Source organism: Oryzias melastigma, linkage group LG10, assembly GCF_002922805.2.
Source record: "Oryzias melastigma strain HK-1 linkage group LG10, ASM292280v2, whole genome shotgun sequence".
In the NCBI taxonomy this organism is placed as follows: domain Eukaryota; kingdom Metazoa; phylum Chordata; class Actinopteri; order Beloniformes; family Adrianichthyidae; genus Oryzias; species Oryzias melastigma.
In genome coordinates this window covers 17,028,852-17,099,338 of record NC_050521.1, presented here as the reverse complement: position 1 = coordinate 17,099,338, position 70,487 = coordinate 17,028,852, and the positions used below count along the sequence as shown (strand labels likewise).

At 37.5% G+C, this 70,487-nt stretch overlaps 5 protein-coding genes and 1 long non-coding RNA gene across 7 annotated transcripts in view; 3 read left to right on the top strand and 3 right to left on the bottom strand.

Moving 5' to 3' along the window:
• Window positions 1–19,212: 19,212 nt before the first annotated feature.
• LOC118599290 lies at window positions 19,213–22,197 on the bottom strand. Its single transcript, XR_004948591.1, has 2 exons — window positions 21,105–22,197; window positions 19,213–21,001 (listed from the first exon to the last, which is right to left on the bottom strand). It is a non-coding gene; the product is annotated as an uncharacterized LOC118599290 (long non-coding RNA).
• Window positions 22,198–43,258: 21,061 nt separating this feature from the next.
• si:ch211-153b23.7 lies at window positions 43,259–50,942 on the top strand. The gene is made up of 7 exons (XM_024282948.2): window positions 43,259–43,564; window positions 46,705–46,858; window positions 47,998–48,141; window positions 48,291–48,416; window positions 48,503–48,742; window positions 48,985–49,110; window positions 49,960–50,942. The coding sequence occupies exons 1-7, from the start codon at window positions 43,404–43,406 to the stop codon at window positions 50,179–50,181; spliced, it is 1,173 nt and encodes a 390-aa protein (XP_024138716.1). The 5' UTR covers window positions 43,259–43,403; the 3' UTR covers window positions 50,182–50,942.
• A 514-nt stretch (window positions 50,943–51,456) lies between these two features.
• On the top strand, window positions 51,457–53,756 carry zgc:174917 (uncharacterized protein LOC565650 homolog). Of its 2 annotated transcripts, XM_024283829.2 has the most exons (7): window positions 51,457–51,601; window positions 51,974–52,156; window positions 52,252–52,507; window positions 52,578–52,669; window positions 52,753–52,892; window positions 52,968–53,072; window positions 53,155–53,756. In XM_024283829.2, exons 2-7 carry the CDS (start codon window positions 52,027–52,029, stop codon window positions 53,239–53,241), a joined length of 810 nt encoding a protein of 269 aa, XP_024139597.1. In that variant the 5' UTR covers window positions 51,457–51,601; window positions 51,974–52,026; the 3' UTR covers window positions 53,242–53,756. The 2 variants fall into 2 exon arrangements, with proteins under 2 accessions (XP_024139597.1, XP_036069699.1); XM_036213806.1 differs by lacking the exon at window positions 51,457–51,601 and having other exon boundaries at window positions 51,914–52,156.
• A 660-nt stretch (window positions 53,757–54,416) lies between these two features.
• si:ch211-153b23.5 (uncharacterized protein LOC321177 homolog) lies at window positions 54,417–55,891 on the bottom strand. The gene is made up of 5 exons (XM_024283661.2): window positions 55,781–55,891; window positions 55,340–55,452; window positions 55,088–55,259; window positions 54,809–55,010; window positions 54,417–54,733 (listed from the first exon to the last, which is right to left on the bottom strand). Exons 2-5 carry the CDS (start codon window positions 55,445–55,447, stop codon window positions 54,541–54,543), a joined length of 675 nt encoding a protein of 224 aa, XP_024139429.1. The 5' UTR covers window positions 55,448–55,452; window positions 55,781–55,891; the 3' UTR covers window positions 54,417–54,540.
• A 680-nt stretch (window positions 55,892–56,571) lies between these two features.
• Window positions 56,572–61,544, top strand: si:ch211-153b23.4 (uncharacterized protein LOC335392 homolog). Its single transcript, XM_024282955.2, has 9 exons — window positions 56,572–56,669; window positions 57,244–57,357; window positions 57,435–59,111; window positions 59,205–59,304; window positions 59,382–59,530; window positions 59,598–59,710; window positions 59,803–59,892; window positions 59,967–60,089; window positions 60,166–61,544. Exons 1-9 carry the CDS (start codon window positions 56,615–56,617, stop codon window positions 60,385–60,387), a joined length of 2,643 nt encoding a protein of 880 aa, XP_024138723.1. The 5' UTR covers window positions 56,572–56,614; the 3' UTR covers window positions 60,388–61,544.
• A 5,884-nt stretch (window positions 61,545–67,428) lies between these two features.
• Window positions 67,429–70,487, bottom strand: part of si:ch211-153b23.3 — a 4,486-nt gene continuing 1,427 nt past the window's right edge. The window contains exons 3-11 of the mRNA XM_024283691.2: window positions 69,513–70,487; window positions 69,313–69,411; window positions 69,126–69,230; window positions 68,932–69,041; window positions 68,665–68,856; window positions 68,408–68,570; window positions 68,146–68,311; window positions 67,970–68,064; window positions 67,429–67,890 (exon numbers count right to left, since the gene is read on the bottom strand). The exon at window positions 69,513–70,487 is cut by the window's right edge and continues 468 nt beyond it. Coding sequence (XP_024139459.1) covers window positions 67,805–67,890; window positions 67,970–68,064; window positions 68,146–68,311; window positions 68,408–68,570; window positions 68,665–68,856; window positions 68,932–69,041; window positions 69,126–69,230; window positions 69,313–69,411; window positions 69,513–70,487 — 1,991 coding nt within the window. The 3' untranslated portion in view covers window positions 67,429–67,804. The remainder of the gene's footprint in view (window positions 67,891–67,969; window positions 68,065–68,145; window positions 68,312–68,407; window positions 68,571–68,664; window positions 68,857–68,931; window positions 69,042–69,125; window positions 69,231–69,312; window positions 69,412–69,512) is intronic.

The following is a 70,487-nucleotide window of genomic DNA, read 5'->3' as shown; positions in this document are numbered from 1 at the left end:
TTGTTATGCTACGTTCACACCGGCTTCGGAAAAGCACCTTCAAGTGACCACTTCCAATGATAAGTCAGTGCTAATGCCCACTTTTTCAAAAATCATCTTTACTTGATCTGAAATGTGATTAAAGGATTAATATCCAAATGTGTTCTAATGATAATCAATGGTTATTACATATTTTGTGAATCGTGAATGTTTGCTGAAAATAGGTAAGAATTTTGTCAGAGAATAATCAATAAGCACAGTCCAGTGTGAATACTGTATACTAAACCTGTGTTCAAGATCCCATTTTGTAGCATTAGAAATAAGTTTTAAAACAACTATCTCTTTTGCCAAATGTCATATTTTTTGTATTTTTTTAAATGAGTTGTGTTAAATTGTATTTAACGTCATGGTACTTGTGAGCCAGTGCATGTTACATGCAAAATTATTAATGAAAGTTACAGGGTGCTGATAGTTTAAAAGACATAGTTAGATCCAGTTGATGAAAGCAGATCAAGAATTTGTTGAATTTTTGCGGTACTTAGTATTACCAGACATTTATTACATTTTCCTTAAAATATTGTTTTATAAAAAAATAGTTGAAGGTTCTGAGATTGATTTTGACACGTTATGATCCACTATGATCATATATATACTGTATATGTGTGTGTGTATTTTTGGGCAAAAATAAAATGCAGAATTAAATCTGCTATAAAAATAAATTTTTACTATAACCAACATCTTAAACAGTTAATAAAATGCAAACATTTTGAAGTAAAAAAAAGGAGCATTTCAAAGAAAACATTTCAGTACCTCGATAGCTCAATGATTAATGGTGATGCTCTTTGAGGAGAAGAAATCCAGACCTTTCCATCTACTTGGTTCAATATTTCCTTGTGGCTCTTTGGGGTGCTTTGGGATTTCACAAATGTCAGGTCCAGTTGGTTTGTGTGTAGAGTGTCATGCTTTGAACAGAAGAGCACATGTGTGCCTCTCTTTGCTCTCCAAGATACAGTAATTACAATCTAATATTCATTTACACACGTGAAAGCAAAACAGCATTACCCCATGAGCCTGTTATGTGACTCATCTTTCTGCCTTGCTGTCAGAGTTAAGGCTCTGCTGGTGTTTAATGTTGCTACCTATGGTGTACCTCTCATCTAATTTATCAGTTAGTCCAGGATGACCAGCAGCAATGAGGAGATAAATTGGTTTGATAAACGGTTGGCCTCTACTGCTAAAACTGACACGTTGAGTTTTGGGGGTAAAGACTGTCAATGCAATCGTGTTTCAAAATCAGCCAATAAAGGTGAAGAATGAATGTAAAGCCTCTCTCTGTCAGAAGAAAGATACAATTTCAGATCAAACTCTTTGATTCCATTTAGATGAACATCAATTTTTACTCATAAAATCATCTTTTGAAAGATCAGCAATAGGACTTTGAAAGACTTTTTAGTTCTTGTGTCCCAAATGTCATAATCTGAGACTTCACTTGATAACGACTTGAGGTATTTGTACCGTGAACATTGTTTTATGCTTATTTTTTCATTATTTCGTTCTTGTGGTACAAGTGTGGCAGTGTAGGTACAGTGAATGTCATAAACGTATGTATCCCTTATCTTAACTTGGAAGGAGCTGACAGGGTAATTGCACGATTCCACCCATTGTGTGACTGCTTTATACCAGGGTTATCCCAGATCATCGCGGTCAGAAGGTCGTCTATATTTAAACTCAAGTGTGTCTTCAAGTCCATGGAGTTTGTCTGTATCAGACTTTTTGGTGTAGGGAAAAATCAATTCAGTGATATATCGCAATATTTCATTTGGTGATATCTTGTATTGATTTAAATGCTGACAAGATGATATTTCATTAATTATTCATGGGTGTCCTTCAGCATCTCACTTTGTTTTCCCCCTAAACCCCCGACTGTTATTTGGCAGTACAGAACACTTTTAGCATCTCTACACCATAACAACACAATCTCGCGAGAACCATCTGGTGTTAAATGTTCAGTCCCATTTGCTCAGTCAGTCTCACAGTTTTTGTTGTCATGAGACATGTATTACCTAGAATGATTTAGTTTGATTCTAAGACATACTCTTAAAATGAAAAAAAAAAAAAATCTGACACAGTCTTGGAATATATTGCAATATGTATCATATCGTGAGACGTGTTTTGCGATACGCAATATATTGTCAGATCCTTGCCAATACACAACCCAAATTACAACTGTTACTATTACAGGTGGCTGTGGTGTAGCGGTAGATCGGTCAACCTTTGATCGAAAGATCACAGGTTCAGTTACCGGTTTGCTTTTCCATGTGTTTAAGTATCTGAACCCCCATGTTTCTCCTGTTGTTTGGTTATTGCAGAAGAGCCCCCATCAGTGTGTGAATGTGTGTTTGGGTGAATGGGTCTGTGACAGTATTGCACTTTGGGCCTTAAAGTAAGCTAAAAAAAAAAGTACCATATAAGTGGTCGCTATTTATCATTTCTATGGTGAGTTATGAACAGAATTAGAAATCTCCTGACTTTGGTCTGTGATGTTTCTGGGTTACAGCTTCTACACCTCGCCCCATTACCACGACACGCTAACTTTACCTACTAATACTTGACTTTACTTAGTCTTGTAAGCAAAGACTCTGGACTTTTGTCTTCTTCCAGCATTTTTGACTTTATGCTGGTTTTAACACCAATGTAAGACTATTTCTGTTTAACTGTGAAGTTGTTTTGATTTCCTCCTCTTGTTCCATTACTAAAATTTTACTTTACCTATTCTACACAAAATAATTTGAAAAAAAAGTATCCGTTTGCTGGGTCAGAAAGATACAAAAAAAAAAGCTGCATACAAGGGACATTTTGATGCAAATTAGTAAAATAAAAAGAAAAACTTGGTTAAAATAGTTAAAAGTCAGACACAATAAAGACAAAAAAAATTCAGAGGCCTGAAGCTCGGCCTGGAGCTCTGTAATCCATATTTTTTTCTGTTTAGAAATATTAATTTGTTTTTGCAGCTGTTTTTCTGGGTGCTTTTTTTTTATTATTGGTTTATTACTTTAATCACTTTTAAAATTGGTATGTTCATAGTGGATTGCTGCAAGACACTTACAATAATTACAACCCTCCTGCACAACATTTGGGAATCACAAAAAAAGTGTTGTACTGTAAAATTAAGCTATCAACCTGTGAAAAACCTAAGCAAACCTAAAAATTTTGTTTACTCTGATGAAATTATCTACTTTTTTTTCCTCAAACTGAGATGATGTGGCAATTGGTGAACATTCAGACCATTTGGAGTTGTCAGTGATTCTCACTTGGAGTTTGTACTGAATCCACACATCTCCAGGGTACATCTTGGCCTTTCTGAAAGACTTGCTCTTGCCACCACAGAGCTCTTGGATTGTATCTTCACAGGGCTTCCCTTCTCATCCGTTCGACTCTTCTCCTTACCGGTCTCCAGGGCTGTTCCGACCTTTCCAGTGTAGTTGCACTCTTGTGTTGATCGTAGGCTGGAAATCAGAGTTAAAACACCCAGATTTCACTTCTGCCAGCTGGCCCTTGGCTTCTTCACAGCTCCTCCACTTTTAAGTAAAGGTTCTGCAAGTTTGAAGTCGATCCTTTATTAGCCCTTTTTTATATCCTTTATCTCTGCTGTTCAGTTTAGGGCAATGAGAGCTGCATGTACCCCTCACACTGATTATTACTGGTTTGTTTTAATCTTGGTTCATGTGCCAAAATGTCCTCTCCCTTTAGACCAGCTGCAAGTCACTCTGAATTTGAATGTCTCTGAGAAGGTCATTTGTTTGAGCACAGCTATAAATATCCTCAAACATGTTGCAAATTGTTTTGTAATTCCATTTCCATTTCATTAAGACTATGTTTTACTGCCAATTTTTGGAATTTTAGTATATTTAAATTCTCGTTGTTTATTACCAAATAGCAAGGAGACTGGTTATTCCATTTGATGCATGCGGTTTTCTTGTTAAAATAATAAACCAGCTCAGCCTTTAATGTAAGCTCATTTGAATTCAACTAAAACTGCAATTTTTCTGTAAAAATCTGGATTGAAACATGCAATAAGTAAAACTTTGGCCGAGTCTAAGTTCTTCCCCCACCTCTCCGGCGTCTCCCTTTCCCTACATTTAGACCTCCAAAAGGAGAGATTTGGAAAGATAGGCTGAATTCCTTCACTACTCACTACATAGTGCAGTATTTAATGCGTTCAACATTTTGTAGTGCTCTTGTGAATCTGTGACCGCCATTAAAAAAAGAAAGCCAAGTAGTGAGTTTTGTGTCCCAATTGAAATCCAGGGCACTAGATAGTCCCACTATATAGTTTCTTAGTATATAGGGATTAGGGTGGGAACTGGGACTTAGCCATAGTGTCTTCAAATTTGGATATCACTAGCACTCGATGATGTCATCTTGTGATGAAATGCATCTGTCCTCCACAGCAAAGCGGGATGTAGATCACCCATGTGGCAGAGGGATACCTAGTCAAAAGTCTCTTTGGCTGACCCTTAAAAAAAGGCTTTGGAAACCACTACCCCTTTAAATTTCCCTACCACTGGAGGGGTAGGAAGAGGCCATAGGGATAGGGAAATAATTTGGAATTGGCCTTACTGTCCCTCTGAGTGGATATCCATCCAACTTCTTCCTCTCATCTGAGTCACAGGGGTAGCAGTCTAAGAAAAGATGCCCAGACCTCCTTTTACCCAGTCACTTCCTCCAGCTCCTCTGGGTTGACCCCAAGGCGTCCAGGCCAGCCAAGAGACGTAGTCTCTCCAGCGTGTCCTGGCTCTTTCCTGGAGCCTCCGCCCAGTGGGACATGCCTAGAACACCTCACCAGAGAGAAAGTATCCGAACCAGATGCCCGAGCCACCACAATTGTAGAGAATGTGGACTGGATGTGGAGAAGCAGTGTCTCTTCTGAGCTCTCTCTTCTCCCCCTATCTCTAAAGGAGAGCCCGGTCACCCTACAGAGGATGGTCACACAAGCGACCGCTTGTATTAAGGACCTTGTTGTTTCGTTCATGACCCAGAACTCATGACTATAGGTGAGTATTGGAATGATCTCAATATAACGCATTTAAACCAATCAACCCCTCTGGGTCATTTACTTTATTTGCTACAAACCTGAATAGTCAAACCCAGTGGTGGAGCTAGAACATTTTACATGGGGAGCATGAGAGGGCAGAAGACTTTTGTAAGGCCATTACAAATGAAAAGGATTAAAAATGATCATGTTATTATTAATATTAATAATAATAAAACAGCAGTGGTTCTTTTAGCCAAGGTGTTGTTACTAGTTCTTAAAAAAAAGGTTGTATTGATTATTTTTTAGTCTTTGTCAATAATATTACTNNTCGCCCTTCAGTAGCCGGGTTAGGCTCCGGCACCCCCGCGACCCCGAAAGGGAAGAAGCGGTCAAGAAAATGGATGGATGGATGGAACCCCTCTGGATCATTTACTTTATTTGCTACAAACCTGAATAGTCAAACCCAGTTGTGGAGCTAGAACATTTTACATGGGGAGCATGAGAGGGCAGAAGACTTTTGTAAGGCCATTACAAATGAAGGGATAAAAAATGATCATGTTATTATTAATATTAATAATAATAAAACAGAAGTGGTTCTTTTAGCCAAGGTGTTGTTACTAGTTCTTAAAAAAAAGGTTGTATTGATTATTTTTTAGTCTTTGTCAATAATATTACTAATATTGACTTGAAAATTGGGGATGTCAAAGCTTTTTGCTGGTGCAACTACCCCCTCACCCCTGTTGAAGCCACAAGTCAGTTAAAACATTTATATTTTTGTCTTTTTCCTCACTTCAGATCCTAATATATTGCATTTTGTTCAGCAGCCAGCGATGCAGATGTGTATCAGACTTCTTGTACTGACCAAGGACAATATTCTACCTAAAGTTGTCACAGTGAGGTTGCCAAGCAACCAGCTAAAGCACTTCTTGGAGCGTTGCAAGCTGAATTCCATTAACCTTTATTTTAACTATGATGTAGCAAAAGCTACAAGATGTGCAAAAATAGACACAGTTAACAGTTTTATGCAACAAAACGGGGTTGAAACCTTAAAGTTCTGATACTTGATGTTAAGAAAAATCCTTTTTTACATCATCAATCCTGTGAAGGAAAATTTATAATATTACTATCTGATAAAAATCCATTGAAAGAACTTTTGTCCTCAAAGCAATCTGTGATAAAGAAGTGCATCATGTCAATACGTGCATTTTTGCATGAATAAAACAGCACAACCTGCTGTTGATTTATTTAGATAAGTTGTGTCTCCTTTAGAAAGTGTCCTTGATGCTTTCTTATCTCCCTTAACCTCATTTTTTATCATTTGTTCTATTTGTAAACAAAGAATATATGAAGTTTCATATCTCATCTTTTTCCTTTTTTTTAAACCCGACAAATGAACACGAAAAGAAAGTTAAAGACATTACAAGTTGCAGCAGGCCGTTCCATTATTCCTGTATAGGATTAATTTGAGTGTCAGACATCTCATTGAAGAAATGTGATTATTCATCATGCCAATGGCTTTAGAGCTCAGACAGAACTGATGATGGCTGGGTTAAATTTAGTTACAGCATGCAAACGACAATGATGAAGTCGGAGATCTGACCAGGAAAATTAGACTGCAGATTTATGGTTTGCAGATCGGCTTTCTGAAATTGTGATGTGTTATTCTGGGTTTATGATCATTACAAGAAAAAAGTGCCATTATAGCAGAAAATGATGACAATCGTTTTTTTGTGTATTTTTTATATATTGGGGTATTTTTCTCATGATTTAAGATATATATAAAGATGACGTAAGTGTGACGTAGAAGATAACCAGCAAACCACAATGATCTTTTGGCAAAAATTTGGAGAATTAACAGGCATTTTTCCATGTTAGAAAGATTTTTCAAACAGGCTTGAATGTTTGGTGCATTTATAGCATTTGTTTTGAATATTTTCCTTTCAAAACCTCACATAAAGTTGTCGACCATCACCCCTTTATTAGATTGCCTCAGCATAATATAAAGAAATCCAGTAGTTGCTATGTACAAAGAACATTTAACATAAAAAAATCCACTTTCCACACAAATATCCCTTAAAGGAAACATTAAAAAGAGAAAATAAGTTTAAAAATACCTTGATATATTGTTGTTCTCATAAAAAAGTGAAATTCCCCTGTTTGTTTTCAAGGTGAACGTCACTTTTAAAGGTTCAAGTTTGGTCATCCAGACAGACGTCCTCCCACTGTCATGTTATGGGGTAAAACAGAGCAAAGTAGATGGCTTGTTTTCACTTGTGTGAACATGCTGGTTCTGTGATTGACAAGTGCACAAAATCCCCATCAATCAAACAGCAGGCCCCATCAGGGTGCTCTGCATTATGGAGGACAAAAGGCTGCAAAATGTGATTAGGCTGACATCACTCGCAGGTTAGCTGCTGCAGCAGGGGCAAATCGTAAACAAACCCCCAAGATACTGCATGTAACCTGACGGAGGAAATTTAGATTACATTTACTCAAACAACAGTCTGGAAAAAAAAAAAAAAACTTAAAAGGCATTAATGTTTAGCTAAGCCTACTGACAAAACCAGCTTATGCTGGTCTACCACTCATGAGGACAGGTACTTCAACAATATAATTGGCTCACATTATTATTCAAACAAGTAATTCCCCCAGTAATTACAATTAACAAGCTTATACCTTTGATAATATGCATGAAAGAGTGCATGTAAGCATGCGTGGCAAACAAAGTAGCAGCAGCATCAATTGAATAGGCTCATACAGGACACATTGGAATAAGTACAATTAAAATATAGTACGTAACAAGGCACTTTTTAGCCCATTTTTAAGCCCAAAAACTGGAAGTCATTATAAATGTGTAAATTGACTTCAGACATACAAAAACACACATTTTAGTCTTTGATCTGACTGATATTCAGGAACTACAAACATAAATAACGACATAGCTTTCAAACTTCCTGTAGCCCAGATCCATTTTTCATAATTATTACTCTAACAGCATTGTCTCTGTAAGTGTACAACCTGAGCCACTGCCAGTAAATAAACTGATCATAGTTAGAATTCTTAGCCTTGTGTTAGCACCATTTACAAAAAAAAAAAAAGGAACGTGTTTTTGGTGTTTTGAACATGTTTTTGCATCTTCTCAGGACAGAGGAGACTTATTATGAAACTTAAGAATAAAACTATATTTGAGTATCTCTTTATTCAAATCGTCGAATATCAGGGGCAGAAGAAGAAATACAGTTTGTAAAATCTACAATCACTGGGTCACAAGCTTCCTGCTCCGCTCCATTCGGATGCATCCACGTGTTAACAACTAGATCCATGTACATCTTTGTTTTCCTTGTCCGAGGTCAACGCTGCACAGCTGAATAGCTCCAATATTGACTGATATTTGTGTTCCAATGATGATAGGTTGGGTTGTGAGGGACTGTAAGCTAGCAGGAGAGTGTGTAAACAAGGGGCTGATGGGAAATGAAAAGCAGGCCTACTAGGCACCAATGGTCCCATCTACAACTAAAAGACACATTTCTGATGAACTTCTGCTGCTCTACAGAAACTATGTCCTGGAAGACTACACATTTAAAAAGAAAATCCCAAAAAGGATATGATCATAATCAAAAGACCACTGGGAAAGCTTTTGAAATAGATCAAAGATTATTAGGATGGGGCATTAACCTGTTTTTAACCAGTGTGATGTTTGTGATCCATGGTTTAATAGCCTACAACCTTCTCCCTGTATAATTGTACTGATATGTGAATTATTTCCTTTAGAGGGTACATAATGTGCTGTTTTGCTCTCTTGTAAGCGATAATTACAACATGGAATTTTCCCACGAAGGACAAGTAAAGCATTATCTTATCTCATCTTATCTTATCAGATTTGCTAACATGGGAACAAACTAACATTTTGCTGCCATGCTCAGTTTTTTTACTCTGACTAGGAAACAGTTATTGCCATGAAGACACAGTGTCACCTTGGATCTTTGCTTGTTGTTTACATGCACTGGTGTAAAACTAAGAAATAAATCGGATAAACATGGATACCTGCCAGACAAATAATGGATTTGGGAGAAATCCACATGTGCTAACCGACTTCTCATTATCTGATTTCTGCTTTAATAGAATAAAGGACAGTGGGTTATGCTGTTTACATGGACAAATCTAATAACTCAGAAGATCAGAGAGTGAATGCATATTTGTGTGCTCGGAAACAGGCTTATTGATCTATTTACTTGTGTTTTCAAAGCAGCCTAAAACAGGAAGTGTCCTTACATCCTCATTACATATAAATATTTTGCTTTTGCAGTGACAGCAATGCGAAATGCAAATGTTTACCCTGGAATTATAAGTCATATAACATTTCAATAAGGATTAATTATGTTTTTTGACACAGTAATTATTGTTTAATAATGTTAGAAAGTTGTGTGTCTACAACAGCAGTGTTGCAAATAAACATTTTATTAAGAAAATGCGTTACAAAATGTTGAGAGAAAAGCCATCATAGTCAGTCGTATTCATTTGTATGGCAAAGAAAGAGATTATCCGAACTTCAAGTATTCATTTGGGGATGTAAAAAACTGAGATAAAAAGGTTTACTTTGCCTAAAGATAATGTTGTGCAATAGTCTTTGTGTAAAAAACAGTGAAGAAACAGATTGTGCACAGGCAGACTGCATATGGAGCCATGGGTCCTCCTACAAAGGACAAAACCCTGAACACAAATACACATCGGCCTTGAAAATAGCCAATTTATTAATATTCAGACCATTCCTTCTACAAGACACTGTGTCCTTGTGGCTAAGACATCTTTACTTACAACATTTCAATAATTAATAAATCAAATGATGCGCACAAGTGAATAGCAATAAGATGAGCTTAACCTTTTCATATGTTTTGAAAAAAAAAAAAACCATAGAGAAAGAGACTGTTATTGATTGACAGGAGAAAGAGATTGCAGCTTCCAGACTATACAGGAAGGGAACTGAATTTTTAAAATTCCATTTAATAATTCACTCAGTATTATTTATAGGCCACAACATTTATCATTAAAACACAAATTCAGTTTACTACTACCAACCAAAAAAGACAAAACACCTATTTTTTAAATTAAGAGCCTAGCACAAAAATAAAGTCATTAATTACATTTTTTTTACCACAGCTGAAACGAAAATGAAGGATTTGCTCTCAAGGCCTGTATGAAACAGAATCTTTTCCTGACGAACACACCATCAGCATATTGTAAAAACAGCTGAAATGCCACTTAAGTAATAGTTAAAAAAAAAAAAATCAGCGCCCTTCTCACCCTCCACAGGTGGTTTCTCACCCAAGCTCGAGTCTGCTACCAAAAGCCTGAGAGCTTGAGGGTCCGGCGCAGTATCTTACCTGTTCATGGTACTGCTATTTTCTGGACTGAGCAGTGATGCAATAAAGCTTTAGTTTTTGTTGGTGATGCACAATAATGACTTGATGATATGTGATATTTTCCATCCTCTTGCAGCCTATACTGATAATCAACCAATATTTTTCTAAATGATTGAGAAAAACATATTTGCAAGTACAAAGTAAGAGTGCATGGCTCTATGTATTCCAACAAATCAGCAAAAGTAGTTTTACCTACAAATAAACTGAACAACATCCAGTACAAACACTATTAGTTTTTTAAGTCTGCTAAACATCTTTAAATAGAGAAAGTCCATTTCAATGGTCAGAACAAATGTTATGACTTTAACCTAAATAGCAATGTAAACATTGCCCAATATAATAGTGTGCAAAAGTGCAAAAGAAATACTTTAATCTCAAAGTGCTTTATTTTAAACTGATGTGCAAAATAAATGAAATAGAAATGATCAGATCTAACAGATTCTAACAGAATCCACTCCTTGTGGGTTCAAGAATCTTCTTCTGAAGAGGATCAGTTTCCAAAAAACAATGTTGACTCACTAAAGGACTTAGTACTTCCCTATCGCTCTGCATCTCTTATATTGGTTCTCATTTTTTGTTGTTGCCGTTTTTCTTAGTAAACAGCCTTTTGTCTCATAAATTTAATACTTCAATCTTGTAACTCTTCAGTTAATGACCAAACCCGAATTCCTTCCCTACTCCTCTGGCCTCTCTACGGTGCTCCAATTGTAGGGATATTTGAGCAGTAGTGGCATCCTAAAGTGTTTTTTTAAGGAGGAGCAGTACCAACTTAAGCCTGGCTATCCCTCTGCCAGTAGGGTGATCCGCATCGCGTTTGTGGCGTGGAGGAGAAACGCATTTCTTCACGTGGGTGTGCTCAGAAGCACAGAAGTTTAAATCTAAGTAATTACTTTTTTGTTTAGCATTACTTTTTAAAGTTGTAAAATCAATATGCATTTCCCAAGCGCTAGCAGCTACGCGTTAACGTTGATGACCGGCGACTATTCATGACATCATTGAGTGATAGTAACGTCCGAATTTGAAGACACTGTTTTTCCAAAACTTTCCACTTGAAAGGATAACATTTTTGTCATAATTCTATTAAATAAAATCTCGTAAAACTACAACTTTTTTCTCATAATTGTACGACTTTATTCTGATGAGCTTCTTAATGTTTTATTTCGATGGTGTCCCTGTACTCTTTCAGAAATGTTTAGAGGTTAAGTCAATTTCTTTGAGTTGTTGTTTTTGAGACAGCTATTTCCTTTCTGGTTTGTCCTAAAATTTTTTGTCCAGAAAAGGTTAACGTGGTAGAAAAAGATGAGACAAAAAGGCTGCAAAAATCAAACGTCTAACCTTCATATTTGATGAAATGCTGAATCTATTATAAGGACGGTGGAGAAAATCAAGTTTTTCCCCGCTGCTCTCATCTGTAAGATTTCTACTTGGAACACTGCTTATTAGGTCCTTACCTAACTCTCTTGGAAACAGAAGGATGTCATTGAAGGTACCCATCAAAGATAAGAGCCACTGAAAGAACAACGGCAAGGGAACAAAAAATGTATGCTCTTGAAATCTTTTTAGTAGTTTTTCACCGTAACATCTCCTTTTACTTCTATCGACGTAACAGTAATGAAGCCACCGGGTCAAGAAGGGGTCGACTTGAAGATCTTACATGAGTTAAGGTCTTTAGGATGTACTGAAAGAAAGACCCAGACACAAGTCCAACAACACAACTCCTGATAAACCATCTGCTCTTTTAGGTCTATTTAAAGATGTGTTTGAGGAGTGTGCTAAACCCTTGAACCCGCTCATCACATTCTGCAGGAGGCTAACTCACAATAAAACCATTTGATTCTTAAGAGCGGCTGGTGTCGTCACCAACAGAAGCTATTTCTGAAGCAATAACTGCTGTGATTGTGGAAGAGAGCAGGATGGAGGTGATAGCCTTCAGATTGCAGGTTGGCTTCATTTATCAAATGTGTCATGAATTTGTCAGGACATGAGCTGTCAAAGGGATATGTATCATAATGTGTATGCGTCACAATGTTTGAATATTTTGAAGACAAACTGAGTGATTTATTGATACTTTTAACAATGTCAGTCCACCGACATCTGATGTATTTATATGAAGCTGTGTAAATGCAGCGATTGTAAAAATAAGCTAAAATATTAAAAAGTAATAATTACAAAAGTGTGTATCTATTAATTTAAAATTACACAGCTCCCTCATACATTTCTATTTTTACATGTTTTAAATATTTTTGATGCAAGTCCATTTAAGCATTTTCACCCTGTGGGTTGTGAGAACTATACAGGTTAGAGTACCTGTCCACATTCTTCATCCACCAACTTTAACAAGCGCTTCAACAGTTCTAATGCTTCTCAACTAAAGGCCTAAAAGAACAACTCATCCAAGGTCAGGGGAGGCAGGTGAGGCACTGGCTCCTTAACAGTCCTCATCAATACATGCGATCAGAAAGGCGATTTCTGTATGATTGGAATAATTTCAACCTTTTCAAAATCGTTGTAATTAGGGTATTTTCTGTTTAATTTCTATTTAGAGTAGCAGTGAAGCAGCTTGGGGTCGTTTTTTAACTTAATTTATGAAAAGGGAGGTATAGTCATACAAATGTTGCACATACTATATATATATATATATATATGTGTGTGAATTAAATATAAATCTGATATATATGAGATATAAGACTTATGTTTAAGACTTCTGGCTCTCACAGACCTGTAACTTCCTCTGTAAGAGGATCATCTGTCCTCCACTCGTTATCTGTATTAATGGCACCTGTTCGAACTCGTTATCTATATACAAGACACCTGTTCACTACCTCAAACAGTCCCACTTCAAACTCCACTTTGGCCAAGACCAAATAACTGTCAAAGGACAACAGAAACAACATTGTTGACCTGCACCGGGATGGGAAGACTGAATCTACAATAGGTAGGCAATCAAAAAACATCTGTGGGACCAATTATCAGGAAATTGAAGACATACCAGACCACTGATAATCCTCCTCCATTTGGGGCTCCCTGCAAGATCTCACCCCGTAGGGTCAAAATGACCCCAAGAATGGTGACCAAAAATCCCAGAGGACTGATCCATGTAAAGAAAAGAATGAATGAGGCTATGTATTGTCATATCTAGAGTGAAAACCTCCTTCCATTAGCAAGAACATTGAAGATGACAGAAAACACCACTGCTCTAGAGGAGATCTGCATGGAGGAATTGACCAAAATAACACCAACAGTTTGTGAAAACCTTAAAAGGACTTACAGAAAACGTTTGACTGTTGTCATTGCCAACAAAGGGTATGTGACAAAATATTACGATGAACATTTGTTATTGACAAATACTTAATTTCCATAATTTACAAATAAATTCTTTAACAATCAGAAAATGTGTTTTTTTTTTCTTATTTTGTCTCTTATAGCTAAGGTATGCCTATGACTAAAATTACAGGCCTCTCTTATCCATAATACCAAAATAAATGCGACAAGATGGCGAGCAATATCGGAGATAATGTACATGGATTTAAGTGTCTGAAAGTGGATACATCAAAATGGAGAGGAGCAGGGAGCTTGTTCTCCATGTTCTCCATCATGAGAAAAGTTCTACAAGATCATGACTAAGTCGTCATTTTGTGCATAAAGGACAGGACAGCTTTCTGTGAGTCTCTTAAACTCTTGACTTTAAGGCTCCATCAGTGGGAATGCCAGATGGCTTTTATTAAACAAGTATGATGAGCAACTTAGAAGCCCGAGGCGAACTATTTGCCACCTCTGTGACTGTTTTTTGTTTTCATTCTTGATTTATCTTACTCAAATGTGGCAAAATGTGCGCAGCTAGCCAAGAGCGTGTTTCATTACTCAAAACATTGCTTTCTGATGGCAGCTTGAAAAGTTGACTTTGCCTTTAACTGGCCTATAAATCAGGAGAAAAGCTTTTATATTTAATTGTGAGATGAAGGCATTATCCATCATTTGTGTGAGTTCAGGTTTATTGTCTGCTCTGAACACTAAAACAGGAATTTTCGGAGGGATGGGTGGTATTTCATGTCAGGTAGTAATGCTTAAAGTGCTTTCTCTTCGAAAGAATAAGTCCCCGGTCACAGAAATGAAGAACTTTTCTAGAATTTTTGTATTTCAAACATTTAATTCAGACTTGAATGTGATTTACCGTGCTTCATGACATTTATCCTTAAATTATCCTTATATAAATAAGCAGGGAGTGCTTTGGAGTCAGCCCAAAAAAAATGAATTCAGTTCTCTACCTTTTGTAGAGTGTAATAACAGCAGAGGGTTATGTAAAGCCATAATGAAAGACAAACGTCCAAAGTGGTCAGATCTAATATGCATTATGTCTATACCAATTTCTTTTTCTGCTCAAATACAAAACCTGGCTTGTAAAAACATCTAAAATAATGGCTTAGTTCATTATGGGAAGCTGAAGCATAGTGGGAGTTTTAGTGGTTCTCTGTCTGCAGGCCAAAACTTTCATTAAGTATTTGACTTTTTATTTTCACAGCCAAAAAACCTGGATCATCAAAAAGAAAAGTATTTTATTTAACCGAGCAAAACTTGATATCAATCATTGGTCCATCTATCGTCTATCGCCATTTAGTCCAGTGCAGAGTCATAGGGTCACACATGGTCACTCCTAAAGATCAATATAGTCACCATCTAGATTATGAAGTGTGTTCTTAGATAAGGTTATAGAAGGAAGCAGAAGTTCACAAGAGAACACACACACTCCCCACATAAAGGACTCAGTCAGGATTTGAACTAGGTCTTTGTAATAGTCCCTCAATATTTTTTCTTCTATGAGACCAGGAGTTTAAAAACATTCATAAATTACTAAACTTCCATGATTTTTCTTTGATTAAAAGATTCAGTTAAATTGATCAAAACCATTATCAAGTTCCTGCTCAGCTCCAGCGCAGTCACATCTGAAAATCAACCTGTCTCTGCTCCCTGGGGTCCAGTTTTGTTGCATTCCTGACACCACACTTGATTACATTTTTACTGATAGAACTGTTTCTGAACACAAGACTTTAATCAATTGGCCAGATTGCAATAAAGGCTTAGATAATTAAAAATGTACAGTATTTAAAGCTACAAGCAGCATTTAATAGTAAATAGTTTAATAAGCATTAGCCGTCACATTCCAATTATTGGGCGCTCTGCACATTTAGAGCTGTGTATTGCCATGCTGTTATTTCACAACAACCTCAAAATTGCAATTTGACTTAGTGTCAAAGTTGTAGTGACATTACAACAGATTGGGAGAAAATTGTTTCCATGATGAGTACGACAGGCTCACAGAGACGATTTATTCTGTAAGTCAGCTGTTGTTGCCACATATGTTCACGTGAGGGACATCATTTTCCACATCTATACTTTTCATAGCTTATATTGTTTCCATTTGTTTTTTTGTTTTTTTTTTATTTAACTAACTCTCCCCTCTTTTTACTTATATGCATCTATATCTTCTCTTGATTTCCTGGCAAATTGTACATGGAAATATATTTCATATTCTTTTATGAAGGTAATTGACTGAGTATTGGCACAATCAAAACCATGTTCAAAAGTCAGAATGTAAAGATAAAAAAAAATGTGTTTTTGGAGTTTTCACATGTTCTTGTGACATTTTTCTCATGATGGAGAAGAAATAAAAAGTAAATTAAGCTTAAAATTGCAATTTCTTGTGTTGGGAAACAGGAGCAGTCAAAAGAATGCTGTTGGAAAAACTTGTAGATGTGACGTAGAACTTACCACGACAAGTTCTGTTCTGATGCATCCACTTGTTTCAAGTTATGCTAAAAACGTTATAGAAGAACAGGGACTGTGATGTTCCCCAGAACCAATAGAACAGACGGTAGATCTTGAAGATGGTTGGAGATCTGTTTAGCACGAGGTGTGCCCTGTTTTCTATGGCATGAGGATACTCGTACTATTGCAACACACTTGGCAGCTTGTTATCATTGTACCAGCACTGATGATAGCCAATAATGTCCTAACAAGAGGCAAGGCAGTGCTGAGGGCTCTTAATGCCAGCTGTCCCAGCATCAGAAGGAGAAAGGCTTATAAAAAAATGCTTGCTGGAGGAAAAAGAGATGCGAGAGAGAGAGAATAGATTTTATCCTCTGATGTGTTACGACGTTGCATAAAATCATAAACAAATTGTTATTTTTATTATTACACTATAAAAGTGTACATGGTTTTGGACCATCAGAACTATACTTTTTATTTATGACCCTCCCAGAGGCCTTAAGTTCTCAGGCGCAGGTCTGCTGGTGGTCCCAGAGGTCAGAACATAAACTCACGGTAAGACCACATTTCAGCACTTTTTGGCTTCGACTGTAGAACAACATGCCTGAGGATGTGAGGGCGTCATCCAGCGTGTTTTTTTTTTTTTTTTTATGAAGAAGAAAAGACTGAAAACTCATATTTTTAGCTTAGCTTTTAAGTATTTTTACAATTCCACATGTTTTAATTAAATTTTATTGACTGCTTGTTTTTCTGGGATGTCTATGTATGTATGCTTTATTTTTAATTATTGTTATTATTATCCTATTTTTAGCCACTATATATTTATTGATTGATTTAAAGCACTTTGCGGTGCTCTTTAGTAGGAAAAATGCTATATAAATAAAGCTAAATTTCAATTTTATTTTAAATTGCCAAAATTTATGCTATATTATCAGTTAGCATTTTTTAAACTGATCTAGAAACTAGTTTTGTTCACAATTTCAATAAAATAAAGAAACCAAAAAAAAAAAAAACAACAAAAGACAAAATGCTATTTACCTTGTGGAGTTTAATTAAACTTAAAGTTGATTGAAATTATCGTCCACTTAAGTGCAATTCTAGGATAGCGGCATATATAAAATTAGCTTTTTTTTTGCCAAAAATGTTTATATCATATGTTTATTTCTGTTGCTCTCAGAAAAAGCTTTTCACACAGTCTGCCTTGCTGTGTTTAATATTCCTTTCGAGTTTATAAACTTGATCTCAAATTTATTCCAAACATCATGAGATTGATATCTTGCAGCATTTTGCTCATAAAGTGCAATTACCAGCTATTAACTTTGCACTCAAACAGACAAATCAGCTACGAGACAATGCTGAGTTATGCATGTACAATTTTCTTTTGATAAATGAGCAGTGATGCCCCTATAAATGGCAATAAAAGAGTCTGATGCTGAAAATCACCATCAGAGATACCCAATTCTTTTTTCTTTTTTTTTTCTTAGACAGGCTAAAAGAAGCAGCACAAAAGAGTGACAGGGTGCCAGGAGAAGATAAGGTATACTCACACTATCTCTCCAATGTACAGACCTTAGCAATCAAAAAGAGACTGTGGCTCTTATTTTAGAGCCTTAAAAAAGGAATGGTGCTTTCATTTTGACCTCAATTTATCTGTCCTGATCCTGATGGAGAAAGTGCTTCACCCATTAATAACCCTTCCTTGCTTTCCTTAAACCATATGTGACAACGGCTGAGTGCATTTTTTGCCGTGCTGTGTGTATAATCATCTCTGTATAGCATGAAAAATCATGTGTGACACTGCTGTGTGCACTTTGGCTTGTTTTGTTTTTTTAGACAAAAGTCCTTCCCTCCTCGGATGATTACAAGTGTAAGAATGCTGGGTCAAATTAACTTCAGGTTGAAACTGTGAGAGGAAACCTTTATTGACTGGAGAATGGGACATTATAAAATGTATAAAATTCGACAGAAGGACCGGAAACGCAGATCTGTGGAGTGTTTTTGGTAATTCATCTCATCAAAGAAATAACATGGAATATGGACGAATACATGCTTTCATTTTATTGAAAATTTATATTCGAAACAGAACATTTTGGAGTTTTTAATTAAAAAATAGTGGCTTTTGATCTCATTTTAGTGCCAATTACACAGGATAAATGCTGCATTCATATGGTGTTTGAAGGATCGGAGAAGACACCAGAACTATAGAGAATATAAAACACTATAGAGGATTATTTTTATATTTTTTCCAGTTTGATGGGCCAGATTAAACGGTTTGATGGGCCGTATATGGCCCGCAGGCCGTAGTTTACCCACCCTGTTATAAGTCAATTCAATGTAGTTAACAACTTGCCTCCGATAGATGGATCTGGTTGGATCGTAGGAATATTAATCGATTTATCAATAAATCCTTACATCCCTAGAAATGTCCATCCATCTTCCTCCGCTTCATCCGGGACCGGGTCGCGGGGGCAGCAGTCTAAGCAAAGATGCCCAGACTTCCCTCTCCCCGGCCACTTCCTCCAGCTCCTCTGGGGGGACCCCGAGGCGTTCCCAGGCCAGCCGAGAAACATAGTCTCTCCAGCGTGTCCTGGGTCTTCCCCGGGGCCTCCGCCCAGTGGGACATGCCCGGAACACCTCACCAGGGAGGCGTCCAGGAGGCATCCGGACCAGATGCCCGAGCCACCTCAACTGGCTTCTCTCGATGCGGAGGAGAAGCGGCTCTACTCCGAGCTCTCTCCGGGTGACCGAGCTTCTCACCCTATCTCTAAGGGAGCGTCCAGCCACCCTCCGGAGAAAACTCATTTCAGCCGCTTGTAGTCGGGATCTCGTTCTTTCGGCCCTAGAAATGTGAATTAGATTAAACTGCCTTGGTGATGTGAGGAAAGACTCAACAAATAAAAGGTTTAGATGGACACTTTCTTGCCACAGGGTCACAAGTATTTGTTTTGCTTTGTGTTTGCTCCCCCTGTACACACATAATTCCCCTTTGGGGATCAATGAAGTTTTTCATTTGTATTTTTTTTTTTTCATTTCATTTTTGTAATGAAATGATTTCAACCCAAAGCAAACATGAACACAGAGAGGAAGAGTGTCCCTGTTCTCTCTGAAATGCGAGGAACCTTGAGACGGCTGCTGTGAATGGCAGAAAAACAATAAAGCACTTTTCGTCCTCCAGTGAGGAGGCGTTGCCAGGCAGCAGGAGCGTGTCGTCTTTACCACCACCTCACTCCCTCCCCCAAGCGGCGCTGCCTTTCCTTGTGTCAGAGGAACAACGTGTCCCGAGCGTGTGGACATACATGTTCAAGTTCCTGCTTGGGTTTGATTTTATCTCTGAGCCCTAATTAAAAACTTTGAACTTTTAAATACCTCATTAACCCTCAAAAGCCTGTAACTCTTAAAATACAGAATTAAGGACACTCACATTGTTTCATAAGTTTATAGAAAATGGTTAAAACGATGATCATGGACAGTTAATCACTTTTCTTGTAAGGTTTTATTTAACCTTTGAGGTGAGTCAATTCCAAACCACTTGAATGTAACATGTTTTTGGACTAAGGTTGTGTACTCATTCATTTGTGCACTGTGTAGTGCGTTCTCCATTATGTAGAGCTGTGCCCTAGAAATTTCCCAGAAGTCTCTGCGAAAAACTAAAGTGCATCAATGGTCACTAGATTGGTGAATATAGATCACAATGTATTTGAAGTATTTTTCTTTTGAATTTTAGTTTATCAAGTTTTCATCCTAATAATTAGTGGATTCAAAAATAGTCTTTGTGAAATGTTCACATTTATTAGGTTTTTATTTCGTGAAATTAGTGACGCCATGTTTGCAGTTTAATAAAAAGAGTTGTTAAAATCCAGAGCACTTGATCGTCCCGCACTGTTTTTTAGTAGTTGGGGTGCAGGAAGGGAATTCGGACATAGCCTAAGTGTAGCTTTAAAAAGTGTTATTTTTATTACCAATAAACAGAAGCTTTGAAAATGATCTTTAAATCGCAAATGCACATTCCACTGATGTCTCCAGTCAAGTATGCAAAAGCATTTTTTTAAATTGCCAATATCTTTCAATAGCTATCGTGATTATTTGCATGCTAATAATAACACCATAATGATGGTTATGCATTAGATAAGAGTTTAATGTAATCAGCATTTACAATAGGGTTTAGGTCACTAAAATGCATTCATTACATGTTGTACAGCAAATGTGTCAGTTGGATGTTTTTTTTTCCCTTTTATCTGAGCTAAGGTTTTTGCAGAGAAAAATATATTTTTCCAAAATAAAGTGTTAAAAAGAATTTAGAAAGTAGCCAACACAAAAGTGTGTCTTTTAAGTATTGAAATATTGTCTGCACCCACTAAAAAAAAAAATCGAAATTTTATTTCCAATTAAATGTAGCCTGGAGAAATGATGTTGCCTCACAGGACACAATCACCGGGGTTTTTTTTTTACAGCAATTTATTATTTTTAAATCACACTCAAAAATGTTCACAGACTTGCTTCAAGTAAAACAAAATCTCAGAATTTCTTTGACAACTGGTTGGTCCTGTGGCAAATGATTTTACCAAACAAAAAATGTTAAAGAAAGTAACATAAAAATACGGCAGTGGACTCTGACCACAGAGAATGAACACAATAAATAAATAAAATTACTTACAAGTCGTTGGAAAAGTTACAAATAAATAATCAAACAAAACTCAGTTTTCAGCTGTTTTACACCCAGGAACGCTGGAAATGGCGCCGTTTTCTCACAAGATACGCGCGTCTTTTACGGCTTTCTCACTACCACGACGCACATTTCCGTCCTCTGTAAAATCCATGTAAAACTCAACAATCATGCAGAAACACCAACAAATAACTCCAACGAAGTAATATTAAAAGATGGCTTTTACATGTTTTGAGTAAATTACCTTAAAACTTCGTGGATATTTTGTTTATCATGCAGATGAAACAACCGCGGGGCAGACATCAAGACAGGAAGACGAACAGGAAAACGACTGCTTTGCGTCTTTTCAAAATAAAATGTCCAGCGATAACGTCCGCGACACTGCCCTCTACTGGTTAAACACAACATTTAAAGTAACACTTTTTACAAAATATCTAATAGTCACAGAAGGAAAATAATTAAAATACATTATTACTGTAACTAATAGATTTGCAAATGTTAAGTATTTCAGACACAGATGGGATTGGCTAGCCATTTACCACTCTACTACATAAATGTTTAACCCAAGTATTATATCCACAATTGTAAAGTTTAGGAGAAGATTCTAGATCAAGAGAGCTGTGGGTGTTAGCTAAAATAAAGAGAACTTTATTTGAACTTTCCTTAAGGAGCTTTGCATCTATTTGCTCCTAAACAGCATTTTTAACCATGTAACCAAATCAAACTTCTGGTTTTAGAACACCACAGAAGCCACTAAATATTCTACATTGGGTTTTAAATGGTGGAACAGCTGTGTCCATGCAACATTTATGTGCTGTCAGGCTCTGTTTCTTCAATTCTGATGACTTCATTTTACTATTTTTATTTATTCTCTGCACATTTTTCCGTATTCTGTTGTTGGTTTCACCCATAGACTTGTATGTCATCACCAATAATTTGTGACGTAACCCAGAGAACTCTAAAAGCCAAAAATTATGCCTGAAGGAGCAGAAATACAGACTAAAGTTTTGCAACTCTGTCATTTAAAAAAATTAAATGGGGGATAAAAATAAAAGAGGATTTTATTAAGTCAAGCAACCTGCCAATTAAGCATGCCCCTAATCATGTTTCAATTTTAACTTTAATTAGTATCAAAACAAATCCACCAAAATTCCCACAAATTAGCATAAAAAAATTCTTTCAAACGATGTTGGCTCTTGAACTGCAGATTCTCAGGTTTAGGTTTTGAGTATTTTCAAACATTTGGATGCACACGGCCACGCATGACTGACACAGTCAAGTATCATTTTCACATTTTTGGTTTTTATCACAAAGTTACAGCAGAAGTGTCTCCAACTTGCAGCCGAGCGGCAGGATTAGTCCATCAGTAATCCCTCCAATCCTTATTTGTTTCCTCTTTATTAAGCAAATCCTAAATTTATACAGTTATTGCATGCAAGAGATTTACCTGCTAAATCATTAAACTGCATTGCAGTTATCAGCTTGTACAGAAGAGCTATTTAAGCAGACTCGGTAAAGGCATGTGCTTACAGTGAAGCTACTGGAGTAATAAGAGTGCGTAATGAGAAAAGGGAGATCCAGACAGAGGTGATAAATCTTTGAAGACGGTACTGGATTATGATAATTTGTGCTAATTTTGTTATAGCTGTGTTTCTGAAGTCTGGAGTTCCTCAGAGCCACAGCTTTAACTCAAAGCTGATGTTTGCAGCTAAACAGCCTCTTTGTCTTATCTTCTCGCCATTCTTAGCACCTTGACTCATCCCTCACTCCAAACCACTCCTTCTCAACCTTTCTCTCTGATATTTGGGTGGAATATTAATCTTTCATAGGTTTATCTCATCCCACACCCAGATATATGTTTTCCTGAAAGTCAAGCAGAGAAAAAAAAACTTCCATCTGATGGTATCAGTGGCTCTGTATTTGCAGTCGAGGCTCGTAGAGATGCAGCTGCCTGTGCTGAATACAGACTGTGCATCGGTTCCATTACAGGTGCACATATGGAAGCTTATTTTTGAGAAGATAACAAAACAAAAAAATATTATACATACTTTTTTACATTTTATCTTGATATTTGTTTCCCACTTTTAGGATGCAAAAAATCCATGTGATCTTTAATGATAGTGTCAGAACTATGAAAGACGAATGGGCAGCTTTAAAGTTTAAAAAAAATGCGAATAGTTACTCAGAATTTTCCTTTCTAATGAATGACTTTTAAGCACTTTATTTCACATTTTCCAATACAATCAAAGTCTTATCAATTACAATGGATCAATTTGTGTTCCAACATCACTATTGAAGTTTTTGTCATTTCAAGTCATTTCTTAAGTTCTAAAGCTTAAGGTACACCGGACTCACGTGGCGCATTCGGTTCTTCTTTTTTTTTTAATGTTTATTAGTGGTTGATCTATCACAGGCTTTTGTCTTTGTCTGTTTCTATAAATGTACGTCTTGATGTCAAATAATTCCGACAGGGCAGAAACTGCAATTATTAGTTTTTCATCTGTGATAGATTTTTAAATTGTTGTTACTTCCGTGTTTTGTAAAGGAGACTAACCACACGCCACAACCAAATCAGAGTCCCTGATTTGTCATAGTTTTTGCAATTTAGCAGTCAAGCTCAACTGGTTGAACCTCCAGCGTTGGATCAATGAACGTCCGTTTTGTACGTAGAACCCACAACCAGACTTAAAAACTACAAACTTGAGAAAAAATCCTGTAATTCAAGTAGATATGGGTTCACGCAGACTTTTCATGGAAAGTAGCCCTTGAACGTGAGTTGACACAGCCGGTGTTAAAATCAACATGTCACCAAACTACTTTTAAACATCTTATGGGGACAAAATAACAGGAACTTTCTCACTTCCCAATGCACAGTCACGGTCTTTACAAGTCCCAAACTTCAAGTCCAGATGTGTAACCCTAACCTTTCATGTAATAAATTGATGTATTTGCACCATAACCAAACATAATTAAAAAGAACGTTTTGAAGAATGCTGCTGAGACTTCTTGTTTAAAAAAACTGAATAAATCAAGTAAAAAAATTAAAAAGTTACTGATATTTTGCTTTCAGATACATTTTCAGAATTCAAACAAATGAGACTTTAACCTTTTCGAAATGATTTTGATTTGACCTTCTTTCATCATGAGGATACACGCGCTCATCTGTTTAGAATTTCCAGACATGTAGCGCCGTAAGCTGTTCTCTAACGAGTTGAATGACCAAAATAATCCCAATTTAAGTCCCGGAGCCATTAATCAATCTGTAAATATTCTGGTGGGGGTGAAATGTCATGCCTCAGCAGACAGGTCGATTGGGAACGTCATGAGATGTCTTTGGAAAGATTTTATTGATGCTCAAGCTAATACAAGACAATTCACAAGATATTGAGTTTCTTGTGGTACACCTGTTACCTTTTGTCTCAACAGACTGTTTGCTTGTCCTCCAATGATACATAGTTGATTTTCTCCACTAAAACAGACCCCATAGAAGTTAACACTTCTTAAAATTTGAAAATTTTCCTTTAAATTAGCAAGAGAATTCTGCCAATGGTGTAATAAATTTTATCTTACTATTTCTTATTTCAAGAAAAATAAATCTAGTTGACATGTTATCTAAAAGTCCAATTATTTTCCAATTGAAAACTTTCTTAATAAGATTATAATTATTGTAAAATAAATATATGACATTTTTTTTCTTGAAACAAGAGTATATTAAGATTCAGGTTTTGCAGTGTAGTATTTTCACTTGAGATTGAATATTCTTATTTTTAGAAATTTGTTAGCAAAGTAAGTTTAATATTAAACAGATCAAGTTGCACTACAATGAATGTTGCCTTTTGGAGCTTTTAAAATAGATAAGATGATTGGAGTGGGTCTTTAAACTCAACTGACCTCTCCCAGAATAAATTATTTCTGAGTTTATGTTAAATAAAAGCTGTCTTTCTCTCTCATCTAAACTCATTTCTTCATTTTTGAGGATAGTGAAATAACAAGTTCATATTTAAAAAATAAATAAAATAAAATTTTTCACACAGGCAGCTAAAACGATGAAATATACCACATTTAAAGAGACTTAATTGTCTTGTCATCTTAATGGTCTATTAAACTTTGGTAATGAATTGGATTATGTGGGCTTATCTTGACTTTTTAAAAGCTGCATACAAATCACCATTATCTCCACCAGTTTTATTACATTACATTACATTACAGAGGCTATTTGAATTCAAAAATATGCATCACCACCAATCTGAAACCCCTTTGACTCCTACAAATAATATACATTTTTTCTTTGGTTCTATTTTAAACTTCAGTAAAGCAAATCCACATAATTAATGGTTTGAGGGTTCAAAATTAGTTTTGTCAATTCCTACTGAAAGGCTGCAAAGACAACTGTTGGCACCTCTTTAAAATGTACCATATTCTAACTGTAAAATCCTGAAATTAATGCCAGATATTGTCATTTTATTTAATTCAACTTAAAAATGTTTTAAGTGCAGACAACAACAGATAAAGATTGAACCATATGTGGTTTATTAGATGCATTTAAAACTGTTTTGCTTTAGTTGGGCTAAAATGTGGTTATTCTGGACATTTTTTTTAAATGATTTTTTTTGTTGTATTTATTTTGAAGGATCTACATTTGTAATTGTAAAATGTACTCCTGTATGAACTGTAATGTCATTTTACAGGAGGAGTGTTTACATTGTTTTATCATCTCTTCTGCTGTAAAATTGTACATATTTGTTGTTGTTAGTAAAATAATAACATTTTTACCTTGAGTTACAAGTTTAGGTGAGATAACAAGGGAACATATTTAAAGCATTAATCAACATTCTTATAGGGATCCACTTTAAAACTTTGTTTTTAATCTTTTTTTGAAGATCTCTGCGTTTCAGAGATTTAGGACAATTCATCTCTGAAAAATAAAAGGTGTGCAGTAAACTCCCTTTTCATTTCGTAGGTGTTCTGCTGACTGCTGTGATTTATTAAAAAGTATTTGAACAATTCCAAAGGCCTCCTCCCTGTCTGTGGATGAGATGTATTACAGCAGTGTACTTGATCTGCACTTGTGGAGCCAAACTACAGGTTTGGAGCAGCTCCCTATTTCATAACTAGAGTTCTAAACTTTTAAAACTCTAAAGTCAAAACCTCAATTAGTCAATGTCATAAATCTCTACCATAAAAAATAAAATAAAACTGGCAACAAAGACAGACATTGGAGCCAAAAACTACAAGATTTATTCACCTATTATTATTTTGACAGGGGAAGTTATGCTTTATTTTTGTTTTAATAAATTCATAGCTTATTTTAAAACTCCACAATTTACTGACAAAAAACATAGATTAGCCATTTGAAAGGTTTTGTTTCTCTTCAATATAATTTAACAAAATCCCATGAGTGTGAATGAATTATGAAGCGATTAAATCATTCTATGCAATGGAGGAACCACTCTTGAGATTACAGATTGAACATTGTTGATGATCTTATTTGCACAAGCACTTCATCTTTTAATTTAAAGTCATGTGTGATGAATGAGTGTACACTTCTGTTGACTGTCAGCTCTTGTGGACCAACATCTGAGTTTGGCTCAACCTTTGATGGAAGTGCCTGGGAGTTTTTTGTCAGTCTGTCTTTTAACACTGTACTAAATGACACATATCACCACTGGTCAAAAAGAAAGAAGAGTGGCTGGATTGCAGAACTTGTTTCAAACACAAAATTTGAAAAAGAGCCGGAAAAAAAATCTGCACTTTGGTGAAAAATCACACAAAATTTGAAATGCAAAGTTCCAAACTAACATTTTTTTTCCAAACTAATGTTTAATTCAAATTGGCGAAAAAGTCTTATTTACTGGCTGTTACTCATGCAGGGCCTTTGTGTACCTTGATTGTAGTACTTTTCATCTCAAATCTACAATAAAATTGGTTTCAAAGATCAACAACTTCTCACAAAGACTTGTGGGGGTGTGTGTGTGTGTGTGTGTGTCTACATCACAAAAACAAAAAGGGTGGATTGGAGACGCCATCTTGTCATTCATGACATTTACAGTCCCATTACATTCCACAAATAAAGAAACAAAAATGTATTTTTTCTAGCTAATTTTTGCCAAGAGTTTAGATAGGAGTGTTGGAATGAGAATTTAGTGAGATTAAAGAAAAAAATGTCATAAATGTGGTTATTTTCTCTTTTAGGTCATTCACTTTTTCATGACCCCTTCAATACAAAACACTCAATTAGCTCCTCATAAGTGTCTTTATTCTCCCAAATTTATAGAGTAAGTATTATTATTTTTTTGTTTGTTTTGTTTTCTAATTTTTTGCATGGTATGGCTGAGGGTGTGACTTATACTCAGGTGCTTCTTACATGTGACTTTAAAAATTAAATAAATAGAAACAACCACAAGAGGGCACTGTAGATAAGTGTATCAGTGTTTACCACGACAGCAACATGGAAAAAGAAGCGCCGCACAGTCTGGGCAAGTTGGCAAGCCCGGCGTAAGTTGTTCAAAAGTGAGGCAGACAATGAAGAATTCTATAGATTTAGTGATTTTAGTATGTTCTTATGTTGCACGAATATTTTAGATTCTGCCTATATTTCATGAAGCTTAAAAGGTAACCAAACCCTAAATCAACCTTTTTTTTTTTTGGATGTTGACCTCTATAAATGGGGCTTTAAAAGTGCTGTCTGTTGGTCATTGCCACATTTTTAACAAATGAAAATAAAATTGTTTAATTCTTGAAAATATAGTCAAAAACGATCTATGTGCTGCCCCCTACAGGGTTGAAATGAGATATTACAGTTGAATTTTGTGATTGGTCAAACCATGAAAGTTTCAGAAGTCCCACGTCATGATCGTCATGCTCCAGTAATGATAACAGTCCAGCCCCAAACCCCGCCCCTCTGACTGGATTGTCAAATTTCAGCTGTGGGTGGAGTCAGCCTCCAACTTTCCTGTTTGGTTACCCTTTAATAAACATCCGCGTGTTACAGTAGTGAAGTGTGCATATATTCAGTCCATTATTGCTATCTATTCCATTAATATGATTTACCTTTCAAGATAAAATGTCTGTTCTTCACAAACATGATTTTTCTTTTCTTCTTTATTGGCTGATATGACTTATAGGCCTACTCCAGATAGAGCAACTTAGTCTGAGAAAAAAATGTTTTAATCTGAGCTTTTTTACAATATTGTACACAGAAACAACATTTTTTAAAAATATGTTATTGTGTTTTTGACTATTTATATATTTTTTTGTTTTCCAGCCATTGTTTTAAAAAAGAAACTAGATCTGTGCTGCTGACCTCTTTTTCCAGATTACTCATAAGACAGAGATTTCAAACTCAATGTTTTTCTTTTTTCTTCATCTGGTAAAAAAAATATATATATATATTAAATAATAAAACAAGCTGCTGGAGACCAGAAAGCAACAACTCTGTGGCCCTACGGTAAATAAAACGGTAGAACTGCAAAATTCAATAAACAGGATGGTAGCAGGAGATTTTTCCGGCTCCTTTATTTATTTTATCTTTGCTGCAAAGTTTAATTTAAGTTTATTGACTTGAGCATCTTTGGATGAAGTGCCTTTAAAATGATGGGGTGTGATGTTATCGAACAACACTTGTTTACTTAATATCAAATATTTTTTAAAACAGCCTCTTGGAGTGCCCCACTCCCTGTGACTCAGGGCAACCTTGATTCAAAAGCTGTTCCTCTCGGCTGCACACCGCCGGCTCCCCCTGGACGCCCCCACTACTCCGCCGTCACCACATGCTCTATTTCCCCTCCAAATGTGAATACTCTCAATCTCTCTGTATTCTCCATTACTTAGTGACAAGAGGCGGTGTGTCTGTCGTGTGTAGTGCAGCTGTGTAGTTGTGAGTCTGCTTTGCAGATGTCTACATGAACTAGCAGACATCTGGGGCAATTAAATAAAACTGCAACAGTGTCAGCTTCAGAAGGGTTCTTTCTAGCTGGTACTTGTTGGTCTGTATGCCTGTGTGACACTAGAGATCTCTTGTAACGAGAGCAGAGATCGAATGTCGGACATTATGGGAGGGATTCCGATCTGATACAGTGCAATTCCTTCATTCTTTTTCTCCCCAGAGGCTTGGTTGACATTTAATTTCTTTATCCTGGTGACCGGTGCATACAAGAAAAAGGTTCTGCTGCAATTACAGCCAAGGTCAGTGCAGTGGAGTGGAGTGCACTGTGATGTTAGGAAGCTGAATAAATGTCGTTATGGCATCTGTGTTCCCTTCTTCCACACAAGCAAACCGTGGAAGCGGTTTTCATTACATTAAAACAAAGACATTAATATTCTGCAAAAAATGTGCCGCTGGGGCCAAAACCTTCTGTGAAATCAAAAATGTAATGCAGCATTTTTTTTGTTCCCGTCACTCAGGATGTTTTCACGTTTAATTTAATGAATTTGTTGCTATTTCAGTCGACTCCCACCGGATCAGTGCACGTCAAGAATCCTGCCTCCCGCTAATGGTTTTAATGTTATACTTTGGATTTTTTTCTCTGTCAGTCTGATAAATATGTGGGCTTGCATGCGCATTAATGACCTGCCCATCAATGAGACACCGAGGCAAACAAGAAAGAAGCATATTCTTTACATTTGTGTTCACTCATCACTAGATGCTGTTTTTTTTATTACTAAACCTGCAATTTGTCATAAATAAGCCTATCTTGACATCAGCAATAGCTGTGGTACAACCCTTTTCTTCTTTTACTTCTCCCTCCAGCCTCTGCAGTTTCCTGCCCGTGCTTCATTTCTCCCCCTATAGCTCCACACCTCTTCCATCTCATTGTATCTCTTGCTGGAGTCTCATTAGGAGCTTACCCTGGACGAATGCCTCACTGGAGACTCTGCCAATTTGAAAGCAGTGTGCAGACTGTCGTTGCGATGAGCCGCCACTAGGAGGCAGTGGCGTGCTACAAAATCTATACTCTCTAAAAACAAACCCTCACAAAAATAAAACCAGGCAGCCAAAACATGTGTGACAATGTAAGTTAGGAGGCTTTGAAGAGAGGAGCGAAACTGACTTTTATTTGCCGCATCATGGGAGCAAAAGAAGTCGCAATGGAACGGATGGAGCAGATGGTAGACAGATGGAGGCGCGAGGGCAGAAAAGAGGGACATTGCAAAGGAGGAGAAAGGGCAGAATCGGGGGGTGAATCCATCAGCCTCCTGTAAGGCTTGACAGAGTGCTGGACAGTAAGATGGATGCCTCTGAGTGTTGCCCGCTGAGTGGCAGAGCAGCTGGCTCTTCTTTCCTCTGCCTTTTGCTGCCTCTATACCTGGACGGTCCATCAACACGCAGCTCTGAGGATGCACCAGTGTCCCACGCGCCCTCTAACCACACCTCCACGTAAACCTGTTTGAAATTCAGAGTCAGCCCTGCGACTCAAAGACAGTGTGAGAAATGAGCAGCAGAGCAGACAAGCACAGCAGTGTTTAATGCCGGATTGATATCCTTGTAATGTCAGGCAGCTTCACGGCTTTAACCCATCAGCTATCTTAAATGGAAGTTAATGCATCTGTAGCTTATGGGGGGGGATGTTAACCCACAGGGTGAACCTCAATGATCAGAGACTCAAGGGTGGGGGAGGCAGAGGGACATGGGGAGACAGGTTGGTGAAGAAGCTGAACGCTGCACAGGTCCTGCCTGAGGGCCGTGAGCCAATATCCGTCAACTAGGCATTAATTATATTCTTTATTCATTAGAGCTCACCCTCAGGACCGCTGTTATTAGACAAAGCCCAATTAGGCCTGCAGTGAACAAACGAGACTGAGGCAGGGTGGGGGGAGGGAGCGGTGCTGGGATGAATAAAGAGAAGCTAAAGGGCTGCAGCAGCGCCTCCATCAGCCCCATCTCTGGGAGCAGAAGAAAAGCCACACAACAGATGGAAAAAAAGATGATGTAACAGGAGATGTGATCTTACACGACATGGCGTCAGAAGAAACGGGATTTCACTTTGATTCCCTTTGACGTTGTGTGTCTCAAAATTTAGAATATATTCATAATCAAATATTCATCTAAGACACAGAGAGGATGGGCTGGATTTTTATTTATTTCTTTTTTAGAAGAGCTGCAAAAGTGAAGCGACAGCAGTGCCTGCAACGGTGCATGATGTTCGGTTGATGACCGCAGTTTTCTTTGGAAGCAGAGATTCAGAGTTTTTAGTACATTTCCTGATCAAAGAAGGACACTTGTCTTTAAAAGTGAAACAGCAGCCTCTATATCTAAGTAGATATTTTAACAGATTAGAGGAAATCCTCTGTCAGTGCTGCAGAACTTTGCTCAAATAAATCTGATGAAAATAGGGGTTTTGGTGCTTTTAACATTTTTCTCTTGACAGAGGTCATAAAGAAGGAAAATTAAGCTTAAAATTGAGTTTCTTGGTACTTCTTCATTTAAGTTGGAGCTGGAGAAAGGTCGTAGAAGCTAAAATTTCCCTTTTCTGATGCATCCCCTTGCAGACAAACAGACCCATACACACCTTTGTTTTCTTGTCAAAGCTGCATGTGGCTCATCCCTGTATGGCTGGATAACTCCAATATTGCTAACCAATTTTGGTTGCACCAGAAATATTAGATTGGATTATAGGAGAGACTGCAAACCGATGGAAGATTTTTTTTTTTTTACACAAATCTGTTTCACATGAAGAAACTATATGTTGTCCATCAGATTTTCTGTCTCTAAATTTTGACCCTTAAAAATATATAAACCATTGCAGCCTAAACAATTGTATCAAAAGTGGCTTAAAATGCACTTTACTCTGATTAAACATTATTTTTTGTTTTGTTATTTTTTCTTCAATCTTCATCACTTGTCTCACAACTGCCGGTTTTTCTGTCAAACTACTTGCAGGTCCTCAGCCCCAGTTATAAAATGACAGCTTTTATTTTTGATTCTCCAGCATTTTGAAAATTTTCCCTAATTTGCATCTTCTGGAGGTTTTTATGTTTGCGATCACTTGTGAAATGAACACAAGGAAAGCTGAGGCGGTATTTTTACGTGGGGAGCTGCCTGTGATGCAAATGTGGAAAATATTTATAACTATTTGTGACACCATTCTCCTTTAGCCATGAAATGATAACAAAACCCATTATACATTGCCACTCAATGACAAAAAAACTCTTAAGCTTAAAGGAAAAAAACTCTTCAAAATTTTGATTTAATCTTTAATTAGATTATTCATTTTCTGTGTGAAATAATGCTTATGCAATCACAATTTAAACTTTTTTTTTTTTTTGCTAATGTTTAGCTCACTTTGAGGAAAAAATCAATTTTCCAAAACAAAAAGGATTAAGAGAAACATGTCACTTTGACCTATTGAAAGACGAGCGTGCTGCCTTTCACAGATAGTGTTGAATGTTAGATCAAAGCGAGTGACACATTTAAGCTTTAACATGAAAAGACTTTTATCAGCTCCACATCTTTTTCCTGTGATATCGCCCATCTGTTGTGACAGCTGAACGAGCCTCCGCTGAAAGAGTTTGCTCCAGATCGGGCGCAGCAGAAAGCCTTGTTATGGCTGGAGGTGAGGTGAATCTTTGTGTCAGCAGTTCTTTGATGCAGAGCCTGTTTCCCTATACTGTGTCTTTGGTTGATTAAACACATTGACTGGGCTGTCAGCAGGCTGGAGGGATGGCCCTCTACGGCGCTCGTGGCACTTCTTTTTTCGGAGTCTTGGCGAGAGGTCAAAAGGTGAAAGTATTCTCAAATGAATATGGCTGATACTAACTTTATCAGTTTGACCACACAGGAAAATACATTTTTTGCTGTTCTGAACTCTCACCTTTTACATTTTCTCTTCCACACTTCATAACTTGCAGACTTTCCAAGGCTAAATAGCCATGATCCAAGTCAATCCCAATCCAATTTGACTGCTAAATAGATTGTTGCATTCTTAAATTCCTTCAGACTTCCCTTTGCCTCTTTCTCTATCGTCTGACTCCATCTTTCCTTGCAACAATCTCCTTTTCTGAGGGTCACACTGATGAGTGCTTGACTCGAGTGCATCTTTAAGCTGATTGTGCACTTTTTCTTCAAACTAATCCAGCAAATGATCTAGAGATTTTACACTTATTACACAGTGTTGAGTGTAAAGCATGAACTCTTCACTTTCAATAAAAAGCAGAAAAACAGGGAATGAAATGAGGTAGTTTGTTCTCTCTAGGTCGGTGGAGTGTCCATCCCCAGGTGAAGGAGTTTAAGTGTCTTAAGGCTTTTGTCCACAAGTGAAGGAAGAGCGGCAAGCTCTCAATTTACCAGTTGATCATCAATACTCACCTATGGTCATGAGCTCTGATACAATCGGCCGAAATGGGTGACTGGGTGCTCCGTTAGTGGAGTTCAGAGTAGAGCTGCTGGTTCTCCACATCCAGAGGAGCTAGCAATCCCAGGCCAACTGGAGAGACTGTCTCTCAGTTGGCCCGGGATTGCCTCAGGGTGTCCCTAGAGGAGCTGGAGGAAGTGACTGGGGCAAGGGAAGTCACGACATCTTTGCTTAGACTGCTGCCCTGGTTATAGATGAGCTGAGGATGGATGGATAGAAGAAAAATTCCAAAAGCTACTCCCCCCACACTGAGGATCCAACACCATTTTTTGAATGATAAATGTTAAGTTGAGTAATTTCTATCAAGCATCAATTTTGTTATTTTAAAAACCCTCCAGATTCCTCAGAGATGAACCAACGAACAAACTAAAGCATCGATGTTGCATAGACTGGAGGGAATTCACAAAATCCTCTTCACAGAAGCAAAAAGAAGCAAAATCAGACAAAGTTGGATGAAAAATAATGGCATGACACAGACATTTCTGGCATCAGTTTCTCTGCTCTGCAAAGGTTACATCACAACAATAGAGGGAAAGGTGGAAATAAAAAATAAAGAAACATACCCTTCAACATTCTGTGATTACGATTGCCTGGTTCAAACTCGGCTGATGTCACTACAATAAAAGCAAACTCACCGCTTTCACAAAAACATCCAAAACAAATTAAACAGACCATGTCAGAAAAACAAAATTGACCCTTCCTGAGGGGAAATTAAATCATTAAAATTGTGCTGAAATAAGCAAAGAAAGCCAAGTATATCTGATGAATGTGAAGTATTTGTGTGGGGACATTTATAAAAACTGGTTAGAAAACTAAAAGGAAAGAAAAAATACAAAAACAGGAAATCATATAAAAATAAATAAACAAATCAGTAAATGGGAAAAATGAAAGGTGGAACACAGAAACAAGAAACCCAGACACTAAAAGCTTTATTGATAATCCAGAGATTTTATAGATTCAGTACATGAGGTTTTTGCATCTTGATTTGGCAGTTGATAAACATCTATGCCCATTTTTTTTTCACTTCATGTCTGATGCCGACCCACACATCATTCACAAGTGCCAATCCAAGCATGAACACATCCTGCAGAAACACATGGTGGATAATAAAAGGATTTGATGTTGTGTTTGCTTTCGGTCGCTCCTCATGTTAATTGACCCCACTGATTCTGTCACACTGATCCAGAGCCTGCAGCTTCGCTGTCACCCACCCCCATCAGAAAATGATCCCTCCTCAGGTCGTTTTCCCTTTGCTTGCTCACACAGGCTTCAACAGCATAAAAATACAGATTTCACAGATCATGAAATCCCCTTTTACCTTCCTTCTAGTCTGTAATGAGCACACACTCTGTTTGAAGTGCCTCAAATGTCTGTTGTGTCAGAACATGAGCTTGGTTCTGCTGCAGTCCTGTGTTTTAGAGATTTACAGACCAAGACAGCAGGAGAGTTTATGTCACAGGCAGCCTCCAAGTGTGGATCAATACTTGACTTGATTATTGATAAATTCATGACATGGTTTCTGGACTATAAATATCAGAGTTTGAATGATGCTAGTTACAAATGTGGACAAAAATGATGCCATCTCTGGAAAAAACAGAAAATAAATTCACTATAGAAACATGAAGGACTGAAGTCTCATGGACCCATAAGAGGTGTTTGGGTTGTCTGAGCTGTGTCATATGCATCTCTTCGGAGGTTCACCTGTGCAGGTGTTGGAGTTTTGTGGGTTGTTCAGGATAATTGAGGGTCAGAGACAGGAGGTTTGTAGAAAATGGAGCGTGCTTTTGTTGCGTGAGCAAGCTCTACAGCAGAGCTCGCTAGCATGCCACAGAGGAGTTCAGTAGCATGCTATAGTGGAGCTTGCCAGCAAGCTACGCTGTCCATCGGGCAGCTGGCTAGTGAAGCAAGCTAACCCACTGAATCCCCACTTGAGCCAACATGGGCAAACACAGGTGGAACCACCACGGAGACCGCAGACAAACCCAATCGGGGCCCACATTCTCTGCCCACTCTTATACCATATGGGGCCCATTTGGCCTTGCTGGCTTGTGACTAAAGAGCCGGCCCCACTGGCTTTCACGCCATTTCCCCGCCAGTCAGCGTTTGTACCACTGCTTACAGCGTCTGTTTAGCGGCTGGGAGTGGGAGGACACGCTTACACGCGATTAAGCAGTGCTCTGGCAGAGGAGTGACAGTGGAGTGGACTCTGGGGTGTGTATCACTGCTATTTTGCATAAAGTTAGCGAGTGATATAGCCGTCAAATCCTGTGGGACCGGACCTTAAACCATAAGGTGTGTCCTCTAAATAACATCAACACAGGTGACTTTAGTCTTGAAATCAGTCCATCTGCCTGTTCAAATTGTGACTAAAGTTCCTGTGCTGTTAGATAAAATAGCATTTACTATGCAGATGTATGAGATTTGAAAGAAAATCCGTTGAGCATGTTAAAGATAAAGACTGTAGGACCATCTCCATGCAGCTTGATGTTCCTGTGACCAGAGCTGCAGATTGCTCAGTATTGCATGGTCCACAGGACTCCAATCAACCTCTCTGGAAGTGACTGCAGGACAAAAACTGAGATCAGACTGCATAGATGGCTAATATGAATGATGCCAAAAAGCTCAGAACAACCTCCAAATACATTAAAGGTGAACTCCAAGGTCAAAGTACATCAAGATAGAACTATTTGATGCTGTTTGAGCCAAAGTGGACATAAGTTTTAGCTTCACTCCTTGACCTTCTTAAACAAACTTCATTGAGAATATGCATGAATAAGCTTGAATGTAAAATACTAATAAAATCTATGCACTGCACATAAAGTGTGATTGTAAAAAAGTAACGAACGCCAAAAGGAGACACGAGATGGTAAAATAACACCATCTTATTTGATAAATTCCTAGCTTTACATTTCCCCTCGAACTTTGCTGCCCTGGATGTTTAATGCAGCTTCATCCCTACACAATTCAATGCTTCGGCTCTGAGCCAGCTCACAGATTAGATTGCAGGAGGATGTGAAAAAAATAAAAAATAAATTAAATACATTCTCACACTGCAGCTTTCTATTATATTAAACACTTTTGTAGTCCTGACACCCACACATGCTCGTTTATCTGTGCAATTTTTAATATACACGTCCACTCGCCCGCAAGATTTGTGCGCTGATTGATGTTTGTGTAACTACCCTCTCAGCACACACACACTGGTGTGGCCTTTTGCAGTGTGATGTGCAGAGCTACTTCACATCAGCAACATTTCTAATTAATTGGAAAAGATCCAGACAGCATTTTACTATAATTCCCCATCACAGTGTGACTGTATGCAGTAAAAAAAAGTAGAAGGATACTTCCTGTGGTCGGTTATAGTTTGTTCAGCTAATAAATCGAAAGTTATAACTACCAAGCAGAAGCTGCACTCAAGTAAATAAAATGTTTCTGTTAGAGAAAACGAAGAAAATAAAGCAAGAAATAAAATAAAGACAATGGAAACCAATTTGATCACAAGTGGAACTCACCTGAATAAACAGACCAGGTGAGATTATAATAATAATTTAAAAAAAAACAGGTTATAAAGTGCTAGATGTGTTGTGTCATGACTGAGAGAAAGAGTCATGTTCAGAAACAGGCTCTAATGAGCTCCCCAACACTGAAGGGCAAAACTGGGTGACATTAATACTTAATAGGAACATTACTAGATTTCTTAATGGAGAACAGTGAGCATATCTGAATGGGAGAAGCAATTAACTGTAAGTGTCAAATTTAAACTTTACTGAACTTTAAATCAACCCATCTGCCACATTTGAGATGCAGAAGGAAAAAAAAATCAGAACACAATTAAGAATACACACATTTATTTTCCCCTTTCATATTAGGCCAGTAATTTTCAGTGAGAAACACATTTATCATTTTTTCACATTTTATTTTCTAGTCAACTATAATCTTCAACATATTTAAGAAATTAAATAAACTTTTAAAATTGATCATATTAGCAAACTTTTGCAAGAAAAATTTTTCTTTATTTTTTTAGTTTCAAAACGTCTTTATTGACAGCTTCTTTTTGACACTTATTTTTTTTTCTACCTATTTCATACACCAAAAGCCGAAAGATGGTATCAAATGTTTAATTAAAGAGCCTTTTATATTAAAGAAAGCCTCTGACCTCAAACTGTCTGAGTCTGCATGCTAACACTCCCTCCTTCACTGGACACAAAGGATTCATGCATCACCTTTCTCCCTATTTACCCTCCTTCTCTTCTGCCTTCTATGCAAATCTTTTATGCTCCTAATCATAATGAGTTTGAGACTGTGCCCTGCATATGAAACAGAGGTGTAATACACAGCTGCTTATTTGTGAATTTGCGTGAAACAACTTTTCTGTCAGGCCTCAGTTAATGATTCCAAAACAGAGCATAAAAGATAGTTTTTGCATTAATCCGGAATGAAAAATGAAAATGTGCTTGTGTTTCTTGCTCCTATGTCACTTTTTATTCAGCTTTTTACATTGAAAGAAGTACAACAAAAAAAACGTTAAATCACAAAACCAACCTTATCTATAAACCACGTACTTACTTATCTTACTTTTTTGTTTAATTTTTTGACCTTCTTTAATAAAAAAGTGGTATTTTTAACACGTTCTTGTGGCATTTTTCTCTTGATGGAGGAAATTTAGGCTTAAAATAGGAGTAGATGATAAAACTCAGCTTGGTAAATGTTGTAGTTGTTTTGTAGAACTATCAACTGCAAGCCACAAGCTCAGTGCTCCGCTCAGTTCTGATGAATCCACTTATATACAAATAGGTTAATCTGCATCTTTGTTTTCCTTGTTCAAACTGGCATTCAGCTCAAACTGTTGCTTGACATTTAAGTTGCACTAATAATTTAGGTTGGGGTTGTGAGTGGTTGTGTGAAAGAGCATGTAAATAGATGATGATGGGAAATGGGGGCATGCTCACCCACAACTCAGAGGCAAAGTTCTAATAAACTAATACTGATTGGCAGATTTTGATTTTCAAACTAAAACAACAACAAAACAAAGAAGAAAAAAAACAGGAAAAAAAGAAAAAGGAAAAAGAAAAAATGCAAATTAGCCCACACTCTATCTTGAATGCAACAAAAGATGTTCAGAGTTTAAAAAAAGGGCTTTGGATGAAGCTAAAAGCTTATCAAGTACATTCCTTTGTTCTTTTTCAGACTAATTTAAATATACAATAATCTCATTAACTATACTGAGCTACATGAACAAAAAAAAACAGAATAAATTTAAATCATGAAAAGAACAACGGGAACAATTATGTACATTTATATATACTCTAATTCTCATATATACATATAACAATCAACATCAATTTCTCCATATTTATTAATTATATTACCTTAAATAAATATATTTAATCATGAAAATGAGACAAGCTTTTGATTTTGGCTAAAAACTTCATAATCATTACTAAAAGGCCACTTTGAAAATAGATTAAAAAAATAATCAAAACTTAAAATAATATCAAAAGCTGAGGACATATTACACAAATATGTACAAACATTTATGCTATAACATATACATTAACTGTAAATATTAACATATACATCCATGACATTTATTTGCCAATTTTTGACATCCATAAAAGTTTACAGAGTTCAAATACAAGAATATTTTAAAGCATTTCTGTCAGTGGATAAGTCATTTGAAAAAACAAATGGAAAAAAAAATTCCATCTCTTTTATCCTGACCTTGTTTTACCGAAGCCAATTGAACAAATGCGTCTGCGTTGCCGTGTTAAATTCAGTGTGTGAGCTTGTTTCGGATAAGACGGCGTATTGGCTCGGATATAAACAAGCCAATAATTAGAGTTCTTGTTAGTCATTACATCTATCCCTGACCCGTCATTTATCGTGTGAATGTTAAAAGGGGGCAAATCCTTATTTTTTCCTCTCATTTTAAATGACTGTGACTCACTTCCAGGTCTCTGTGGAGCAGATAAGCTTAGTGTGCGTCAGAGTTGGAAAATGTAAAAAAAAAAAAAAAAAAAAAAAAAAAACAGCAGAGGATTGACTCCTGCTGTAAATTACATAAAAAACAATGTTTAAAAATGTGTTGCTATGTCTAGAAACAGCTGTTAAAGTAAACAATTAGTTGACGCTGCAGCCACTGTTGATGAGTCATTAGTAGCACAACACAGCGTTCCTATTAACAAGAATATTCTGATATGAGGAAACAATAAAAGCACAAAAATGTAGATTTCCTCATTCCCACATTTATTCATTAATTCTGAATTATGTAGATGGAGACTCCTGTGAACTGCAGAAACACCAGCTGTAATGTATTCCCCCTCCATCCCCAACAGTTCTTTTTTCTTCTTTGAGCTAATGAAGTGTTCAGTGTAGACATGTATAGTTAAAGCAGGTGAACTCTCCCTCATTCAGATGCCTCACACCATGTGACACACTCAGTTTTCTCTCCACAATCTCATGTTAGACCAAAAATCGATTCTTCCATCGAACAGCGGCCCATTTGTCCTTCGCTTTGACAGAAGCTTGGGTCAATAAAGGCACTGCATTGAAACTCCCTTCCAGGCTTTGCTTGGCACAGCAATTCTGTGACTGCAGTTCATGATAGATGTTACAGACATGTGAAAGGAAGCGCCGGAGAAAGTCTGAGGGGTTCTGGCCAGGAACTCCTTTTTCTCTCTAATTGCTGTCCGCTGTTGATCCTAATTTCCAAGCAGCGATTCTTCTGCAAACTAAATCTTCAAAGCTTCACATTGTGTGCTGCAGTCAGAAAATATTACAGGAAGACTGCACATGTGAACTGCTTAGCCACTGGAGCGAGATCTAATTAGTGCAATGCAAAACACCCTCACTGTGAAGAGTAATGTGTGGAGTAAATAAAAAAATCTTATGATTAATCAGGATTTGCTATCATTAAGATAATTTATTTATCTTTTAAGTTTACTCCTAAATGCACAAAGAGATGTGTTTTGGGCAAAATAAAATACTTCACACACAAACAAAAACTCATAAATAAAATTTCCACTTGTGTTTCAACATAGTTCTCACATCAAGAGAAAAAAGCTTATTTTGTGTGTGTGTGTGACATTAACTTTGTTTAGTACTCTGCTTTCCACACAGGACCACTGACAGCTCAGCACAGTTTTCCTGTGCTCTGCACCATAGATTGACACATTGAGGGTGCTGTAATTTATCTCTCCTGTATGGAACAGATATGCATTGTCATGGGGGTGACTTATGTGCAGCATATCAATTGGGATTCCTATCTTAGTGAGCATAAAGAAAAAGTTAAGATTTTTAAACCACTGCTTACATAGTTTTGTGTTTTCTGAGTTTGGGGTGTCATATCATATCATATCTATCTCCGGGGTTTAAACTCAATCGCAGAGAGGGCCAAAATCCAAAACACACCTTAGGCCAAACAGGATAAACATTTATTGAACACGCTAAAACATAATTTTTAAAACTGTAACTTTTTAACATAATTATGAACTAGATATATAGCATTACATGCGATAATGCTAGTGTGAATGCTGTAAGCTGAATTTGGCCGCTGTAGATGTTGAAATTGTTGGCTAAAAATGCTGAAGCTAATAGCTGAAAACGCTGAAGTTGATAAAAACGCTGAAGTTGATAGCTGAAATCACTGAAGCTAGTAGCTGAAAAGCTGAAGCTGATTGCCAGCCCATATATGAAATAATTGCCAAAATGCCAAATTATCCTAAAAAAACTAATAATAATAATAATAAAAAAAATAGGTAAGCCAAAAAAAGGCTAGCATGTAGCTGAAAAAGTAGCTAGACTTCATAAGATCCTAAAAACTGAAAAAAGCCTAAATTAGCCAAAAAAGCTAGCGTGTGAATTTTAGCCTAACTCCACAACAACCTAAAAACTTAAAAAACAGCCTTAATTAGCCAAAGCATCTGGCATGTAGCTGAAATATTAGCTAAACTCCAAAATAGCCTAAAATAAATCTTAGTAAATGCCAAAATAGTTCAAAAAGCTAAAATGGCGTTTTTTAAACTTAAAAACCATAACTTTTTTTTTTTCTATTTTTTTACCATAAAATGAATTAGAAAAATGGAGAAATATTATTCCAAAATAAATAAACTTAAACCTTAAATAACTTTCAGTATTTTCCTATCCATGAAAATAAATGTTATCAAAATTATACAAGTTAGAAATAAGCAAAAGATAACATCGGACCATTAATCAAAGTAAAATAAAATGATCTGGAGGGCCGGATATAATTACTCGGAGGGCCGGATCCGGCCCCTGGGCCTTGACTTTGACACATGTGATCTATATTCTCCTTTGATCTTCTTTGATAAGTCTTGCAAGTTTTATATTGAATCTTCTTTTGATTCTACCAGCCAACAAGGCGAAGTCGGCCCCATGTGGTTTAAAAGTGGGTAGAAAATGTGGGCTCCAATTGGGTTTGTGGTGGCCCCCACCTGTGTTTGCTCACATTTGTTTAAGTGGGCATTCAGTGGGCTCGATATGCTATCCACCCGCCTGGTGTGTAGCGTAGAGTGCTAGCAAGCTCCACTGCCCAGGGTTGGATAGAGCTAGCGAGCGCCGCCACCTTTGTCTGACAGAGCTCGCGGGGTCGCTGCCCTGGCTGCCAGACCCTGGGGAGAGGAGCTTGCTAGCACTCTACGCTGTCCACTACGTGGCTAGCTAGCGTAGCAAGCACTTAAGCCAATCGGGGCCCACATTTTCTGCCCACTTTTAAACCATATGGGGCCCACTTGGCCTCGCTGGCTACCCGGCTAGGGACAGGCACAAGCAAAACACCGGTTTGTGCCCTGCTGAGGCAACATTTATCTTTTTTTAAATGCCTGTATCTCTATTGTTCATCTGTCTTTGATTTTATTTTTTATGTATTTGTTGTTTTTGTGTTTGTCTGTGTTTTTTTGCGGGACAAACGTGGCCTTTACCCCCAAACCCCGCCCATGCTTATATCCGGGGGTTGCTGTTCATCAATAGAAAATATATTGAAACTCCGCAGATTTCCATGAAATTTAGTTGGAAGTCCCCCTTCTGCTTTCTTTGTATCATATCTCGAGTAGAGCATGAAAGTCAAACAAAAAGGTTCAGAGACCATTTGTCCTGTTCCTGTTACAGAAAGCAGTCTAAACCCGCTGTCTAAACAAAGCCTGTCCCTTCCTGTCATACTGCACACATAAACCTATCTCCAGAAATCTCCCCGAGCGATTTGAGTGTTAATGTGAACAGCTCTGTCTCTCTTTGACTTCTGAACTTAAATGTGAGCTTTGCTTTTCACTAAAACACCCTCTGGGTCCTGGGATTCACCAAACTTCAGCGCTTTCTAGTAAATCGGCCCACATTTACACGGTTACAGTGATCAGGGTTGAGTCATTAGTTAAGGGAATTACACAGTAGAAAACAGAGACTCAGTAAGACAGCACACCTTTGTCGTATTTTATATAGAAAACATCTTTAATTCAGGATTGACTTTTTTTTTTTAGATTTCTTTTTTAATTTCCTCCCTAAAAAATACTAAATCTCATGAATTACCAGTTGAATTTGTTAGTGCTGATATAACTTCAGCCTCTTTGAGATAAAGATAATTAAAGATTATTTAATTTGTTTGGTTGTTCCTTGAATCAAGACTAAATTACTAATTAACCTGATTAAATTCACTCTCCTCCCTCAGTAATAAGCATTCTCATACTTTGGATCCCCCTGACCCCGTCATTATGTGCCATGAATACATGTTTGTATTCACATCATCATTATCTGCTACACGTCTTACTAAATAACATCAAGCAGGAATTAGTATGTATGTATTCAGGGTTCCTATTAGAGCATTTGGGTTATTGTCTAGTGGTTGTTCAGGCAGACTTTGTTCATCACAAGCAGAGAATGTGAAGCCCCCTAAACCCCCCACTCTGAGTGGACTTTCCCACATTTTTTTAAATGTGATGTAATAAAGAGATAAATGAAGGAACGTGTCAAACACAGAGTTTTCAAACCACAGCGGGACAAGCCCCTTCGTCATATTGAACAGAACGGCTTTGTCCGTGGTGTCACTTCCTTTTTTCTCGTCATGTGGTTCATGTTCTCAGCTGCTTCCTCTTCTGCTTCACAACACTCACAACAGCGTTAGTGCTGGCCCCCCACAACCTTACTCTGTGTGGAAGAAATCCAGTTTGGTGAACTTCAGAACAATGTCCGCCGTGGAAGGAGAACTGCTGTCTTTGTCGACCTCTTCATCGTTATCATCCTCATCAGCAGCAGCAGCAACAGGAGCGCAGACGGACTCTTCACCTAAAAGTGAGAGCAGCCTTCCTCAGAGCCAGCAGGAACACGAGTCCACTCCAGAATTATGGTTTGTATTTTTGTTTACCAAATCTGCATCATTCAAGGTGTCATAATTAATACTAGATCTGTCATAAATCATATACTTTACAGTAAATTCAGTTTCAACATTTTTAATTTCACTTCTAAGAATTAATCTTTGAATACAAACTAAATGTATTTGAGATTAAAGTAGGACTTAAGTTGGTAATTTTCACTAAATGGATTCAGAAATGCTCTAAAGTTAGGCGACAGAGAGCTTACGTTTGTGCTGCAGTGTATGGAGGAGTAAAAAGAGACGGCGGAGTTTCCCTGTGAGATCATGGCCTTCACTTCATTTTTTTAAGGCTATTTTAATTTAAAGGCCAAAATGGAGAAAAAAAAACTATTGAGTCATATCAATATTTCTACCAAAATACTCCTTGTCTTTTAAGGAATTTTCTTGAAAAGAATAAAATAATTTATTATGTTACACAAAGAAACGTTCATCTGAACTGATTGAAAACTATTTTCTTTTATGTCAAGGCAGTATGACAATAAATCTCCAGAGATCAGATGCTTCTTTTTTGTGTGTATTTCAAGCACGTCATTCAGCAGAAAACTTTGTGAAACTGGGTCACATGTGGTACATCAAGTGTCACATCACTGGAAAGACAGAATCAGCGAGGTGTGATTCCAATAAGACAGCTGAAACGCCCAGCACTAACAAGAGACTGAAGACGGGTTGGTTAGTCCTCTTTTTGTCACACCTTGGCCTAAAAATAGTTTCCAGTTGTTGTGTTATTTAAACTTTGGCCCTCGTCCCACACTGTAGTGTGAATCATGCGGTTGTAACATCAGAAAGCTTTCACTGAAGTTTTTTATTTTTATTTTTTTATTTTTTTTGCAGGGAGTGATGGGATTTAAAAAAAAAAAAATGACAATTATTCTTTTCTTTAAATAAAAGCTGTTTCTGAAAAAGTAAAAAAATTAAAATTACTTAGGAATTTTGTGTTTTCCATCCTTGTCTGTTTGTGATAACCCGGTGAAAGTTTCTTCCACCCACAGATAGATCTTATTGTAATGTGCAACTGTTTTTCAGGGAGTTTCCTTCATGACATAAAATGTTTTGGGGGTGTTTCAGTTCCCTTCTGTGAGTTTTAGAGGCTTTCTGTTACATCATTATGAATAAAAAATGATGTAATTTTTCAGGAGAGCCTTGGAGTTACGGGTGTCTCTAAAGCCATCTCACTAAGACATTTTAATGTTGAAAGAATTAGACATTTTTAAATGTATGTTATGTTTGAAAGTGTGAGTTTTAGGTGAACTTATGCAGACATTTTAGTGATAATCAGGCAGAAACAAGTGAATTCTAGTTAATTTAGGAGGCTACTGCTGAAAATAATACACAGATGATTCATATATTCTACACATGAAGTTATTCATGGGTAAGTTTAGGATAGTTATCATAAAAACAACAAGAGTAGCATTAGCAGGGCGAAATAACTGCAAAATCCGGTCCTATGTCCAACAAATGTAATTATAAAAAATGTAAAACAAAGATCTTCTTATTGTTAAACTGGAAAACTTTTTTGTAGCATTTAGTTTATGTTTGTTACAATTTAAGAGGGGAATAAACCTTAACAAATCCCTGTCAAGTGAGTACCGGTACATTTGTAGTGTTATCCCATGTTTTTAAGTGAACTAGAAAAGCTGTTTTATTTATTTATTTTATTTAACCTTTATTTAACCAGGTGAGATATTAAGAACTTGTTATAACAATGACCTGAGATGTGCGACCATCATGTTTAAAAGTATATTTTGTTGAGTTTTTTTTAGCTTACAAAAGTAATTTTAAAAGATTAATTGGAAGAAAACTGCAAAAAACAAAAAATTCCAACAGAACATTAAAAACAAATATTTTGGGGGGAAAATTTAAACCCGAATAAAAGTTACAAACATTCACAAAAATAGATTTGGGGAAAAAATGCCTTTATCATGCTATTCTGAGACTTTCCTAGTAAATTCTAATCATGTATATTATAATATATTGCCTTTGCCATCTTAAAGAGCGATTTTATTATGAATAGAAGTTAATTTCACGATTTCCTTTTCCTACCACTAAGACGCCCGGATCTCTGAGATGTCTCTCCCATTTCACGACGTCATCCTAGAGCTCACGAAAACAACATCCGACCTGGATACGGGTCTATAAGGAATCCTCAGAGAATTGATCAAAATACCGCTTTGGGAGAATTTCTCGTGATGAATGAACATTATAATACACTCAAAATCTAAAAAAAAGTTCATTTTGCATGATATAAGCCATTTAACATGAACATATAGACAAATCTATGTCATACAAACACTCTTCTACAATGTAATTTCCATTTTTTACATTATTAATTAGAACTTCTTATTGTAGGAGTTGTAAATTCTGCTTTAATTAACTTTTAATTTGGCAGTAATATATACATTTCCTGTTTTTGCTGCTTTCACCTAACAATGCAGCTCTGTGAAATAGTACAGCACAGGTTTTTCAAAGCAGGACTGTGTACATAAGTGGATGAAAGCACATATTTGCGGAGGAGTTTAGCCTTAAGGGGGATGAGAAGTGTTTGCAGCTTGTGACTCTCGGTGGTGCTGAGCTAAGTGGCGTTACAGAAGCTCTAGCAGAGTTGTGAGCTCATGGATGACCCTCTGTGTATTTCTGCACTGTTGCCCCGTCAGCTACTTTTAAACTACAGCATCTAGCAGAGCAGGCCAAAATGATAGTAGCTTGAATAGTTAACCATCCTAATAGTTATTTTAACTTTTTTTTTTTTATTTCAGCAGTTCAGTAGAAATCAGTTTTTACTTCCACAGACATAAATGTGCAAATATATCTTATTGGAAACAGAGGCTTTGATTAGCCCAGAGAGCAGAAATACACTGAAGTGTGTGTCCATGTGTATGTCTGAGTGTCTGGAGAGCATAAAGCCACCGTACATGTGTGTGCGTGGGAGTGCATAATGGCTGCTGTTCGATTTTCTGTAAGTGCACTCTCTGAGCGCGTGGGCGTTCAAAAGTGCCCTGACTTTCTTTCCGACGTGTGTTTGCTTGACAATAGGAATGCTCCTCTAACGCTCATCATTAGGGTTTTATGCATGACACACAGTTGTCCTCATTCTTGGTGTGTCGGTCTGTGTGCAGGAGGGGAGACGGGCTGAACCCCACCGGTGACAGACTGTTGTCCACAGAGGAGCAGGTCACTCTGATCACCGAGAGCTTAACGGTTACCTCCACCGACCAGGAGAAACTGCTGCTGCTCAACAAGAACACGGAGCTCCGCAGGGTCAACAAAGAGGTGAAGAAAACCCTTCAACTCATCTCTTTATCGACCAGTGCATATGTATCTGAATATATATTTAAAAAATAATATTAACATTTTAATCCTGACTATTACATAATTTTAGTGAAGACTTCCTGTGATGTCATTTCCGGGTGAGCATAAACAATGCTCGATCACTGCTTATGCTGCTCCTGTTATTCCTGTTATACTTAGTGTTTTCTGGTTTAGTATCCCCAAAAACATTTTTTTAGAAGTTTTTCCTTCCTGAAAAAAAGGGTGTTTTATGATTGATTTTAGGTATTTGTGTACAATTACAGTTGTGATTACTGGTGAGGCAACTGTGTTATGATATTGGGCTAAATAACAGAATTGAATTGAAGAAAGATATCGAAAGAAGCAAATGTTGATGTCAGCCTATCCTACATAAAATATTTAACAACTTTAAACAAATCAAAATAATAAGAACAATATCAATATTTAACCATTCAAAATATCTTAAAAGTTTTTGTATCCTTTAAAAAGAAAAACAGTTAAACGATATTTGCATTGATTTAAATTCCAAATTCAAAATAATTGTTTTAATATAATTTAATAACAATAAATAACATCAAAATAATACAAAAGGAAATTACAACAGGTAATAAATGAAAAAGAGCGGAAAGTAGAAAACTCATATTAGTTGCCCTTATCACTAAATCAGCAAAAGTAAACCAAACAAAGAAAATTAAACTGATCTTTATATGAATATGAAGCCCAGCCCACATTTTGAATGCACATAAAAACATAAAGACATTTACATCAACAGTTATCTACACAAACCCTCATTTAAAACATATTTACCTACACAAGGTTCAGTGGCATTAACTACTTAAAGTTTTCTGATAGAATGTTTCTACATATTATCTATAATATTTGCTTAGCCTATCTGTTTTAATAATACTTTTTAAAGCAAAAATATGTAAGTTTATTCCATATGTTAGGACTGTACACTGAAATAAATATTTCCAATACCTTTGTTGAAGTTCTTGGCTTTCAGAAAATGTCTTGTCCTTTTAAGTTAAAATGACTTTGTCTTTTATTTAATGTAGCCTGTAAATTGATAATGGCGATAATTGATAATTGATATTTGTGATAATGGCGATTATATGTCACAGCTGATGAAGCTGAATGAGGACTGGGATCAGGTGTACCGCAGTGCCACTCTGGGTCTGCAGCACAGACTGGAGTCTCTGGAGTTGGAGAACAACGCCATCAAGCAGCTGAACAGCCGCCTGCTGCTCAAAGTTGAGCATCAACAGGTAAACCGTGCTTCAAGCACCCACATTACCACAAGTGACCTTTCACACTGACATGACAAGTGGGTGTAGATAAAGAGGATTTCCTGAATAGGCCTTCTGTGAAAGCGTGAGGTACAAACGGTTTGCATCTGCCTGGTTTTGAACTGCAGAGTGCAAAGGAGTATTATGAGCATGCACTGATGACCGAACTGAAGAAGAACCAGGAGCTGCAGGAGTACATACGACTACTAGAGAGCAAGATGCACCCAGACAGGACCTTCACACCCCTTAAACAGGTAATCATTACTGCGGTCCGTTAGTTTTTTTAATTCCACTCTGTACAATCTCCTTCATGAATGATGATGTCATGATCCCACTGCAGGCTAATGTTACTGGAATGCAGAATGGCTCCTGTCCGGGCAGTAATCCTCCCGGAGAATCCGACCTGCCGTGCACCCATGCCTCTAGATGCAACCCCTCATCCAGCTTTCTTCAAGCTTCCTCCAGCCCTGAAGCAGAGTGGCAGGGGAGGAGCCAAGACAGCGTCCCACTGGAAGAACTGGGAAACTCCCAGCAAGAAGTGCAAGACCTAAAAGAACAGCTGGATGCGCTAAGATGTCAGGTGAGCTTTTCAAAGTTTATCTTTCCTAGTCCATGTGAAGAAAACAAAAGCCAAAGCCAGGTCCCTGTTGCCGGGTAAAAGTCTGCCTCATGCACAGACAGATGGATCTTTAGTTGGGAGAGTGCGCCCCCATGTGGCAATTCTGTACACAGGATGTGCCTGCACAAAAAAAAAAATAAAAAAAAAAAAAAAAACAGGCCTCATTGCTGGCTCACTGCCATGTTAATGTATTTTGTCAACAGACTGAGATTTATGAAGCAGAGTTTCAGACTGAGCACAACGACCACAAACACACCCTGCAGGAAAACCGCAGACTGAGGAAGAAGAGGGAGGAGATGCGCCAGCAGGTGGCGCTACTGCAGGAGCAGGTAACATTCTCAAACTTCTGTCCCTGTAACATACTTTTATATACGTTTTATTCAACTTGTTTGTCTTTTTTGTTTAGTTTGAACAGAACCACTATAGGGATATCAAAAGGGGGAAAAAATACAGTAACTAAATAGATTTTATTTTCTAAAAATTGAAGTTAATAAAAAACACCAGTTAGTAACATGATTTTTTTGTTTCAATTTTTAGAAAAATACATTTTTTCCAATTTTTAGAATTTTTTGCGAGCACCAAAAAGTAGCCAGAAAAAAAATACTGACATTTATATATATATATATATATATATATATATATATATATATATATATATATATATATACATTCTATATTTTCCTAATTTTATTTTATTGTCCCTTCAGGGGCTCCATAGTTTCTATACATAGGTGTCTGTCATTGACTGTATATAAGAACTATTTTTACAGTAAATGGTGTCTGTTTGACTTTTTTAAAGAACTAAATAACATTCACAACTTGGAGAACATTGTTGTGTGTGTTTTTTTTTCTGATTAATTCATAAAAATGTTGTAAAATGTGAATATAGATAAACAATTTTTTGGAGGCATTAAAGGCTTTTTGGGTCACATTTTTGGCCTCCTAAATTGCAAAGAAAAATTTATGATGTTATTAAAATTTATAAATGTTAAAATTTCCTGTTTATTTTTTTGGATTTAGGGATTAAATCAAACTGTACACAAATGTGTATTTATTTTTTGATCAGTTAGAACTCTTCAAAAAGCTGTTCAGTTATAATTGTTTTTCTTAATCCCTCCAAGTATTTCAACTGACTTTGAAAGTGGCAGAAAAAAAACTTTTATTTTACTACTTTTCAGCTAAAGATCTACGAGGACGACTTCCGGAGAGAGCGGTCCGACAAGCAGATGCTGCAGCGGCTCTTGGTGCAGAAATCGTCCTCCAACAAGCATGCGGTGCTGATCCACCGCTGCAATAACCAGGAGCGGCTGCAGGAGGGCGACAAGAGAACGCCAAGCGGAGAGAAAAAAAAGCAACACCACCCTCTGTGCCCCAAACATCCCGCCAGAAACAAGGAGTGAGCCACAAATGAGAACTTGGTGCTTAATTAATACATTGATTAAGCACCAGGTTTGTTTTAATAAACTGACACTGATTGGATGTGTCAGTAAATAGACTTCTTTTTAATATAGGTGCTATATTTTATATTTCAAATGTGTCTGATTCGTCTGTATTGGTTTGATACTTCTCTGTTCATGATCACATGATGTCATTTCATTATCTAGTTTCCGATCTATGTTGAAGTCTTCCTGATGACTTTACGACGCATTACCCCCCTTGTTTCATTACATCAGCAGACGGAGAATTTCTTTGCAGTGACTTCCTGCTCCACACCTGAACAAGCATCAGATGTTCTCCACCTGAAAACTTCCCCTCTGAGGGGTTGTGGGAAGATTTAAAAAGTTCCTGCTAATGAAGGGCAAACTTGAGTCAATGATTTATTGATAATTGTGACACAAACATGTAGAGGTTACCTTGAGGAAGAGCGAAGCCTTTTTCTCTGTGTTCTGATTTAAAGATTTTCCCACCTTAGGGCAAATAATCTATTGTACTTATTTATATAGCTGACAGTGATTCAATTTATGAAGTTTACAAGTTCAGCTAAAATAGTGTCTCTTCTTGTTTATATTTTTGTAAACATTTTACCAGTTCACTTTTAGAAAGTTGGAATAAAACATCAAATTACAACTAAAAGAACTGATGTGTGTGAAAGTTTTGAACAAATATTTTGTAATTTATGGAGCAAAATATGTTAATAAACAGATTCAATTGAGGCAAACAATATTTGGTTTGGCTTGTTATTTCCATCACTATAAATGAGCTAACACGAACATCTTTAAAGCAGTATTAGATCTATCCAGCTGTCCGGTTAATGGATCTATTTTTCTGCAAGTGGATGCATAAAAATGGAGGACCATCACAACTTCAAGATTTTCCACATTTCTTTTTTGTCTTGAATTACTGCCATTTGAATAAAGGCATACTCAGAAATGCTTTTTTTAAGAGGAATTTTCTTTATAAATGTCCTCTACCTTAAGAAAAATCCTACAAGAACATGTTAAAATACCAAAAATCGTCAGTTTTATTGGTGAATGATGTAAATAAATGACCTGAAATGAATCAAGTTAATGATATTGATTGTGGGGTTTTTTTAACGACGTCCAGGAAATATTTTTTTCCATAGAGGTGTCACGCGTCACTTCTATTTGAGAATAAGAATGGGTCTCAGGTTACTAACAGCCTGACACACCTGAATGAGCAATGTTTGAAAGTTACGGACTTTCCTGTAAACTCTTTGTCCTCACACGTGAGCATCTGACAATTTAAGTTGCTGACATCGGAGTAGGAGTTTCCATAGTGTGGAGTATATAATCTCCGCTTCACAACACTAGGCTACGATCCAGCCTTATTGAAAGGAGCGGGATACTCAACAACAAACAGGTATAGAGACAAAAACAAATCATCTGCAGAGGGAAGATTGACTTTTAACATTTAGTGTTCATCTACTGAAAATGTACAGTTTTAGCTTATGTGGAGAAAATGAAACTTTTTAGTTTTAATAATACATGCTGTTATTTGTTGGGTTTGTTTTGGTTGGAGGAGAAATTTAGGTAAAATTACTCTCAAACTTAATGGTCTCAAAGTACAAACTCAGCAATATTCCCAATCTGTAACAGAGCTTCCCTCTCTAGGATAGGTGGGGAGGAGAAACTTTGTTTTTTTTTCTACCACTTGGAAAACAGTTTAATGAGCTGTTTATGCCTTAAATTATAATGAACTGTGCTCTCTGTCTTAAACTCCAACCACCAACAGGTCGCTTTTGACTGAAGAAATCTTGGAAGCGAGCGGATCAGGCAGAAGCAAAGATGACTACATCTGCAGCTGAAATGAAGACGTGCTATGAGGAGCAGGGCTACCTCTCTGCAATCCCTGTGCTGAGTGAGACGGAGCTCAGGGAGGCCAGACAAGCCTTTTCCAAACTGGAGGAGAAATTTGGTGAGTAAGAGTTTGAGGATATATCAAGATAATTTTGTGCATCTTATTTATGACATCTGGCTCATCTCGCTGGTTCTCAAACTTCTTTCGTTTAGGGACAGAGTACACTCAGTACAGCCTCCACAATGTTCATCTTCAGTATCCGTGGGTGATGAACCTGACCAAACACCCCCAGATTCTGAGAGTGGTCCAAGCCGTCCTGGGTGCTGACGTTATCCTGCTGGACTCACGTTTCATCTGTAAATACCCGGCGGTGAAGGCAGAGACCATCCATGAAGGAAATCAAAGCAAACCTGGCGAGAATGACGAAGAAGAAACACTTCCTTATGTGGCATGGCACCAGGATATGAGGTTTATCTCACTTTTATTGTTTATTTTCATTGTTTGTTGTTGTTTCTAACTCTCAGGGTTGTGTTTTCAGGTATTGGGGTATTGATGGTGGACCTGTTCTCTCCGTTTGGCTCGCTCTTGACGACTCTCTTAAAGAAAACGGTGCCCTACAAGTTATTCCAGGTAGTTTTTGTTCTTGTTTTTCCACTGAAAGCCACATTTTTAGTTAAGCATCTGTCTCATATTCTCAACCCAATGCCCTGCAGGCAGCCACTGCGCCGGTATGTTGCAGCATCGTCAAGCCGTACGTCCAGGAAATATGCTTTCAGTCAACCAGGAGATCCCTGAAGAGCTGGTGCAGGTGGAGGAAGCTGTGTTCTGCCCCCTAAAAGCAGGACAGATGTCTGTGAGTTCATTCCACCATGATTAAGTCTACAAAACAAGTGGAAATGATTCAAACTAAACAACCCCACTTCAACAGATTCATGATGGACTTCTTGTCCATGCAAGTGATTCCAACATGTCTCAGAGGAGGCGCTGTGGCTTCGTGATCCGATACGTTCCCACCTGTGCATACCCCATACAGGTGAGCCCAAGACATATCTGACTCTAACTTCAAAACAGTGCACTAAATATTCAAACTCATTTTGTCTGTTTGTTCATTTTAGGATTCGGATCGCCCACGGAAATTTAACGCAACCATGCTGGCTTGTGGGATCGACCAGTTCCATCATTTCTCCAACAAAAGTGCTTAGGATCTGAGGATGAACCAAACCAAGTGTTTTCAATGTTCATGAAATAATATAAACATAAGAGAGCTAGCTGATTTTAATACATATTTATCTCTATTTAAATTAAAAATGTTATGAGTGTTTGGAGATTTAAGAAGTTACAAAAAAATCTGCTCTTGTTCGTTATGTGTGAAACTCAATAAATTGGAAAATATAAAAACAAAAAAAAATTGTTTTTCTATTATGTTACAATGTGGACTGAAACTGTTTTACAAAATAAAAATAGGCAAACTGCAGCAAATATGATAGTATTTTAGGATTTAGGGTTTTAAAATTAAATTAAAACTATTTCTTCAAGCATATTACTCTTCATGAGAGTTGACAAAACTGTTAAAGTAGGTCTTTTCAACTTTAACACATTCAATAATAACTTTTTAATCACGGTTTTCATTTTTTTCCTGTATTATTTGCCATGACACACTCTTGTGTTATTATGTTTGGTCAAATCTTTTACACTAAATAAATTCAGTTTCCCAAGATTTCTGGATTTCGTCTCTTTCTTAATATGAATCTGTTTTGTTGCTGTTTGTTTTCTTCTTTTTACCCTTTTTTATTTTTAATTTACGGATGTTTTGGGATCAATGTCTCTAATATGACCACATTTTCTGCAATGCCTATGATGTCAGAAAGGTGGTGCTAAATTTAAATTAAATCTGATCTTTGAGGGATCTTTGAGCTGCCTCTGGGAATGAAAAGTACTTTATAAATAAAGGTTGATTTGATTTTGTGGCTTACTCAAAAGTCATAAATCCTTGACTGAACTTATAGTGAAAAAGTCAAAATATCTTAAAAAATGTTCCAAGTGATACAGCAGAATAAGAAAATGGATGAATGGATCTCACTTTTTCACTATATAACTTACATTTTTAGTTATATATTTTAAATTAAATGATCATTTATTTATTACTGTTAAAACATATAGTTTGATCAACTTTTTCTTCGTTGCATCAATGCAGAATTTCAGCCATTCTTTAATTTTCCAAACCCGTTTTATCCCCTAATGGGCTCATAGGGATGCTGGAGCCTAACCTACTATTAGACAAATTCAGAGTACACCCTGGACAAGTCACCAGGGCTCAATGAAGACTTTATCCTAAAATATTTGAAGTATATAAAAGAAAAAGAATTGCAACGCTGTGTTTCCAAACAAAACAAGATTTTATTGAAAGTGTTAAAAAGTATGACATCTGGTTCAGATTCACTCAGAAACATAAGTCAAGCATTTGTCAGCAAATCCATAAAACATAACATCAAAAAGTGGTGCTAAGCCAGCTTCAGAGTTTCTTTCACCATCACACCGACTCCATCGAACACTTTGTGTATGGGAGCGTTGCACATGAAGGCAGAAGTGGTGACCAGCTTATTCTTGACATCTACATGAGCTTCTTCCACGTCTTTGTTCACGTGTTTGCAGCCCAGCTCCTTCATGACACCTGCTGTCCCTGCGTACGGCCATCTGAGGACGGGAAATAATTAGATAAAGCTGTTTTTTGTTTGCATTTGGAGTGTGTGACTGTAGGTTTGCACATACTTTTCACACTCTTTATCCTGGCCTACAGTGAGCTCACAGCCGGGGATGATCTTTGCAGCCAGGACGGGGGAGATGCAGCACAGAGCCAGAGGCTTTTTAGCTTTATGGAAAGCTGTGATGACCTTCTCTACCTGTGGCTGGACTGTGCAGTCCTTGTTCTTCACTGCCCAGTCACTCAGGTTCTTGGCCACTCCAAATCCCCCTGATGGAGCACATACATAAAGATTGGTTGAAAAGCTCAAGTGTTGCATGTTGCTTTTGTGGAGGAGCCAGCCTCACCTGGGATGATGCAAGCATCAAACTCAGAGACATCCAACTTGGCCAGGTCGGTTATGTCGCCCCTGGCAATGCGGGCGCTTTCCTGCAGGATGTTTCTTTTCTCTTCTGTGGGCTTCCCCTCGCAGTGGTTTACGACGTGCATCTGATCTGCATTCGGAGCGAACATCTTCACCTGAGAATATACGCAGGCAAACATTTTCAGTTCATCTGAGAATGTTGTCAAGCAGGCGAGTCACATTTAATTTTTCTTACTTTTGCTCCGGCTCGACTCAGGTGGACGAGGACAGCTGAGGCCTCGTGCACCTCCGTGCCGTCGTAGACGCCACAGCCAGACAAAATTACAGCAACACGCTTTGCCATGATTCCTATGAAACAAAAAACAAATCATATGAAGAAAAAAGGGAAACAAAGTCCTCCCAGAATAATCTAAGCTTCAGATCAACAGGTGTGGGGAGCCGTTTGTGCTCACATCAAATATTAAAGAAGCAAGGTGAGAAATGAGTCTCAGAGGTGCTGCTGCCTAGTAACACTGTTGACACTAAAGGAGATAGAGCCAAAGGAGAGACAATGACTCCTTTGTGACAGCCAGAAAAATAAGTACAGCACTGTGGATGCCAATCGGGGGCAGGTTTAACCCGTTTCTCCCCAAGGAAAAAGTATATAAACTTAGAAACAAACAAAGAGATCTCTCACCTCCAACAGGTCTGCAGAGTGAAACAGCTGAGCTCCTCTGGGTCTGTGGAATCAGACTGTGTGCTTATATAGTGAAGCTGTCTCCACCCAGACCATGACATCATGGACTGGACTGCTGCCAGGAGCTGAATCATTCTTTACCAGGTCGATTGAGAAAAGCTTCAAGTTGTGAATAATTCTTTGCGGAAATGGGAGAAACTTTATTTATTTTAATGTCTTAAAGCCTAATTCAACTTCTTTTCTCTGAATGATCCCCCTGTACAATGTCCTGCTATGCAAAATAATTGACAACTTTTTTAAAATAAAATGTTATGTTTAGATTTCTAAAAATGTTTGAAATGTTATTCTTTTTGTTGAAAATTAACTTATAACATTGCCTTTTTTAAACATATCTTTAAATGTTGAAAAAATATAATCCAGATAATCAAACAAATATAGGTGTGCCATAAAATTAGTTTATAGTAAATTTAAAGGTAACATTTAGCTGTAATACCAATATTCTTTTTCTTTTTTCATATGGGAGAAAAGGAAAGAAAAAAGTTTACCTAGTAACAGCAGGAATTATTTTTATTATTATACCCTAATTATTATATTACAACAAGTAAATACATTAAATATAAGTTTGTAAATTTTTAAGGTATCATTTCCTTAAATCTGATGACTCCAACTGCTCCCTAACAGATAGGGTTACCATTGTGTGGCGGCTGCAGACAGATGACCAGCGTGGCTGTAATTTCCCACCAGCCGGTCCCTGTTTCTCTTGCGTGCTGACGTCACACGCGGCCGCGTATAAAAGCGCAGTTCACCTCCTGACGCGGAGTTGAGCTCACTGCCATGGCAGAGCGCGGGTCTGTGCACGTGTCCAGCGGGATTCTGGGCATCTTTAGCGGTGAGCCTCAATTAATCATTATGTATTACTAATGAACTATTTATTTGTAATTACTAAATGTCTTATTAAAATTTGCTTTTAATTCCCTGATGCACTGTTTCTGGAAAAGTTATTTATTTTATTAAAACCTATTATCAATTAAATTGTGTGTATTCTATGTTGTCTTTGAATGGGAAAAATATAAAATCTGAATTAAAACAAACTTTTCTACTCTTCACTTTATTAGTAGTAAAATTTTGTTTAGTTGCTTTTACTAGCAAGAGAAATATTCCGTTTATATATTTTATTTTTTATTTTCCTAAAGATTTATGTAAACTGACAATAGTAAAATATATATTCTTAAAACAATTAACTGATAATTTTAGTTAAAATATTTGTGAAGAGTGAGTCTCTATAAACTCAAATGTTGACAAAAAAATCATTATTGCTCAAGTATTTTCATGTCTTTCTTTGCTTATTAAGTTAAAGAAAATTATGCTTTTTTTATTATGTTTTTTTTTTTTGTAAGGTTTTAAGCAACAATTCAAAACTGAAGTATTAACAAGCGGATCTTGCTCTGGGTTTGCGTTTGCAGGCTCTCTTTTGCTTTTGGTGAACAACTATGCCAGTGATCCTGGAGGAGACTTCATTCCCCTCACAGCTTTGGGGATCCTGCTCCTCATCATTGCAGCTCTCATAGCGTACGCAGGTTAGTATTTAGCATTTAGTGTTGCTTATGGTTGTATGAGGATTCTAATTCTGTCCTGAACCTGTCGTCTCGTCCAGGTGTCCTGCACAGTCTGTCTCACGCCCAGCTGTTTTCCACTCTGTGCCTCACCGTGTCCGCTCTGTGGTCTGGCTCAGGTCTGGTGTACATCCTGGTGGGGCAGGGTGTGCTAGATCCTACAGATCTCAGATCCTCTCTAGTCCCCGGCCTGGCAGCGTTTACGTTAGCACTTTTTATTATTAGCAGTGTTGCTCTTTTTGTGAAAAAAGTAGTTTTATTCCTGATAGGAATTGGCCTTTCTTTGGCGTGTGCACATCAAATCGCTGGTTTGACAGCTACACACTTTGGTCAATCTGCAACTGGCGCCTGCCATCTCTTTGTGTGTTTAGTGTGTGCCTTTTATGGTTTGGGGCATCTGCTGTCGAGGGTCACTCGAGGTAAAATCGAAGTTCCAAAAGCAGACCTGAAGCAAAAAGCTGGACTCAAAACCGAGCAGACACAGGGGTGCACCGTTGCAGTGAGTGTCGGTCTAGTGATGAACTTGTTGTCCGCTGCTGTGTTAGTCTGTCCCCTGTTAGGTGTGGTTCCCTCTCTCTTTGTGGGCCACGTTCCCTGGCTGTGGACAGCTGGAGTCTTCCAGTTTGGGATGTGCATCCTCTTTTACCGAGCTATGGATACACTAGCCGCCACTTTTTATGGATTCACGGCGCTCCTGAAATTTGCGGAGGGCTACAGCGCTCTCCTGTCGTTCTACTTCATTCTGCCTTTCTCTCCCGTTCCTTTCCCAGTTGTCTTTTCCATTCTTTTTTTCATCCTGGCGCTCTTCAGTTGTCAGAAGAACATACTAGAAGGGCTCTACCAGTTATTTTTTGTAGCCTATTGCATTGCCATTGCCGCTCAGCCTCAAGGTTTCTTCCAAGGAGGCACTCAAGGAGTACAGGGGGCCATATTTGTAGCTTCGGCTTGCATGCTTTTAATCACCACATTCAACATGGTCTCCAGTTCCACAATTCCCACAGGGAAAAATGTTTTCAAGGTTTTAGTAAACAAGATTCAAAGCCTTACCCTCCGAGCTCAGGACAAAGAGGTGCACACACCTTATCTGGGTTACTCTAAGTATGCCGATGCAGAGGTGTTGGGTCACGCCTGTAGCGTTTTGGCTGCTTTTGCCATGACGGCCACCATTGGGAACAGAGACCCTCTGTCTGTGTTGATTCTGCCCTGGGTGGTGATGGCGGGTGGGGCGCTGCAGCTCTTGTGTGGTTCGGTAGCATTCGCTCGAGGTAAAACCTTCGAGAGCACCGTTTTCATTCTCTACGGGATGATGTGGACGGTGTGGGGCTTGACGCGCTACGGAGGTTTATACGGTGAAACTAGAGGCTTCGACGTGGCCGTGGGGATCATCAGCTTCATGTTGTTTAACGGCTTAGTCACAGTCGCTGCTCTGTTTCTAAATGTCACCTGGTTCATTTACGCGCTCACCTTCGAGCTGATACTCATCAGCTTCCTCCTGGATGCGGTCAATGCGCTGCCTTATGGCTACGACATCGGAGTCACGATTATTTTTGGCCTCGTCAGTTTTTACTGCTTCTTGGCGCACATTTTCAACAGTACCTTCCAGTCTCCTCAAATCCCTTTAGGTAGAGCTTTAGTCAAACTGGGTGGGGTAGGAGGAGGGGCAGATGTCTGTCCACATCTTCCAGCCCGGAAAGCCACATCTGTCCAACAGATAGCAGGTCAGAGATGAAGGATTTTTTGTGCACATTGTCCAAAAAATATATGTTGCTAATTGATAGTAGAACTTATATTTTCTCTTTTGCTTCTTACAGAAATCATGAAAAATGGTGGCATATGTGGGATGCCAACGGACACCGTCTATGTGCTGGTAGCAGCCTGCAACAGGCCGGACGCTGTGGTCAAAGCATACCAGTAAATCTTTAGTCTATAAATGTCTACTAAGATAAGCGTATCCTGTCATTTTTACTCATTTTCCTGTTTGCCTCCAGGGTGAAAAAGCAGGCTGAGGACCGACCCATGTCCATGTGGATCTCTTCCATCAAGCAGCTGGAGCCTGTAAGACACCTGCTGAGCCCTCTGCTGCTGGACTTCATGGAGGCCGCATGGCCGTCCTCCATTAGCATGGTCATTCCTAGAGGTACATATTTAAAGACAAAAATACTGCTTTTTCTTGACTTATATAAACTTCTCAATGTCCTTTTCAGGCCCCTGGTTGGGCATGCTTGGTTTGGAAGATGCTGCCAAACACATCGGAACCCCACAAAGCATCGCCATCAGAAACCCAGACTGTTCGGTGGCCACACACCTCATAAATTTGGTAAATACAAACAACAAATGTACATAAATGTTAACCATGATGCATTGCAATATTAGCCATCACCAGATGAGTCAGGGTGCGATCTTCTTCAGGTGGGGCCAATTGCTGTGACTTCAGCCAATCCAACAGGCGAGGCAGATACAACTCATCATAACCAAGTTTATGCCAAACTGGGAGACAAGGTAAAGACAAACAGGAACCAATAGGGTTTTTGTTTATGTTTTTGTTGACGGTTTGTCTACGTTGTTGTTTGTAGGTGGACGGGGTACTGTGTGATGGACCGTCCCCCGAGAACATTGCATCTACCGTCGTTGACTGCACCAAGATTGAAACCGGACACATCGGTTTCTTTAGAGTAGGACTAATTCCTAAATCTAAGGTAAAGCAGCCTTTATTTTTCCTGTGAAAACAACATTAAATTCAATTTACTCTCTAAATTATGCTTTTTTTTAAAGGTTCTTCAGATTTTTGAAGAGGTACAGAATCGCCACAGACGAGGACAAGCGAATCCCACTTTCGAGTATGATACAGATATACCAGGAACAGATATTGGGCCGAGTCAAGAAGACGATGTCACAACAGAGTCTGGAAGAGGAACTGGAAGCTCAACAACTTCCACCACATCTTCTGAAGAAAGATCACTCCACGCATATGAATCTTTATCTGTTTCTACTTAAATATGCTGCTAATAAAATAAAATAAATGGTATCACATGAAGGAGCTTAAACGGTTTCTATATGAATAAAATGCGCACATTAAGAAGGAGCCTTTTATACTAAATATCATTTTAACTTGTATTGCTTTTATTTCATCTGATTGTTACTGCCTGAATATTATGTATATAAAAACGTTTTAAATGTTTGTATTTTTTGAAATATTTGTATTCCCTTTTTTGCTTTAATATATGACCACAGTTATTAATTTTTGTTTAGAACCTGCAGATTATTGTGTTGACATATGTTATAATGAGTTTTTTTTAATATAACTCGTTCCTCACATTGTCAATAATATTGTTAAATTAAAGAAAAATATGAAATATTTGTCAAAATCTGACAAATTTGAAAAAGTTCGAGCAACATCAATTTTTGTTGAGCTCTGACTTTTTTTTCTACATTTCCCCCATCACAACTCAAACATCATTGGTTCAAACAGTTTCTATGTTCAACGTTTCCTCAGCAGACATATTTCTCACTATTTTCCTGCAGATTGACAACTTTCAGGCTTTGAAGGCTTAAACAAATGCAATCTATCTTTACGTCTCAGTTTTCTTGATGCTCTGAAGCATAGTGTACAGGAGTCATAAAAGGGTCTTGCTGGTCCAATAACCCTTAACAGGGATTTCCTGACATCACAGACACCAACCGTATTGTCAGCTTAAATAAGAAATAAATAACAAAAATTGTTCTTTTCAGTTACAAAAGAAAAGGACAAAAAAAGTGACTATATATACAACGTTTTGTCAAAACGATCTGGTTCCCAGTATTTCTGCAGTCTTTGATTGCACTCTTTTGCTTAAACTTAGTTAAGTGTATTCTTTTCTTCTTTGTTTTTCTACATGTTGTCAGTCCCAAAGAAAGCTGTAAGAAGATGATCATCAAACTGTCACCCTACTTAGTTTTTTTGCAGAACAAAACAATTAAAACAAGCATGAAAACAAAAAAAAGTATGAAGTAACACCAATAAATAAATCTCAAAAAAGGAACCAGGACTAATCAGAACCAGAAATAATCAGATTGAGCCTTTTCTTTCAACCAAACATTGGTCAGAAATCATAGATAGTGAAAAAAACGAACAAACAAACAAAAAAAACAGATCTTTCTTTGACATAAAAAAACAAATAAAGAAATTAAAAGAAGTTCACAAGAAATTTAGACCTAATAATTCTGCTTTAGTGTCTGAAAGCTAAACATGGATTTTGGTAAGGTTATTTGAAGGCAACAAATACATTCTTAAAAGATCAAATTTATTTGGACTCGATTGAGTTTTTTGCACAAAAAAAAATGTGATGGTGGCAATGGTGCAGCGGCAGGGCAGTCGACTTCTGATTTGAAGATTGCAGGTTTAATTCTCAACTTGCCCACCCATCTGTCGTAGTGCACTTGAACAAGACACTGAACCCCAAATTGACTCTGGTGGAAGTCAGCCCCAAGGTTTGGCAGCAGAGCCACCATCGATGGGTGAATAGAACTGTTGGGCCTTCAAGGAAGGTGGAAAAGCACCATGCAAGCATACACCAATTAGGTTATAATAGTAGAATATGCAATTCCGACATTGCATCAGATGTTAATTTCATCCAAATTCCTCCCTTACCCCTCCAATTCTAGGGGCACTTAAAGCTTTAGTGGTGTCTAAAGTGGATTTTTTTAAGGGAAGAGTTAGGGACTTAGAGCTGACTATCCCTTGGCCGGGAGGGGGATCTGTCTCACGTTGTGGCGTGGAGGAGAATCAGTCATCCAGGTCATGATAAAATGAAAAACAAATAAAAAATACACTGGATAAAATTTCTGATTTGAAGACATTTTGGCTCTAATCTCTACCTCAACACCAGCTGGACAGAACTTAAGAAGCCACTCAGATGAGAAGTGAAAGGTTTTCAAACTACAAACTTTGTCCTGTTGAATTTATTAGAACTTTTTCATGTTGAGTTTGTCTTTTCCTGAAAATGAAGAAAACTCTATATATGTTCAATCACATCTGTGAGTTTCTTTAGTGTATTTGTCCAAACAGCATGAATAAAATAGAAAAGAAAACAAAAATAAACCATGTCAAAGAAACTTGTTCATTACGTGGAGCACTGCCCAGATGACGTTCAGATACTGGTCATGAGGTGGCAGGAAAGATGGTTACTAATGTAGAATTAAACAGATGTGACTCACTTTAAAAAGACGTCATCTTTTTAAAAGTGTTACCAGAAGGAACAAAAAAGAACCTTACAAGATCATCACTTGAAACAACATCTTATCTGTGGGCCAGTTCTGCCAGCAAACACAACCGTTTACTGATTATTTGCTGATAAGAATAAAGATTAAGGATATTTTTCTAAAATTCCTTCCTGTCGTCAGATATGTCATTTCAGAGATGACCAGAAACCAGGTTGAGGAAGTAGACATCCCTCAGGTTAATGTCTGTCTTTGTGTTGCATAAACATTGGTCTTGTGGGAGCAGTAGTGTAAACACTTCTGGACTTTAGTCTCCAAGGTGCTGCCGCCGACTGTGGTGACTGACAAACTTCCCAGGTTTCTGGTTTCTTGAACATAATGAGTTCACTGGACTCTAATGACCTCCACATTCACCAGATCTCAACCCAAAAGAGCAGCTTTGAGATGTGGTGGAACAGGAAATTGGCATCATGGATGTTCACCTGACAAATCTGCAGCAACTGAGTGATGCTGTCATGTCAGTATGGACCAAAATCTCTGAGGAATGTTTCCAGTACCTTATTGGATCTACGATAAAGTGAACAACAAGTGTCTTTGTTTGATGCTGGTGTGAGATTTTAACTTGGAGGTCAAACATGTCATTTCAAAAGTTCTAGTCTTTCCTTCTTTTTTCATGGGTTACTTATAAATACCTCTACTGTCCTTGATTCACTGTAAACATTAATAGAATTTGAAAATAAAGGGGGATATCCCAAAGGATCTGTTAAGTGATGAGGAAACATTTGTGGTGGAAAGACGTGTGTGGGAAATCTTCAAATCTTTTCAGTAACCTATTAATAATTAAATTAAGATTTGTCAATGTAGGAAATCTAATGCACTCCTCAACACGTCTACATCTCTAAGCATGCAGCAAATTTTCTATTTCTGTGTTAATAAAGTTTTTGATAAAAAGTGTCTTGATCTTTTTCCAAAGTATTGTGTGGTAAAAATACAAACATTCTCCAAAATATGATAATTATATGATGATAAATAATTCAATATATTTCAAATAAAGCCAACGATGGAATGGGTAATAACGCTTTTCTTGAATGAAGTGACAGGTGCTGTTTTTAGCACATTTTATGCTGAAATCCATCTATGTCACATCATTGTCACAGTCCAGAGATTCCACAGATACATTTGTATAGACAACCACACATAACAGAAGAAAGATGGGATTACAAAAGCTTGTTAAACAACTCACGTACTCACTCGGGAACTTCTTCCAGTTTCCAGTAACATGAGAGATAACGAAGGGAATTTGCAGTAAAACAATGGTAAAACGGAAACAGATAAAGAATGAAAGTTAAAGGAAAAAGTGACGTATGGACTAAAGCCTCATGCTAAAAAAGTTCATCTTTGGTGCATTGAATTTCCATCTATCTGGTAATTACTGTAAATCGTATGCTTTGTTTTATCCCAATTTAAAAATAACTTATTTTTATCAACCCAGTTTTTCACCTTAACCAATTCTACTTTTACTGTTGCTATTAGCTCATTTATATTTGTTTTGGAATGGTAAATAGTCGTGTCATCTGCTAACAAAAGAACCAAATTATTTTAGAAATGTTGCAAATATCGTTAATAAACTAAATAAAAAAGTAATGGACCTAAGACTGATCCTTGGGGAACTCCGGTAATAACTATTGGATTCTGAATTTGCCCATAAACTTGTACAAAACATTATTGGTTTGTTAATTAACTTTAAAGCTACTGAAATGACAGACCCAATGTGAGGATCATTTTAACCTGAAAGCCTCACAAACCTCAACAAATGTCACAACTTTATTACGTTTTCATAGAAATAATTCAACATAATGGTTTAACAAATAAAATTAGGATTTCAAATCACATAATTTGCAGTTACACATTTTATTTTATTTTATTTAGCTGTTTGAACAATAATCTGAGCTGTAAACCACATTGTAAACTCACCCACCAGATCTATATCTGAAGGATAATTTGGGTTTCTGCTGGCTGACTCAAAGACACTTTCTGGAAATGTGATTAAGCAAAGACACCTACAGTAGAACCTGACTGTATGTGTAATGAAGGATGAATGAGCAAGAAATGTCCATAAGAATAATCTATTTGGGTTTTTCTAACAGAAAGAAACACTGTGGTGTGAATTATTTGAAAAAGTGATGCCTTCAATACTAAAATGTGCTTTTTTGGTAGTAAAATAAGTTCTTTTTTCAAAATAATAGCTCTCTCTCAATCAGGAATTAATGCGTTTTACAAAATATTGTTAAGTTTTGTTTTCCAAACATGAAGTTGATTTAGTATCTTGAGAAGTTCCTTCAAGGTTGGGCGTTTTTGGCAATATTCAGCGTTTCAGGTGTGGTGAATGGTCTTGGAAGACTTCCTAAAAAAGCATTCTTGTTTGCCACTCTTGAGGCTCTTTAATTTTGCTCATCTTTTTCCTTTGTGCTCTTGTGTATTTACCGTCTGTCACAAAAGCAGGTATTTATGGCTTCAGAATTGAATGCTTCTAATCTAGCATCACTTGGAGAGCTCAAACCTCTCATTGTCTATTGTTTGCTTTCTGTCTTCCTTGTTGTCCCTTGTTTTGTGTCTTCTCTGTCACCCTGGTCACAAGACGGAGACCAAACTCCCCAAATCTGGTTCTGTCAGATTGTTTCAACTAATGGAACTTATTTCTTCTCAGCTTTAACAATGGTCTTTGTGACTGAGCCAGAAATTGTTTTCATTATGAATAATGAAACCAAACATAAGTTAGTCTAAAGTATAATGTAAAAAATTTAAATAGATACTTATTGAAAAATGTTTTACTTTAAAAAAAACAACATTTTTAAGTGTTTTTGTCCAACTTTTTTTTTAAAAAGAGAGATATTATGTGAGGATAATTTATTTGCAGGAGTTTGTAAGTCATCTGAACATAAAACGTAAGAAGGAAAAATAAGAAAAGGCAAGAAAAAAATTGAAAATTCATTATGTGCATATTAAAAATATTTCCTTTAATGGCTTATATTTTATTGAGATGTCAAGGTTAACCGTCCTAAATCATAAACCTTATGTGTTTCTTGGTTATTGTTTCACCAGACTTACTAGATTCTCAGCATCAATCCCTAGTTTTGATCCCCAAACTGAAGTAGGACACAGTTAACTTCATGGGATTATTAAATGTACTGTGTAAAGTTGATATTTGGCTAAAGTTTTTCTATTTTTTTAATTCTTATTATTTATTTATGTATTGTAAATTTCATTTTTTTTCTTAATTTTGGTGGGTAGTTAACCAACAAAAAAGGGAACTTAGCAAAATCTGTGCTTTCCTGGAGTATCTGCTCTGGGAATGGGGCTAAAACTCTTCCTGCTGGACACGGGGGAATGATTCTCAGGTGCGTGACAGCTAATGGGACTTTGACATTAAACGTTAAAGCCTGAGGTTAAGATTTGCTTGCAAGTGAAACTGAGACTCAACATCTGATTGACCAAGCTTCACTTTTGAACCCATACCTGAAACCAAACGAGCTTCAAATTTGCCAAATAAAGCAGATTATTGCAGAAATTTTGTTTAAAATAAGCATAACTAAAAAAAAAAAAAATGTGAGCATCATCAAACAAATAAAAATGTTATTTCTTTCTGTTAGCCTATTGATTATTCCAACCAAATGTATAAATGTCGTGTTAAGATACAATAAATGTGATAAATGAGAGTAAATACTGTGACTACGTATTTCTCATGGATGAGTTTAACTTAATTAAAGTTATCTCTGGGTTTATCTGGCATCATCTTTCCTTACCAGAGAGAACATTTGACCATTCACTCCCTGAGTCATCAACACTTTGGTACTAGAGGTCACACAAAGACAGTGATTTCATAGTCAGGTTTATCATAATGCAGAGGTTTAGTGAGGTGTGAGTCTGCCAAGCATTCACTGGAGCTGTGATTTGAGACACAATTGTCACAAACAACAATCAGCTTTTGGCAAACCATCAAAGTTGGAGTTCCCTGATCGTTGAAAAGATACTCTCTTGAAACTAAATACTTTTTCTTTTCTAAACCTGAGGAAATTTGATATTTCATCAAATTATTTAAGTGTAATATTTTCTTTTTTAAAGACTACTTATCATTACCCATGATATCAGGCTGCATCCTGGGATTTAACCACCACTTTGTGAGCATTATTTTCCTAAACCTGAACCTTTTGTACTTTGAGTTTCCTTTTGATGAGAAAAAAAAAGTAAAAATGTTTTTCAATTTGCGTCACTTGCTTTTGATTTCCGCATCGCGGGCTGGCAAAGGTGTGCGAGACATGTTCCCATTTTCTTTCTCCAAACAAAACCGGCTCCACCCTTCGTCCCCACCCATGTAAATTTACAGAAGGGTGTCATGTGTTGCTCTGTGGGGAAAACAAACGGCTGCCTCCGCAGTTCAGGCACGTTATTGTCCTCTTTGGAGAGTTCCCACATCATATACAGCTCTGTATATCTGTGACCCATCTTCCTCTCCTCCTCAAATCGCCAAAGGTCATCAATCTTTTTTAGAATATTTTAATAAAAAGACAGCGGAGGCGTTCACATGAACAGTCACCCAATACTTGTGCAGCTTTCTGTTTCTGAGATAGGTTATCTGTGCTGTGTCAAAAGGATTTGTGTTTCACATTAAATTATTTTATATGTTTTATAGAAATGTATTTATTTAAATAAAACATAGGTGTTAAAAAAGTAATTTAATTTATGAGTTTAAATGTTTTTTCAGTAAAAACTCGAGCTCAGCTTTTAAACCTTTTTTTTGCTTTGCAGATAGTTTCTTAATATCTTTGATTTACTGAAATTTGTTGGGAAATTATTTGATGCCTTTTATTATACCTTGGAAAACTTTAGTTCTAAGTCCACAAGCACAAAACCAAGTCATTTAAATATATATATATTTTATTTACACAGCACATTTATTATATACAAAAAGCCAAGTGAGCCCAAATACATGGATGAGAGGAAGACAATCCCGTTCCATTTCAACTTTTTACCCAGAAAGTGCCCTCACTTATAAGTTAGGTGCATAAATATATATTTACACAGTGGAATCAATAACAAACAGATAATCTTTGTTTTTTTTCTCTATGATCTGCTTGTTAAAAGTGTTAAAAATGACATTTTTTAACATAAATAGCTTGACTTTTCAGTCATTCTGTTGAATGAGAGGAAGAGCTCCTCACGCCATGGAGCTTTTAACTCTTTCGAAGATCTGGTGGACTTTGACAGCAGGAACACATCCCTCTCTCACAATAGTGATGGTACCTGCATAAATGATAGACAGGCTTGTTAGAAAGAGTGTTACAAGGCGCCTAAAGGGATTTTCAGCTGGTCAAATACGGACCTTCGTTAATTCTTAGGCAGTTGACCACAGTGGAGGCCACAACTTCATTGGAGTTCCCATCACACAGAACTCCCTGGATCTTGTGACCGAGTCGACTGGTGGAAAATAGAATTTTCGTTGATAAATAACCAATTGTTGCACAAATAAACTGTAAGCAGAAAAGTAATTTGTCTTACTCGATGACCATGGAATGGTGGGTGCTGTCTGGCTCTCCGCTAGGATTGGCGGAGGTGATGGCGAGGGGTCCGGTGATGTCACACAAGTGGCAGGTCACCGTGTGGTCTGGGACACGGATCATGATGCTGTCCCTAGTGCCAACCCGGTCATAAGCCAGACCCACTCCTTCACAAGCAAGCGATAAAGGTTTGAGTGAATACCAACAAAGAAAATTTATCTGATCAAAATCTGGATTTTGTTTGAATAAAATGAATAATTTACCTAATTTAAGCAGCCAGTCTCCTTTGCTAACAATGCAGCTGATGCCCCCAGGGTACACGTTCCTCATGAATTCCCACAACAAAGGACTGAACGGAGGCTTGGCTGCTACCAGCTGCTCCACACTAGAAATACAAATGCAGATGGGTTTCTCTGCAGGTCGGTCCTGGAAGAAATCGCAGAAACCAGATTGCGTCAAGCCTTTATCCCGGTAACTCTAAAAACGAAAAAAGGAAACATCTCTGAGGTGTTTTTCTTACTTTAATGTTGTAGATTTTCTCTATCGCCTGAGGGTTTTTACAGGAAGCAGCCAAAGCGTAGACAGTGTCTGTGGGAATGCCACACACTCCCCCCTCCTCCAGAAAACCAGCAATCTTTAACAGGCCGCTGGTGAGGCGCGACTTAGCTACTGGACAGGGAGGCTCTACGAATGTTTCCTGCTTCGTCTTTTCCTATTTTGAGAACCAGTATTAGTTAGTTACTGAATCAAACAAAATAAAACATGCATGCACATGTATGCATTTTACCTTAACAAGTGGAGAGCCCATTGGTATTAGGCATTGGGAGAAGATGCAGTTCATCAGTGAAGCCATAGCTCCGTAGGCACAAACGATTGACACCAGTGCAAGCATGGCCACTAAAAAAATTAAATAAATAAATAAAATCATGTGATAAGTTAAATACTTTTTCTTAACTTCAATAAAAGGCCTTTAATGCATACTTTCAAGTTCATATGGCAGTCGTTGCAGAGTGGAGAGCAGAAAACAGACCAAAACGACCTCCATTATTATTGTTAGAAAAAGCAAGACCAGGTTTCTGTGAGCAGCTGCAAGAAATAACAGAGGATTTAGAAATCCCTCAGAACGACTTGAGAGCAAGACAATCAATAAAAACACATTTATTTTTACCGATCCACATTAGGAAAGCATTAATGACGAGGAAAGCAATGGCTCCTGCCGTGAAACCGTATGCTGCTTCTGGAGACTGTGAATCTAGAACCAGGACACCTTGACAAGTAAAAGAAAATCAGGAGAACATACTCAGTCAGTGCATTCTTCAGCTGTAAGATTAGTGTAAAGATTATTCCAAATCACAAACCCAGACATACCTGAAAACCTAAACCAGGTCCACGTTGCCCACAAAGCCACATAGATGGACGAGATGACCGACCCGAACCGGCCACCTCCCGTGACCTGGAGTCTGCTGACATAAGCTTGGATGATCGCCCCAGAGATGAGGACCCAGGGGACAGTGAGATGAAGGAGAGTGGGGTTTCTGCTTGACAATCTTGAATGAAGCGCCGACAGTGAGGCAACCCCATTGGAAATGTAGAACAGAGCATCAGTAGTTTGGTCGTTGAAGGGTAGAACCGTCTGCTCTCCCCGCACGGACCTTCTACACCCTAAACCCTTTCGTAGTTGCTCAGTAGAGATTGGTTGTGGTCCTACCGGGATGAGCGACTTCTCTGCAATGGTGTTGATGAGACGAGAGAACGTGCCATAGATGGAGGCGGCAGTGAAAAGGGAGCAGGCTACACCAAAGAAGATGTAGTAACCCTGCAGAGGAATCTGGGGAACTGCTGCAACCGTGAGTAGGACGAAGAACATGTTGTGGATCAGCTCCAAGACGTCCATATTCAGGCTGCCCATGCAAAGACCTAAGCCTGCCACCACAAAGAACCAATCTCCCACCATGGCTTCCCTTCCAGAAGCAACGGCGTCATTGTCCACAATCAGACTAGATATCACAAACTCCTCCCAGGCCTTGATCAGCCAGAAAGCAGCATGAAACCCAAACTTGGTTGCATGGTAGCAATCCTGGCGTAAATGGGCGTAGTAACTGGAGAACAGCTGAGCAACTGAGATGATTGATACCCAAGCGACACTCAAAATGAAGGATTTCATGTATCCAAAACTGTAGAAAGCAAAGATGAACGGAGAAACGGAGTCACAGAAGAAACCCAGAGCCATGGGCTCGGCGTATTTTGTGTTCTTCTTCTTCTCTTGGCCAATACTCTGTGCACTTGCTGAGTTGGCGGTTCCTAGCAGGAGAACATTAAAGAGAGGGGTGCCAAACCCTTTGA

Bases quoted from the DNA above. Each gene is read 5' to 3' on its own strand.
- si:ch211-153b23.7 (XM_024282948.2), top strand. From the start codon at position 43,404: ATGTCCGCCGTGGAAGGAGAACTGCTGTCTTTGTCGACCTCTTCATCG. The intron at 46,859-47,997 runs GTGAAGAAAACC...TATATGTCACAG, and splicing joins TCCGCAGGGTCAACAAAGAG to CTGATGAAGCTGAATGAGGA. The intron at 48,743-48,984 runs GTGAGCTTTTCA...TTTTGTCAACAG, and splicing joins TGGATGCGCTAAGATGTCAG to ACTGAGATTTATGAAGCAGA.
- zgc:174917 (XM_024283829.2), top strand. From the start codon at position 52,027: ATGACTACATCTGCAGCTGAAATGAAGACGTGCTATGAGGAGCAGGGC. The intron at 52,670-52,752 runs GTAGTTTTTGTT...AATGCCCTGCAG, and splicing joins TGCCCTACAAGTTATTCCAG to GCAGCCACTGCGCCGGTATG. The intron at 52,893-52,967 runs GTGAGTTCATTC...CCACTTCAACAG, and splicing joins TAAAAGCAGGACAGATGTCT to ATTCATGATGGACTTCTTGT.
- si:ch211-153b23.5 (XM_024283661.2), bottom strand. From the start codon at position 55,447: ATGGCAAAGCGTGTTGCTGTAATTTTGTCTGGCTGTGGCGTCTACGAC. The intron at 55,011-55,087 runs GTGAGGCTGGCT...GTGCTCCATCAG, and splicing joins TGATGCTTGCATCATCCCAG to GGGGATTTGGAGTGGCCAAG. The intron at 54,734-54,808 runs GTATGTGCAAAC...TCCCGTCCTCAG, and splicing joins CAGGATAAAGAGTGTGAAAA to ATGGCCGTACGCAGGGACAG.
- si:ch211-153b23.4 (XM_024282955.2), top strand. From the start codon at position 56,615: ATGGCAGAGCGCGGGTCTGTGCACGTGTCCAGCGGGATTCTGGGCATC. The intron at 56,670-57,243 runs GTGAGCCTCAAT...TTGCGTTTGCAG, and splicing joins GATTCTGGGCATCTTTAGCG to GCTCTCTTTTGCTTTTGGTG. The intron at 59,112-59,204 runs GTCAGAGATGAA...TGCTTCTTACAG, and splicing joins ATCTGTCCAACAGATAGCAG to AAATCATGAAAAATGGTGGC.